The 54,767-nt window shown below is 43.4% G+C and overlaps 1 protein-coding gene and 1 long non-coding RNA gene across 2 annotated transcripts; one reads left to right on the forward strand and one right to left on the reverse strand.

Annotated features, from left to right (window-relative positions):
• Positions 1–18,745: 18,745 nt before the first annotated feature.
• On the reverse strand, positions 18,746–22,999 carry CBY2 (chibby family member 2). Its single transcript, XM_057426942.1, has 2 exons — positions 22,478–22,999; positions 18,746–20,028 (listed from the first exon to the last, which is right to left on the reverse strand). Exon 2 carries the CDS (start codon positions 19,911–19,913, stop codon positions 18,828–18,830), a length of 1,086 nt encoding a protein of 361 aa, XP_057282925.1. The 5' UTR covers positions 19,914–20,028; positions 22,478–22,999; the 3' UTR covers positions 18,746–18,827.
• A 13,975-nt stretch (positions 23,000–36,974) lies between these two features.
• On the forward strand, positions 36,975–48,844 carry LOC130608737 (uncharacterized). The gene is made up of 3 exons (XR_008974631.1): positions 36,975–37,107; positions 45,417–45,830; positions 48,576–48,844. It is a non-coding gene; the product is annotated as an uncharacterized LOC130608737 (long non-coding RNA).
• Positions 48,845–54,767: the final 5,923 nt, after the last annotated feature.

Here is a 54,767-nt window from a genome sequence, read left to right on the forward strand (position 1 = left end):
TTTCCATTGTCCTCACTTTCTGTGGCCTGCCAGTACAATGCTGGACTTTGTGTTACCAAGGCCTAAAAAGGAGGACTCCACTTTTTACAGGATTAATGACTTTCTTCATGGAAGACACACATAAAAAAAAAGGAGCTGATGATGGAAAAGGGAGATCAGACAGGAGATTTTCCTCCACTTCCCCATCAGCAAATATGCTGGTTGTTGCAGAGCAGTCTCTAGTTCTCAGAGATGTGCCTTAAAACCAGAGGAAGGAAGAGGCAGAGTGCTTTTTGTGAACTGAAATTATGTTTAAGTAAGGCAGTATTCCTTTAATACAATCAAATTTCATGTGCAGTAAGAACAGGGGCTGAAAATAGACCAGGATGCCACTAAGAGCCCAGCACACAGCAGCTGTACAACGACATGATTCTTTTTGAAAATACAGTAACTTAAAGGGTTGTTTCTTTTTGTTTTGTTCTGCTGCTGCAAAGTGTTCAGAAATATGAGGCTGTTTGGGTCTTCAGGTTTTTCTCCATAATCTTAGGAGAATGAAATGTTAATGGACAAAGGAGACAACAACAAGAGCTGTTTCAGTTTCCTGAGGCTGCTCACACATGACCAGCAAAGAAAGTGTGCCAGAGAGATTTTTCATAACATTTCAGGTAGACCTCCACACAGCCCAATATGTGGGATCAAGATATTTCTTATACAGAAGAACTTTGAATTTCCCCAGTTCATAGGCCATGGGGCCTGAAGTATCCACACTTTTCTTTATTCCAGCCCAAAGCTTAGACATGTGGTTTGTGCAAGAGATGAGCAAACCAAGGTGAGCTCCACCTGGACCTTCTTGCAAGCCTGGGACATTTCTGTAGCCTCATGGCTGTTTACCAGGCTCTACACTGTTCCCCAGGAGATCACATGTGATACATGTCCTCCATTGCAGGCACTGCTGGGAGCTCCTTGTCTTCAGCTTAGTCACCTCTCCTCCTGAAACCCATCTGGCATCTCCAGGTTAGCCCAGGACACTCACTTCTGTGGGACACTCAATTCCCTGGCTGCCCATATAGCTTACACATAGACTTTCCTAAAGGATGAAATATCCCACCACCTTGGGAGAGAGATGGGGCAAAGGAAAGGGCTTGCTTGCATCTGTGAGCAGCATGGGAACAACAGAATAGAAATCCAGCCTTGGATGCAGCTGCTGGTGGTGAGACTGAACCATCCCTAGCTCTGGTGTACCCAGGAAAAATTGGTTCAGGCGTGATAAGGACATTGAAAGGCACAATTGAAAACCAGATGTGTAAACCATATCTCCAAAGGAAACTAGGCTGAAAATCAGAGCAAGAAGCTAGAAATGTTTATTAAATATATCTTTTTTTCCTTTCAGAGACAGCCAACTGCCTACCTATTAACAGCCTACATAGGTGGACCATAAAGCATGCAGCAGATCAGGAGCTGGTTTTTGGCACACAAACACTTGTCTCCTATAAATACTGCTCCAAGAGGTATTAAGAGGTATTGTCTCTCAATACTGCCATTAAACAGAGCCACACAGATGGTAATTAATGCATCATGACATGAGTAAACTATAAGAAGAAATTGTTGCAACAAGAAGTCACCACAAGAACAGCAGGATTCAGATTCGTGTTTGTTTTCAGATTGACTCGTTTTTTGCTTGAAGAATCAGGGACCAGTTATTCCACATTATGAAAGATTTATTTGTCTACTTTCCTGAGTTTTGGGTCACAATGGAGCTTTGTTATTTTTAGTAGATTCATGTACTCCTTCCCTAGCGCTTTGTCAAATAATAATACTTACAAGGTAATAAAAGGAAAACGAAAACACAAAGAAAAGAACCATCCCTGTGTCATAAGTCCCAGGTAGGTGAATACATATGTTCATTTGTGCGCACATGTGTATAGGAGAAGGGTTGTTTATTGCACCACCCAGCACAGAATTAAATAATTTATGTACCATCTACATGCAAATGCATCTTTCATTTAGGTAATAAGCTGCACCCTTGTATAATTTACCCAAACAATAGAGCTGCGAGGACATGGCTACTAATCTTCAAAAATCAACTGTGCCTTTTCAAAAGGGATTTTTGTCTTTCTATGAATTGATCAAACTTGACAAGTAATTTCAACCTAATGTTCACGGCTATCCTCCTCTCTCCTCACCATCTGCAGGTGAGAAATCCTATTTTCTGGAAGTGACAGGGTAATGCAGGAGGCTGCAGACATCTGTAAAAAAAAAAAAAAAAAGAAGTGGTTTTCCTAGAGCTACAGACAAAACAAGGGTGGATTCAGGAGGGATACGAGTGGTTTTGAACAAGTGGTAAATTCTTCATGCCTGAAACTGTTCACATAGTTTTTTAACTGTTTTGACACGTAGTTTTTACATGTTTTTTAAGCTGCTAAGTTTAATGAGAGCGACTAAGGGATTAAAACGTCTCTGTATGTAAAATGCTATGGTGGAAATGCTCCAGTGAAATAGCCTTGCTCTTGTTAATAAATATAATGAAGACTCTCAGAAGAAATTCATTCTGCAAACTTATTGCATCAATGAAAACTGCATTATAGACAAAGAGACTGAATGTAAACTCAATTTACTTCCAGATTTATTTATAAAAATATCAGCTTTGACTGAAAGCTGATGAGTCCTGCATCAAGCAGTACAGGTGAATTTGGAAAAAGGCCAGTTATCACCCTGACAGGACCACTGACGTGACTGAGATTAATCCAAAACAATTTGCACAGCTACAAGACAATCCTGTGCAAATTTAAGGTTTTTTCTCCGAGGAAGCATGATGACAGCTTCTTAGGGCTCTTTTTGGCCATATCAGGGCACTTCAGAGAATACAGGGAATACACCAGGTGCCCTCACACCCAGCCCAAAGTGAAAGGGTGTTTTTATTCACCATGCCTATGTCTAGACAACTGGACCCAGGAATGTCCTCAGCTGCTGGGTCCTGCTGTGCATCTGTGTGTGTTCTGCCTTTAAGAGCTCCAAGCCAGGCTCTTTCCCATGCTCACACTCTACCTCCCACACAAAGGGATCCCCTACATCCTCTTTTCAACTCCTTTTGGGGGCTGCATATTGTCTTCAGGACAGACCTGCTAAACATAAGCTAAAGTTTTCATTTCATGAGTATTAAGGGGGTATGTGGTGGTCAGCAGGCGAGAGATGACTGAAGACCATTTGCAGGGCAGGTTGAACCATATGGCTGTGCAAGGCATGAGGGACAGCAGGAGGGTGGCAATTCACTTTGGTGTCACAAGAATTTCTGAAGTTCTGAAATCTGCTTTAATTTTCCTATTAGAAGAAATGCCTTAGTTTCTGATGGCTTAGGGGAATAGGTCAAAACAGACTGAAAAGATCCTTTGGAAGATTGAAAAGGTCAAGGCTTTCAAGTCTTTCTGTATTTCTCCCTCTTGTTTCCCTCCTTCAAGGATATAACCAGGCAGTCCACCTCAAACTTCACTAAAGCAGAATGGGAAAACACAGTCAGAATCAACATATGACCACAAAAGACCTTCTTCAGGAAAAAAAAAAGAAAAAGAAAGAAAAAAAAAGAAAAAAAAAAAGCTGGGAAAACCCCCACATTTTTAATTAAAAAAAAAATTAAATTTTGCAACTAGCCTAAACACATTTTCTTCCCAGATATCACAGCTGAAATAAAAACTAAGCTTCTTTCTGTTGTCTGGTAGGTGGCCACTGTGTTAATTCCTAACCAAGACAATTACCTTCATTTTGAGGTCTGGTCATTGTTGGTTAATGAGGGTCATTGGGGTTTCTGATTGCACAAGCATGAGCTGATTCCTTAGATTTGCCCCATGAGGGCACTGGCAGCAATAATTCTATGGAGCAATGGCAAGTTGGCCATGCAAGGACAGAGACAAAACTCTTTTGGTCACAGAACTCACCAGAACGGGATTTCTGAGCCAGAAAAATTCCAGGTATGTTTGTTTCTATTTCAGTAAGAGGAATGGGATTTCATTTCCATTCTATGTAAATAACTAGTGGTTTGCCAAAATACATTGGCCTCTACTAACAACATTACTCTCACAGGTAAAACAAAACAAAACAAACCCCCTATAACCTTTCATCAATTTCTTTAATCATATAGTCCTGAAGAATGGTGGGTTGTTTTCCCTTAAACCTTTGGGCTTCCTGAGACTGTGAGCTTAAACCTGCACTGAGGTCAGAGAGAGAGACTCCACTGCTAAGAGCTGCTCTGGTCTGTTGTTGCTCTGGGCCATCTATCAACTATCAGTCATGTCAGGCAGGACCAGACCTGCTGTTCTCTCCACCAGTAGTTCATTAAGTTCTCCAAATCATTTGGGTCATTGAAGGCAGCAGGGCAAGAGCTCTATGCCAATGAAACCTTCATTTTTCTCTGAAAAGAGACGGCAGCCTATGTTACTGCCAATTTCCATAAAACCATAAAAGTCCAGCAGTATCAGTAAGATAGGATTCAGTCCACAGCTCCTCATTATTCAGAGGGATGGGAGGATATGGAGATGCCAGAGTAATCTGGAGCAGACAATGAAAGTTGTCAAGGCGCCTCTGATTAAAACTGCAAATCCTACAACCCTAACCTTAATCCCTGCCCTGTGGAAAAGGGAGATTAGCCTGGGTCCCAAAAAAGATAACTCTATCTTTTCCTGAAGTTACATTCAATCTCTTCCCAGGAGACAGAGTGCATGGATATTGCTTTTTCTCTCCCCCTAATTAGGAAAGTAGAAGAAAGTAAACACTGGTTCTTGCACAGTAACTGGAGAAGCAGAGGGGGCTGCCTCTGTCTCTGATTGCTTTGTTAGCTCTCTAATCCTACCCACACAGCCAGCAAGGTTGAGCAAAGGGGGTCTTTTCCAAAGGCCATCCAGCCCTGGGGGTTATACAATGTTTTGCAAGATGCTGAAGCAATCCATCAGCTTCTGGTCCCATTTACACCAGTGTGAATCTGCAGCAAGTGGGTGTGCTGCCAAGAATGGTGCTGGCACGCCAAAGCACCACGTCTCCCTCGGGTCTCCCATGCTCCTCTGGTTGTTAGGAGCAGTTTTCTAAACGGGATTATTTTCTACGTGATCTGTGCATAAAGGGGGTGATCGTGGTCACTCTGGGGCTCCTTGTCCAACAGAATCTTCATGTCACTAAAAGCTGCCTCTCATGCCAATGGGATGGGCCATGAAGGGATGCTTTCTCAGCAGCACACTAGAGGGGGGCATTTATGTGTTTTGAACTAAGAAGCCCACAGCCTGCATCCAGGGCCTGCGATGGCTGATGTCCTCTGGAGATGGGGACAGAGGAAGCCCTGTAACACAGTCAGCAGCCAGTGCAATGAGCGTTCAGATGCTCAACATTGGTACATGGCGAAACACTCTCTCCTCAGGCATCCTCCCACTACCCTTCACTCCAGTCACCCTGTGGTGCATTTCGGGGGGCCAGACCCCCCAGAGGCAGGCATGCAAAGCTTCATTGTACAGCCAACAGGGAAGGACTGTGCAGAGCAGAGGGGCTTTTTCCTAATCCCACTGGTGCCAACCATGTCACAGCAAGGCATGTCCTTCATGAATTTCCCTCCCTCGAATTTCCGAGCCACTGTACTCACCTCTGCCTCCATATGGAGGCTGTTGTTTTTCAGCAGGAAAAAGTCAGTTTTGGAGGAGAAGTTGGAGCAGAGAAGCCCTCCTGGAGAACTGCAGCCATCCAAGGGCAGGGACGCACTGCAGAAACCCTGCTCAGGAAGCCATACTGAGGGGCACCAGAGTGAGCCTCTGTCCATGGACAACTCAGAGCATGGAGGAGATGACAAAGTAGCAGCTTGCAAAACTGTGACACTTCGGTTTTTGTCAGCCAGGCCCTGACTGTGCTCAGATGGAGAAAATAATAATGTGGTCTTGCTTTGTTTCCAAACCAAACACAGGTGAGACCTTTGAGATTAACTAGAAACCCTGCTGATGTCTTTAAAACACATACGTGGGAGGAATGCAAAGCATTAGCTGTAGTACTTATTTTGCATGGCATAACTATGTTTTGAGAAGGGGAGGGTGGTGCTCATTAGCAGCATAAATGTACCAACCTGTGTATTCAACCTATTAATGTGGTGGCTAGTGTTAATGGAAACATAATAGAATGAGATGCTTTTAAAAGTATGGGATTTAGCACAGTCAGGAGACAAAAAAAAAAAAAAAAATTAATGAAATTTTAATGGGAAAATCAGTTTGCAGTAATTTTACAAGTAATGATTATTTCCTTGATTTGACTTGCAAGGTATGCATGTGAGGACAGTGAACAATGCATTCATTCACCCACGTCTGTGGTGTGCTGACATGGGGGACCATTACAGCTTTCCATCACTGCAGCTAATCTGGAGGGATAGCATGGTGCTGACTGGGCTAGAAGGGCCAGGGATTTGTCTCACCTAGCATGGGGTACAAACAGAGCAGTCATCTCCACAGGAACATCCCATTCTCAGCTCCCTTTACTTTCTGTAGGCAGAAATGGGTGCATTTAACATCTGTCCCATTTGACTGCTTTTAGACTTCTGTGTTAGGAGAGGTCTTGCACCTAGAAGGTGCCTATTTGCTTTCACCAGGGATAATGTTGACCATGTTTGAGCTTGAGATCTCCACTACAAACTTGCCATTTGGATCCAGATAAAACTTGCTCAGTTCTTACAAAATCCTCCTAAAGTGAAGCCAGTGTATATACCTACATCAGCCTTCTCCACCAATGGCATCAAAAATTTGCAGGGGCCCAAAGAAAGAGTAAGAGAGACATTGTTTCAGGGGTGGATCAGGATGATTTCTGTACTGCATGGCCCAACTTGTTATGCTTGAGCTTGCCTTATCACACGCTGGTGGTATAGAGGACTCTCAGGCAGGAAAAGCTCTTCCTTGTCCAACAGGGACATCATCACCACAATTCTCTGCTTGGATCGCATCTTCCTAACCCCACATGTTTGAGAAGCTGTTATCTGAGTAGTATGTTTAAATTTGTATGCATCTTAAAGGACACAGCCTCAGAGAAGCATTTCTTGCTGTTCCTGGAGTCTGATGTGTGGAATATCCTCTCCCTTTCTCCCAGTTCTGCAGCAGTTATAAAGAGATAACTTCTGCCACTCTCTATAAGGCAGATTGTCTCTGGTTCCCTATAAAGGGCTGGATCATGGTAGTAATCCAGGAGACTTTCTCCTGCCTTTAAGCTCCTAGTGCCAGCCACTGCTTCTACAAAATTCATAAATTTTGGGACGAGGAAGGAACAAATCATCTAGTCTGGGCTCCCTGGCAGAACTAAGGGCCATTTGATTTCACTCAGTACTCTCACACTGAATTCCGAACTCCTTGCTAAGCTACGGCATGCATTTTAGGAGGACATTCAATAGCTTTCTAAGGTCACCACTGAGAAAACAAGACATGAGGGTATCTGAAAGGATTGTTGCTTATGGTGCCCTCTGTTTTCGTACTGGTCACACTTTGCAGCAAAAGTAAACTTAAGCTCTGTTGGAATGACATGATTTTCTAGTTTTATGTTCAGTGCTCTGTCCCCACATTACTGCTTACTCGGATGAATGGCGCTTGAGCCCCCAGTGTGGGCTGTTTGCTTTGGCAGGCCAAAGTCCAGGAAATATGCTATTATCTGAGATTTTACTTTTTCTTTTTCTTTTTTCTTTTTTTTTTATTCTATATTTTAAAAGTTTAAAGTGAAAACTGGAAGCCAAACCTTCATGCCTGAACTGCAGTGACTATAATACAGCAAGGTAGCTCTGACCACTTCAGAACTGTAATACCCATGAAATCAAGTGAACACCTCTAATGCTCATAAGTCACTGGAGCTACTCTCCATCATTTTCTTTTCCCCAGTAGATTTATTCTTCATTTACTTTTGTTTGGTTTTTTTTTTTTTTCCAGCAGAGTATGAAATTTAAAATAGAAGTTCTACTCTGAGGGGAAAGGAGTGCAGGAGATGTTATAATTTATCTGAGCTGATAAAGCAGAAGGGAAGAGCTCATTGAAGACATTTTTTGTCACCTGCCCTTTAAACTAGAGTATATTGCTCTGAAAGGTGTACCAGATTGCAAGGAACCTTTAGTGCCATTTGCTGTATTGCTTCAAGCTTGGTTGCTCACAACTTAATTTCTCCAATGGTTTCTACCTAAAAGCAAATTGCGTATTAGGAAATAACACTGCAAACATGGATCATGCAGGAACACTTTTCAGCATTAGCAGCAGCAGCAGTCCCAGAAGCCTGTGGGAAACTGTGGGGTTGGGCAGAGCTCTTGCTTGCCAGTGCACATGGAGCCAAAAAGGATCAAGCAATGAACGTATGTCACTGACTCATGACCATTTTCTTGCTACCTCTCCTGCAAGTTTTATTTTAGTGAAATGTAACACCACAGGGGTCAATTTAACCATTGTCACAGATGACACAAAAACAGACGAGTCATATTTCTTTTAATTCTTACTTTACCAGCTAAATTTTCTGTGGACTGAACATATTTGCTTCAGGTCCTGATTCAGCAGAGTCCTTAAATACTCATTTAATACTCAAATATTAGTAGAATGGTTTGTAAAACATCTTCAGGAGGGAATAATGTGTCTGTGCTAAGGCTATTTCTTCCTGTATCAAAGGGAAACAAACTGTAGTGTGGAACCTCTTTAATTTTTTGCTAGTTTTAACTTTTCTTTATACAGAAAGATGGACTTCACACACTTCACAGCAGCAGATCATGTAGCACAGGAATCAGAGGTCCCTCATCCAGCCTTATAGTTTAAAATATAGGTGTTTACATCTAAGCTAATTACTGTGGTTGCCTTTAGAGCTAAGGAAACAAGATCTCATTGGGAGCTGCCACTGGTCATCCATGGTGAGAGGGGACTCCTTGCACCCACGCTGGAGATCTTTGCTGTAGCTATAGTGGGTCCCCACTGCCTTCCTCAAGGGTATGCCTAATTCTTCCTTCAAACTTGAAAACTCCTCAGCTTTGAGCTCAAGTTGCTGATTTCTTTCTTCAGTGAAAAAATGGATCCAGTTGCTGATAATGGTGGCATTTCTGCCTTCGCAATCCACTACAAAGAGGCAGGCAGTGCTACAAAGCCGCTCAGTTCACAGGATTTATTTGTGTTTTCAGCTCACTGTGAAGCTTGAAAGTACCATGTAAGTATTATTTGGACTGTGTTTTCAAGGCTGTCCATTACCAGTCTTATTGCTGCATAACTGAGCATATTGCTATCCTCTGTAAATATCCACCAAACCTGTCTTGTAAGAGGGCATTATTTGTTTATTTCTGGACACCTTTAAAGGATCTGGAAATTAATTATATGTGTGTTTGTGCATGTATGCATGTATATATATGCTCAACATATATGTATGGAATAATTTGGAATTATATTGGAAATAGGCAAATCAGAAAAAGAATTAACCAGGCATGAACTGTGTCTCTTTGTTTTAGCTCTGATACATATATTTGCCAAATGCCTTGTTTCCACTGTCACTGCCTGTTGCAACACAGATGTGGGATGGTAAAGTGCATGGTGCTGAGGGAGCAAGAGGGCTCTTGTCTCCCCAGATGAGTGAGACACCTCCAGCCATAGTGTTTTCGGGGGTATTTACTGGGTGCACATACTGGTTAACTTACTAGCAGGACAGCCAGAGGCCAGGCAGAAAGGAAAGCCATAGCTGAAGATGAACAATCCACCATTAAACAAGGTCATCCCAAGTGATGCTCCAGTTCTGGGTGTGAGGCTCATTTCTCCAAGGCTGGGTATAGCAGACAGTTAAGTCACTTCCTGTAGACCAAAAAAGCAGTTGCCAAGGAGCCTTGCCCACTTCCAGGGCATGTCAAGCACTAAAGTTTGTTTTGCATGTGTTTTAATCCCTTTCCTAGACACTCGGTGACAGGGGGTATATTTTATTAAACCACTATAAAAAAAAAACAACCTTATCAGGCACCTGCCTTTTGGTCTCTGCTTTCATCCCATCTCTCCCAGGGGAAGGGTGTGCTGCCTGCCCCTGTGTCACAGCCACCGGGCTGGGAGCAAGTCCTGGGGATGGGCCCAATCTCCCTCCCTATTGACTCCTTTCTGTATTGGAATCTGTATTCTTCCCTCCATCAAAGAAGCTGAACAGCACAGAGCTCTTACTAAGGGCTGTTACAGTGGGAAGCTCAGGGGAGGGGGTGGATGCTGTGGAGGACTGAGGACTGATGGTTGACTCACCAGGAGGGTGCAAGTCCTGGGAAAGGGGCTTGTCATCAGGTCCTTCGCTTAAATCCCCCCTCTCTCACACACCCTGCAAATGGCTTCTTGCAGGGCCAGAACCAATACACTTTTCAGTAGGAAAGACCCCTTGCAGTCCATATGGGATCTCAGGACACCAGCTTTTCTAACGCTACATCACATCAGATCTCATCACATCTCTCACCCATCATCTACATCAGCTGGGTGCAGACAACCACAAGGGACTTCAGCCACACCTGACTATCCTAAACATTTATTCAAAGAAATTAGCACAGCTCCACATCTGAGCAAGTCTGTCCTCCTAAGGCATAAGAAAAAGGTTTAAAAGGAGAAGGCAGGTCTTACTGGTGTAGCACAGCTGTCTTCCACTGTGCGCTTCTGAACTACAGCTATTTCAAGTGCCACCATGTTGGAGCAACAGCCCTGTGGATGCACCCACCCTACAGATTCGCCCCAAGCTGCAGTGGCAGAAATCTCAAAGCTGAATTATGAAGAGGAAACATTTCAATGGAGCAATGCCTATCCCTCCCTTTTGCCTCATGACTTTTTTCACCTGTAAAAATTACACCTTCATATCTGCACTTGCCAAACACTTCCCTGCATATTTGCATCTCTCCCCACTTCACTTTACCCCAGCAAAGAGCTGGAAGTGGCATCACTTTTATCAGTTCTTGCTTTTCAATCCCAGGTGGAAAAAGGCCGTGTAAATTGCAAGGCTGACCTTCTGAAAATGAGGCCTTGTATTACTCCTCTCTTGTATTTATCTTCTAATTTACCATATGGTGGGAAGATAAATTATATAGGTTAATTAGGAAGCCATGGAATTCTGTTCATCATTGCGCTATGCAATCACAAATGCAGCTCGCCTTTAGGACCCTGAATATGCTGACATGCAGTCTTTTCTGCATGCCAGCCTTATGGCATCTCCATCATAATAAAGGAGCGGGAGGGGGAGATAGCTGGAGTAGCCAAGCAAATCAAGAAAAACAACTAGCTAAATTGAGTGCTTTCTAATCTAATGCATTTAAGTCATACTCAATAAAGCTTGCCAACAATCCTTGGCCTCTCTGATGCAAAGATCACAGAGGCATCTGATTAGAATAATGTGTGTCTTCTAAAAATCCTCTTTAAAAAAGATTTCCATTCTGGATAGGCAATATGTAATGAAATCGAAATGTCCTTTTGTGAGCATGTGGTGAAGGGGCATTTGCCCAGCCCAGCCAGCCTTGGGAGCCCTACTGCTCTCTGCCTGCCACAAGATGGAAAACCCATCATCTATGGCAAGCTTTTTCTCCTCTGCCAAAAGTTACTAAACCGGACAGACATATCCCTAATCAGTCCTGCATTCAAGCAACTTCCTGAAATTACTTGAAATTCAAGCCCAGTTTTAGATACCAGAAAAAGCATCACACATCCAAGGCTCCTCAGGAGCCTCATCCCTCAGAAAAGAATTGATTTCAACATGTGTGTTATGTGAGGTACAGTAACTTAGAATCATAGAATAGTTAGGGTTGGAAACGACCTTAAGATCATCTAGTTCCAACCCCCCCTGCCTTGGGCAGGGACACCTCACACTAAACCATATCACCCAAGGCTCTGTCCAACCTGGCCTTGAACACCGCAGGGGATGGAGCATTCACAACTTCCCTGGGCAACCAATTCCAGTGCCTCACCACCCTAACAGGAAAGAATTTCCTCCTTAAACTTCCCCTATTTAAGTTTTAACCCTTTACCCCTTGTCCTATCACTACAGTCCCTAATGAAGAGTCCCTCTCCAGCATCCCTACAGGCCCCCTTCAGATACTGGAAGGCTGCTATGAGGTCTCCACACAGCCTTCTGCTCTCCAGGCTGAACAGCCCCAACTTTCTCAGCCTGTCTTCATACAGGAGGTGCTCCAGTCCCCTGATCACCCTCGTGGCCCTCCTCTGGACTTGTTCCAACAGTTCCATGTCCTTTTTATGTTGAGGACACCAGAACTGCAAACAATACTCCAAGTGAGGTGTCACAAGAGCAGAGTAGAGGGGCAGGATCACCTCCTTCAACCTGCTGGTCATGCTCCTTTTTATGCAGCCCAGGATACAGTTGGCTTTCTGGGCTGTGAAGTTACTTGTCCCAGCTAAGGCTCTTTGGGTTTGGGAGATTAGAATGGGCAGGGATTTGAGGAGATATTAGGAATAAGATGGGGAAATAGATATAACCATCATTTCACATCATGGGCAGAGGGGCAGAGCAAATCTGTGACATGGCCTGTAAAGAGGAGAGAAACACAGATATTTTTGAAGGCTAATCTAAGTTTTGCATCTGAATCTTGTGAAAACCAGACCAGATGAAACCTTGATTATATGTTATAAAAAAAGTATAATGTATAATGTGGTCATGCAACACATGCTTTGCTGTGGCTATTTATTTGCCTGGAGAAGAACAGCTCCATGGACTGTATGAATCCACGCTGTTCTGTGTTTATTCCTGGGAGTCTGGGCTTTCCCCTTACAGAGCAGCTGGTATCCATGCCAGAATACAGTATTTTCTTGAGTAGTCTTGGCCAATCTAATGCTCCAGGTCTAGCGAAGCTCTCTAGCAGGGTCACTTGCTGCTTCCTCCCCATCTTAGCAGAGCACATGAGGTGTTAAGCCTTCCTGAGGAGGGTTGTACTTGTGTGTTGTATTTCTCACATTGTGTCTGAGCCAAGACCTCGAGGTCTCTCAGACTGCACCTGAGCAAAGCTTTGGGCAGGGCAGCAATACTGAATACAGCAAAGCTCGAGATCCCTTCCCATCATGTCCTCATCAGACGTCACTCTTGCTTGGTCAGAGCTCTGGCCTGGCGCGGTGGGATTACCTCGCTTTTTTAATCTGACAGCTAGGTATGTGGGAGGTGGTCAAAGCTGCATGGGCCTCCATTCCTTGCCCAACACCCACACCACTGGAAAATCCAGTTGAAGATGAAAGCCCACGATAGCTGAGAAAATGTACATTCAAAACAGACTTTCTGCATTCTGATGCACGAGGAGAGCCTGTAATATCAGGCATATTTATCAGTTGTATCTACAGTCCCCATGACCTCACGCTGTCTTTGGAATATTGGATATGAATGAGGACATGGCTTGTGACATCTGATACATGGAGAACCACTGGACTGTCTCAGATTTGCAAGCAATAAACTATACTTGAAACTTGGTGCAAGACTCTGCTTTTATTTGCTCTTGTAAAAAGGTTTTAATGCAGCATTAACACACATACTGGTTTTACTGGAAATTAGACTGCCAGCTTTAGTGTGGCATATGGTAATTTGTTGTACCAACAATTAGTTATTTACAGGCATGCAATTTTATGCCTAAGGCTAGCTTCTGCCAAGCAGTAAGGGTTTGCACATATGGTGCAGATTTCCTACAAATAAGGAACTTAGGTGGAATAGCAGACCACTGGAAGGTTGCATACAAGTCCGATAGTACCTCGAAGAGTTGTAATTTCTCCTTGCTTGTTCCATCTTGGAGACGTACAGCAATGCACTACCTCTAAATATTCCCTACACGTGTCCCATAGAAAATAACTTTTTGAAGAATTAAATTAGCAGTGTTACAATTCACCTTTCAGGATGTCAAAGAATACATAAGGAACCTGTTTCTGACCTCCAGCTGAGGCAGTTTTGTACTTTCAGTATCAATGAAACCTGTTCCAATCCACTAGCTGCTATTTTGTGGAGTGCTCTTTTGCAGTGCCCCTGAAATCTCTGATTATTTAAAATAGTTAAAAATAGCTATGGGTTAAGAGCACTTAAAACTTTTCATACTCTTCAGAGTAATTTAGAAAACCTGACAGGGTTTATCATTCTCTTCTGAGCAGTATAATCTTTAACAATACTGGCAGTGGAGTACCAGCTAGACCAAGGGATGATGAGTACTTACAAAATAACCTGTTGAAATAAAAATACATTAAGAAAAAGGCTTGGGCATATATGACCTTCATCAGATGAAATGTTTTTTGGCTTTTAAGTGAATTAATGAGCTATAATTAGTAGTGATCTTGGAGACAATGATCAGAGAAAGCATTTTGCATAATGCGAACAGTACACACAAATGGAAGTACTGTCTGTCTGAAACAATCAGACAAGGTCCCTTTTGTCGTAATTAAATGTTAACACCTTCTTTGCTTTCTAAAACATGTTTTGCACTTTACACTTTGATGTCCTCCCATGCCACCACCTGGTCACTATTTATGATACAGTCACATTTGTCATAGCAATGGAGGTTTTGAAAGTATTTACCTGACTTTTAACAGATGAATGTTAATGGGATGTTTATTTACAGAATAAAATTAAGTCAAAGCTGAATCTTAGTGCTCAAGTTACACAATCAACTTCGTTCTGAGCTGGTGAGCTGGTTTTCCCAAAACTAGGAATCCTTTGGTCACAGCTGCCTCTAAGAAACAGCCACAGAGAATGGAGCTTAAACAATTTCCTAAAGCTAGAAGTCTTGATAAGAATCTATTATTCCATATTAGAATCCCATAATTTCTCCAGACACTGCCCTGAGATCCAAGATGTATGTTAGAGCTTTGGCATAGCCCATGATCAAAAGAAAGATGTTCAATTTGCATTTAGAAAACATTTCCATCAACTATATTTTTCTGAAAATCTGCAAGTTTCATGATTTTACCTTTTGCACCTGAAAGAACAAAACAATTATTAACCCAGACCCATAGAAAGGCTGAAAAGTTAGAAGACAATGGGGAAAGCCTCTGGCAAGGCTGCCTTCCTCCATCATTTGCAGAAGCCACCTCAAGTGGCTACAGGTGTCAATTACCACTTCCATTTAAGTGCCTCCACCCCCTTGTAGACAGGATGAATATTGCTTCAGAGGATGGTGGTAGTGTTTTGAAGCTGTTTGTTAGCTTTGAAATCAGCCAATGACCTCCATGGGAAATATTTCTTCACTCATCTGAAGAGTTGCTTCTCCTCTTCTTCGCACCTCACTGCATGAATGTTGTGAGTAGTCTGTACTCAAATTTGAATGTCAAAAAAAGGTGACTTGTCCTGTTTCAGCTCAAAGGTTTACTGAACAACTTCCGCCTTACCCTGCGTTTAAAAGTACGCTGATGGCTAATTCTGTGCTGAACTGGAACTGACACTGGAAAACCAAACTGGGCTGCTGAGAACCCTAACAAACAGCCTGCACCATCATTGAGAGCATGGGTTTGGCCAGTGCCACAGCTTCTGAAGAACACCCCTGACTTCATGAAATCATAGGCAAAACTATTAAAACTGTCTTGAGCAGTTAACAGGAGCAAACCAGAGCTCAAGGAAGCTCAAAGCACTTTGAAAAAATTAGTAAATTACAATTTAGGGATAGGAGGTTGGGGTGGGACTGCTAAGATAAGCACAAAAGGCCAAGGCCAGGGTCATATGAAGACACTACAAAACCAGCTGTATTAGAGTGCTTAATAAGAAAGGAGAACGGGAAAGTCAGCATTTGCATGGAACCCAGATACAGGCAATAATCCAGTTTGCAGGGAAGTAAGAGGCTGATGGTGACCTTGCCAAAAAAATAGCTTTCCAAAAATAATACTGACAAATGAGTAGTGCAAAAATAAGGACCTAATCAGAAACAATAAGGAGAGAGCCAGAAAGTTTGTCTATCTGAAAAAGATAAATTATGCACTATAAGAATGACATCCATACATTCCAATCCATAGTAACTATTAATTTCCAGAGACTTGCAAATGAACAGGCTAGGGGAAAAAAAATTCAACTTACCCCATTTTTTCCCAAACCTGCCTAAATGTTATAACTGTAAATACCTACTGCTGCATTTTTCCTCCATTTGTACTTTAAATAGACTGCAAAAGCTGTGAGGCCAGGCCTCCTCACCAGTACCCACTCTGGATGGATACTGTGATGGTCCCCACTGCAGTGGTTAATGCCACTCGCTGGGGGAATGGAACAAAGCAGAGAATGGGCAGTGCTTAGGACTGTCCTTTTGCAGTCCTCTGTCACCGTGCAGGCAACTCAGTCAAATCTCACTATCTGTGCCCTCAACATTGAGTAACAGATCAGCAATAGTCATGTAGACCGAAAAATCCTGGTGATCATCTGCCTTTCTACCACCACCCAGAAGTGATCTTCCACTGTTGTCACCAACCCGGTCCAGCTTGTAACCAAATAAGTGCAGACTGGAGACTTGGTACCTTCTGGGATTATGAGAGTTTATCGCACAACCCTCTGCAAGACTAAGCACTGGGCAGTTATTATGGACATTGTTATCTCAGCATATGACAGACTTGAGAAACCGTAAAGGCATGAGTCAATTCAATTTCTTCATAAGACATGACAAAAAACATACACCAGGTGTAGATTTTCTATTACGAGGAAGACCAAAGATCCAAAGCAGTGATCAAAGCATGAAGGGCTCACAAAACCTAATTCCCTCGAGTCACATCGTTAGCATTCGGGGGAAGTAGCGTGTTCCACTGAGGCTCCTACATGTGCTCCTGACAGTTAAGCTCTGCCCAAAGTAACTCAATTTAATTCACAAAGTAATAATTTAATTCACAATGGAGACATTTGAGTCAGCTGCTTAATGAAGGCATCTCACAGAGAGTGAAGGCAGGGACTGGGACTGGCAGCACGTGCTCCTGAGTTTGTGCCACTACACCAGCTGCTGAAGAACCTCCTCTGTTCAGACCATCAAGCTCCTTACTTAGAGAGCAGGGTATGTCCCCTCTAACTCAGAGAGCTCCAAACTGTATGTCTAAATTGGAACTAATTGCCCCCAAAGCAACTATAGAGGCAACAGAGTGGCATCTTGAAGACCTAACAGAAGAAGAAAATAACCCTTGTATTAAGTCTCTGAAGTAAAGAGTCATCACTGGTATTTGTCCTGGTGTCGTCTCAGTGAAATACAAGGTGAAAGATAATTCATCCTTTAGGTAGTTTGATGACACATCACTTAAGACACCTATAAACTAGAGTGACAACCTGTTTCTTGGGTCCTGTTTCAAGAGGTAAACCTCACCATAACCTTAGTTTTGATTTACAATAATGCTCCTACAATTGCTCTTCAGAAGTCTCTTTGTGCCTGTCTTGTTAGATTACCTAAAGATTCCTGTATTCTGCCTGAAAGATTGCAACAAATTGCACTGCATTAAAGATGTCCAAGACAGAGGAGAATGCACTTCCAGACACTCTAGCCACACAAGTGAGAGCAGACCACATTTTTAAACATGAGCATATCAAAAAAAGGTGCTGCAAGGACAAGGTGTAAAAGTCCTAAGATCAGCAGCAGCAGGCGCAAGGTGCAGAAGAGGTCAGCCCTTCCCCATCTGTCTGCACTGGGTGATGGAGCAGCACTGGTGAGGTATAGGCCTTAGCCAAGTACCCAGCATGTGACATCAAGTTCTTGAGGGACATGTGGTCCTGCTTTCAGCTCTCCAAGTCCAATGGAAGATTTTAGAAAGACAGCTCAGACTCACAGAGCTGCTCAGGGGTTTCTGCTGTGTAGGGTCAGGGCACTGCCCTTTGCATGCCCTGTGGTACCACTAGAAATATCAGTGTTCCTCCAAGTTAGAAAGCTGTTAGCTCCATTAACTGCAAATGAATTTTTGCAGACAATGGTACATTTGATCCCTGGCCACAAAGAAGACTTGGTGTAAAAAGACCACCAAAGTCTACAGGAATTTTGTTTTAGCAGTGAGCCACAAATAAACCACTAAGCTGTCTTTCTTATACACACTGCATCCTAAAAGTGCCATTTAACAGCAAATAATCTCCTCACTTGAAATCAGTAGGATTATTCAAGTGTACCAAAACAAGCCAATTCTAGAAGAATTAAGCCTAATTAAGGTACAAAACTATGAAGACAATTTACAAATAACCAAGGCAAAAGAGGACATGCTGTTCTGGTGGGAGATGTTTGCTTTATGGTTCTATTATACGCTGAGGCAAGATACGGATTCTTTCTTGAGGAAGAGCTTTAAACAAGGGAAAGATATAATTTAAGTGGGAATGTGGGACTGGGAAAAGGAGACAGCTAGAATGTATATGTACACATATATGTGTATATATAGCACATATAATGTGGTTTTCTGTGTCCCATTGTCTTTCATGGGCCTGTCTCACGTGAGAGACTGCATTTTCCATGGTCCACTGCTTGCCTTATATGAAATAGGGAAGGCTGGTGTGTGTCAGAAGACACAGTTCAGCCACTGAACTTGGCCGGCCATAAGAAAGAAGGAGACCATCAACATCCAAATTCAGTTCACAGCTGGGACGCTCATTTTCAGGAAGGGCACATCCCTCTAAAAAATAAGGCGAACATAAAGTACCTTGATTAGAGTGCAAAAAGCATTAATTGTCTTTTTAAAATCTAGACCTTATTATCAGAAACATAAAAAAAAAATGCTGAAAATTGTTTTCCTGACACTAGGCAAATTCATGGCAGTCACCCCCACTGTAGAATCAGAAGGTGAAATACTTTTAAGTAATGTAAGAAAGTTTCAGAATGATACAATGTACCCCAGGTGTCTTCAGTCTTTAATGGGATTTTATTAGGCTCCCTGGAGCAAAAAGAGAAGCTTTATGGGAAATGGAACTAGGAGATCTTAGCTTCACATCTCTCCAAACTGATACTCAGGTGCCAGGTTCAGTCCTGCTTCTTCATACATTGGGCAAGTGATGGCAATGAGGTCCTTTTCCAACATTTCCATCTGAGCCCTAATATCTGACACAGTGTTTTTCACAGCATTCAGCTGCAGCTTCAGTTTATTGTAATCTTCTTGGAAGGCTCTGTCCACATCATAGAGGATGTGACAGCCCTGTTTCTCCCTTATGATATGATGGTTCACTTTCAGGAAAATGTCGAGGAGCTTGTGTAAGTCCTGAAGGGCCCGGAGGATTTCATACTCGCTGTGCATGCTTGGGGCAGACTTGGTCTTATCCTGGGTTGCAGTGGGGTTTTTCTTTTTAGCTTTGTGCTCTTGTTCAGGGGCTTGACCTTCTTCCCCAGATGTGATTGTGCCAGTGTTCTTCTGAAGATCTGAGCTGGTATCTTTGCTATCTTCATCGACTGTGATGGTGTTAGTGTCCTTCTGAGGCTCTGAGCTGCCATCTTTGTTCTCTTCATGAACTATGATGGTGCCAGTGTCCTTCTGAAGATCTGAGCTGGCATCCTTGCTCTCTGTGATGGCTTTTTGGTCCTTCCAGGTGATGTGGACTCTTCTGTCATCCTGCTGGAAATCCTCTAAGACTTTTTTCTTTTCCTGGAATGCCTGGAGCGTTTTGTTGCTTGGGCTGAGCTGAAAGCTTGTATTCCTCTCTTGGAAGAATGGGAATGGCTTATTTTCCTTCTGGAGGCTTTGCTGAATGGCATCACTGCAAATAACCTGGCCAGCTTTGTTCTGCGACTGCTGACATTGTAGAGCCTTGTTTTCTTCCCAGAGCATCCTGTTTTCTATCCGGAGGACTTGGTTTTCCTCCCAGAGTGCTCTGTTCTCCTCCCAGAGGCTCCACTCATGCTGTGCCTTCTTGCTAAAGACTTTCTGGGAATCAAAGGATGGCTGGCAGCAGATCGCATTCGCCCATTTACCATCAACAAAGACAAACATATCATCCCTCACTTTCATCCATGGGGCAATACATTCCACTTCAGGCTCTGCATGCTGCATGCTTTGGTTCATCAGATCAAAAGCAGACATGGCCTATTCTTTATGAAATTGAGGAGGACTGTGTGAAAAGACTTCTTCCAGGACTTCCAGGACTCCTCTGGCAAGGAGTAGGTGACACAGCTTGGTTGGAGAAATGTGATCAGGACTGAAAGAAAAAGGAATACAAATGCACAGCGTTAGTGACAAAATTCAAGTTCAAAATTAAAGTACACCAACAAGTAAGTCAGTTCCCACAGTCGGCTCCGTCACCTCTTTGACTCTGAAAGGAATACATCAGAAACTTACTTTATAAAAGGTGAGAAAATTGGCATTGGTAGATAAAGCAGCTCTATGGCAGCACCACAAGCTTTGGGATAAAACCCGGGACTCTTATCCCTCTACCTCATTTTTACAGAAATGTGAAGGAGTAAAATGTGAGAATATCGTGCACCTCAGAATAGCCTGTTCCTAAATGATCGGTAGGCACATGAATGAAAATCCGGTATGAAGCTGAAACCAAGTTTTCAAAGCAAAATATTTTTAAAGGATCACAGGGTAAAACTGGCCTCGAGAACAGCTTTTTCTTATTGACGCTCAGTAGTAGCCCGTGTTAGCAGCATACCACGAAAATACAGGGGCAGTTGTACTTTTTTGATCTTAAAATCCACAGAACTGTAAACAGGAAGAGCACTGAGTGTCACAAGATGCACAAATAATTGAAACTCCAAACCACAGCCTGGGACACTGGGCCCAGGGAGAGCTCTGTTGCTCTTTGCATGTTTTTCTGACAACAAAACCATGATCACCATGGTCCAAAAACTGTCACAACCCACAGATAATTCCCCATTTTTCTTTCTCATCTATCATCTCATCTATCCCATCTCTCTTTATATTCTTTGATAGCTCCATTACTTTTCTTGCTTTCTAGCCTTGCAGTAATGATTGCTCATCTTTCCTACTGCTTCTTTTTCACCTCATCGGAAAAAACATCTCTTTAAAATCCATTCTGTGGGGCCATACCTCCAATGTTTTCTATTTTAGTCACAAAAAACTCAGACTTAGCTGCACAACCCTCTTCCCTCCTTCCCTCTACATGAAATATTATGGCTTATGTCACCTTCTGAACATGAGTAAACCTGAGCAAATGAAGTATTTCAGGGGTTTCTTACATGAACAAAAACAAGCAACCAAAAAAGAAAAACAGAAAAAAAAATGAGCAGAAGAAAATCTTATTTTCTTCAGTATTTATCAAAACTAAATGGGTGTGGCTTTCATGGTGAAGTCATTTGAATTGAGGTTGAACTATTTTTTATAACCAAATTTTTGGAATTCTTTGGGTTTCTGTGCAGTGTTTCTATGTACAGGGTTTCTAAGTACAAATGTGCCTTTTCCTAGTTAAAAAAAAAAGTTGGCTGTCAAATTTCACCTTGGTCTACTTCTCTCTGAGGTCCCCCCAGCTGCCCTCCTCTCCCTTGGGAAACCCCATTCTCCTTTTCCATCTGCAAGGAGTTTTACCTTCATGCATTTTGCCCCTGTATCCCCGCCCCATTCATTAGGCACAGAGTGACCACCATGCACAAGCTCCTTACACCCTCCAGCTCTGCCATTGCGTTGTGTACCCTCCCCATCTTATTTTTGCCCTCTCCTTTCCAAAACCTGCTGCTTGTCCCTTTCTCTGCCATCTCCAACATGCAGCACTGCACCTCTGGGCTCCTCCAAGTTACTTCTGAGAGCCAGTATCTGTAGCTCCTTCATTCACCCCCTTCCCAGGCTTGTCCAAAAGCTCAGAAAATTACTGTTTACATTTAAAATCCAAAATCCCTTAATGCAGGGAAAAGCAATTTCAATACAGGTCTGCTTGCAGTAACACTTGATTTTTTTGCAATAGGATCTCTGTCTGACTTTCAGGGTTGTCTTCCACATCACCAGCTGGTTTATCTCACATCAGACTTGTGGTTTTGTTCCTCTGCTAAAAGGGATTTCCTCCAAAACTCCCAGTTCAGGAGGTTTATGTCTGCACTTACACCATGTTCAGAGCCATATATCACTCCTTTTCTTGCACCCACTCCCCTGCAGCCTTTCCAGCGTATCCCGTTCCCTTGCAGTGTCAAGTCCCGTCATTTCTACCAACAGCCCCAAGATGGGGAGGTAAATCAGCTCAGGGATCACAGACCTACCTCTATGTATCCAAAGAAGGAGGAGAAAACATCCAGCATGATAAGCCCAGACCCACCTGCCACTGCATATCATGGGCAAGAAGCTAGAGTTGCTAAAGTCACATTTAGAGTGTTTAGATGGCATGTTTTCAAGATAAACAGAGATGTATAATATATACAGCATTGAAGGACATTATGTTGGGGACAATTAAACTTGACAGAGGCTCTGTCAGCTCTTTTGCACTGCAGGGGAGTCATCAATCCAGGCTTTGGAGAGATGCTTCAAGTTCTCCCACCTCCCACATCATTTACCCCTCATCTCTGAAGGAAACGGCCCTGGGAGATGCTGGACAGCTGGGGTGGGTGGTGAGGACAGCTGGCTGGGGGGGGAAACCACATGAGACCATGCCTGGCTGGGTAATTCAGCAGCACTAAAGTAAGCAGCTGGTGTGTGCTCACCTGCTCAGCTGGGGCGGTGGTCTTCCTGCTGCCAGCACCACTGCCAAGCAGTCCGGTCTGAGGTCCTGCTTCTGCTGGGGTGTCTGGGTGCAGCTGGGGTGTGCAGCTGCGGATAGAAGGGACCCACTGTGATGCAAGTGCTCTAGAACCAGCCCCCTGACACCTCTCCCCGGGGCTGGGAGCTCCTGAACACCCTCCTTGCACTTTTGTTTTCCCTCCCTGCTGGCCTCCCAGGGTTGCCTTTGATTTTTCTCAGCGTTGCCCATTTTGTTTTTTTTTCATGGAAATGACTTTTCTATTAGCTCAGCTCTCATGCCCTTTCCTGATCCCAGACTTCCCCATCTGCCTTTGTTGCTCACAACTGAGAGCAGTTTGGGTGGATCCTTTCTCTATCACACCCTCTTGAAACAAACTTTGTTTTCATTGCGAATCTTCAAATTATGTTTGTTGCTGGACTGATTCTGATACATTCAAAAATCACTTCCTTGTATGAGCTGTGAGACTTGAAGTTATTTTCTAAGGACAGCATGAATTTGAAGTTTTTCTTTGACTACAAGTACAAGAGCAGTAGATCACTGAACCCTATTAAGAAGAAAATAGAATATACAGGACATTCATGCATTACAAGTTTAGATATTATTTGTAGCAACTATTCTCACTTCCATGTCTTTACATTACTAATGATCTCATTCTCTTTCTTATTTGGTACATCTTTCAGATGTGATTTTTTTCCCTCATCAGGGCTCTTGAATAATAAATGCAGCAGTTAATTTTGTATCCAGTGAAAATTACCAACTTGGCATCAGCCCCAAGGTGACTGCTATTGCTTTAGGAAGTTGGAAGTGCAGTTCAGCTTTGGTGTTAAAGATGATAAACTCTTGTATAAAATTCTTCTCTGTAATTTCTCCCTTGCTTATATTTAGTCTTAGACAAAAAATAAAAACATCGCTGGTTACTGTGGCAACTCCTCAGGGAGCATTCTCCTTTATTCAAGCTCCAGGATCCTGCACAGGAAAACAGGAAAATGTCCTCAAAGGAGAAAGGAAAAGATTTTATCATGGGGTACTTGTGCTTGGTTTGCCATCAAAAGGGAATTTAAGGATGCAGCCAGTTTTCAGGAGAGGTGACTGGAATGGCTGATCTGAACTTCTGAGGCTATGGACCACTGCAACAGACCTTTGATGAACAACTTCAGGTCCAAGAGTTAGCTGGAAAGTGAGTTAATGGAGGCAAGTGCAACATAAGACTGATCAACAGACAAAGCCTGCTTAATAGGAGCTGCTGAGAAATAAGTTAACAGTGTACTTTTGCCTATTCTTATGCAGTTATTTTCCTTAAAGCTGAACAGAGTTATTCTGGCAAGTCATTCATTTGCTGAAAATTAGGACTTCAAATACCAGTATGTTTGGATCAGGTTTAGTGAACATGATCAGATGTGTGTACGTGCACAGCAGAAGTGGAAATGCTGCAACAGTTCACTGCAGAATTTTTATAGCGGCAACACTGATTTCTGAGCTGGACTCTCAAAAGGACCAAGATGTCATTCACAGGATTACAAAGGCAGAAATAATGCTGAGTGTGTTCCCCTCCCTGCCAAGTGACAAGTAACCCCTGCTCTGTAAGAAGGGTTTGAACTAACTTCCCAGCTGAGTGCTTTGTCCACAGATTCACGCTACTGTTTCACTATACAAAGAAATAAATATTAATCGGAACCAAAGTCAGATTCCCCATTCTACCTGCACACCTTACACCAGGCTGTTCAGCTGACCTTGCTGTCCTTTCTCCTAGAGATCATCTGTTTCTGGAGCAGATCCAGTGGCAGAGAGTGGATGATCCAACACACACTCTAATATTCTCCAGTTTGGAAACTTCTCTCCCTGCTGAGCTGCAAGAGGTCACCATCCAGTGACAGGTTAGAAGGGCAAAGTGCAGGGAGAGAGCAAAGTCTGAACTGCTGCCATGAAGATCTTCCGAGAAGGACCCTGGAGACCCTATCCCAGCCTCCTTCCCATTGGGAATGATGGCATGTACAAACAGTAAAGTTCAGCCCTTTCCTTCATTTACTTTTGGGTTTAGAAGGCCTGTTAAAGTGCCTGCAATCAAAATAATCTGGCTTTTTTATTATTATTTTTATTTATTTATTTTGTAAAAGCATGTTTCTTTGAATTTGGATCATCTTCTTTTTCTGAGTGTCTTATAGTCCCAAATCTTTATTGGATAACACCAAAGGCATCCACTGCCACTTTCTACCACCCCAAACACATTGGTGCTTCTGAAATGCCAGTTTCTGTTCTTGTCAGAACAGGCTGCTCTCACTGCACACTCATCCACTGCTCTCCAGGGCATTAAGCCTGGATGCAAATCCTACTGAGCCACTGAAAAGATTCTTGCGTATTTGAGTGATCTTGAATATTCTTTTGATATATCTCCTGATCTCAGTGACTGCCTGGGAAGTAAAAACAATGTTTTCTTAGGTTTTAAGGCAATGAAGTGTCTGGAAGGAGAGGTGGTGATACCTCAGCATCATATTCTGCCTAGGAACAGATGATCGCACTTGTTCAGCAGTGTGGAAATCAGTAATGAAAACCTCCAGAGCAGGTTCTTTTCAGACAGTTAAATGGCTTGAGGGACACACTGATGTCACCATCTATGTGGACTAATTGTGCTTCCAGGGACACCATCACAGAGCTGCTGCCAGTGTGCCTCAGTGTAACCCTCACACATGCAATGCTGTGCAAAACACCAAACTGCATACTCATGCCTACACCAGTCAGGATGCTTTGGTCAGCTGACAGCTGAAATGGAAGATGGACATACTTACTTTCATACCTTGCCTCTGGTCCTAATTTCACTTTAGACGTGGAGTAAATCATCTGTCCGCATTTCCTTGTGTTCCCAGTGAGGTTGGGATATTGACTTTGTGACACAAGCTGTTAAGAGAGATTTATTCTTACTTACACTTACTTAAGTGCTTTGAACATGAACAGCATTACAGTAAAGAAGTCTTATGTTTCACTCTTATTTATCCCTATGTTAGTAATGCACACATTGTTTACAAGCTGAAGCAAACCATTTGACTTTTACATGTAAGTGACATCTTTCAGAGGTGTCAGGCTTTGTGTTGTCCCACCTCAGATCTCATTCCTACCTTGCTTTCATTCTACTTCAGCTATGAATATTTTGAAAAATGTATTGAAATCATGTGCAGGCTCTTGGTCAACTCTAAGCCATTGCCTGTCAATGTCCTTTGAGTTGTGCTTCTGTGATACCACTTGTGAGCCTTGCCACAAAATACAGCCCAATTACTGTGTCAGTCTCCTACTTCTGTCTAATTGAACTTTACAGAGCACAGTGTTACTGAAACTGCCCATTAGTTGTTTATTGTTGAGAAAATACTAGAAGTAGTGATGATAGGTGCACTTGTTTTTTTTTGTGAGGGCAGAGGCATGCTCACCAAGGGTGGTGGAGTGGCAGAGCTGACATTGCACCCAAAGGAGCTCTTTGGTCTCACCTTACACCAGGACAATTCAGAGGGATGCCATGTGTGACCATGGGGTATCCAGTGTGGCCTCCAGGGGCCACCCCAAGAGGCAGACCTGCCATCAGGCTGTGTCAAATCCATTGGACCTGGTCTCTGATACCTACAAACCCCAAACAGCAATTGGGATTGGTGTTCAGGCAACAGACTTGAGCCCTTGGTGGCTTGTCAGTCAGGTGATGCTTTGTCCTTCATTACTGCACTGATCAGGTCTTGCTGACTGCAGGACAGCTTAAACACTGTCTTGTAGGTATCACATGTAGACATCTCAAAGCAGTTGTCTACGGTTTGGAGGTAAATCCTCTCTGGCCCACACTACTGTTGGACATGATGTGCCACCTCCTGAAGACACAGATGTGTCTTTCCGCACTGACCACACAGGAATCTGCAGTAGATAACCTCCTTAATGAAGTGGCTAAAAGAGAGCCTCACACCCTAGCAGAGCACTCCAGCTCAGCTTGGTTCACATGTGCATCCTGCAAGGGAAGGTGATGCTGCCAAGCCAACAACTACTGCATGGTCTGGGACACCTAAATGGGGTCAGCTGGACAGAGCTGAAAGAGTCATGCTGAAAACAGAAGCCCTCTTCTCAGGGCTTACAAAAAGCCATGTGCAAAATCCCTGTCTGTCACAGACATCAAGCAAGAGACTGCAAAAGGTGTGGGGAGAGGGAAACATTAAGGAACATCCCATTTGATGTGCAAGGGCAGGGGCTGAGTCTCAATAGGCAGGAGCTGAGTCTCGATGAACAGAGCAGACCACAAGAGCACAGACTGGAGCTGCAATGTCCTGTGAATAGATGCGAGGTTTGGGAGTGGAGGGTGTTTCAGGTCATTTTAAATACAGCGATCCTTCCACTTGACAAGTCTCTCTGGGCGAGAGGAAGAGTCGGCTTCTCCACTCCTGATTGACAGGGAGAAAATTGAGGGTTCAGGCTTATTAAACAACCTCTAACAGTGATTTATGGGGTCCTGTACATTTCAATCTAACAAAAAAAATTAAAATCATCTAATTAGCAAAGTGTGTAATCCTGTATATTAATTGTCTATTAGCCACTTCTTAATTATAATGGAATGCTTATCAAATAGCATGTGATGGCCACGTAGCACCAATTTAAGTCATTATCAGGCTAGCTTCTACTTTAATAAGGATCTGTTTAAATGAAATCTAACCATTTCATTTTATTTTAAAAGCTATAAAGAAGAGGAAGCTAAGATCTTAAAAAATTAGTATCCCATTAGGGTTTGCTAGATACTATCCTATGAACAGTGCTACATGAAAGCAACGTAAAAAATTCATTCAGATGTTAACCCAGATGATTGAATGGCAGAACAAGATGGAAACTTACCAGGGAAGAAAGACATGTCTCATTTAGAAATACTGGCAAGCTCAGGTAATTCCTGTCTCTTGATTGTTTGACTTTAGAGCCTTAATGTTCAATTGACGTGTTTATGCATGCGTATTTTCAGATGTTTTTAAAGAAATTAATTGAGAAGATTTGATTATATACAACCACATTGACCTCTACACATCACCAACAGGACTAGTACCATCTCTGCAATTTGAATAAAACAGAGTGCATTTGCAAGCAATAACAAGTCATTATTTTATACACAAAAGCATGCTATAGGGAGACACGTATGATGTAAGGAAATAGATGTACTGTCAATGGTTTTCACAAGCATGTGCTGACTACCAAGGAACCTGGAGACCCCAAAACAGTAGGTTTGGATCTGGTGGATGGACAGGGTTTCCTAGTAGCTCTTCACCATAGCTTCTCCACCAGGTACTCTGAGCATCAACTCTGTCTTCCCCAGCCACTGCTGCTCCTAGTTTCTTTCTCCTATTCCTATAATTCACGAAGCAGCATTCATAGAATCATAGAATGATGGGGAGGGATAGATAGAATGGGTTGGAAGGGATCTTAATAATCATCCAGTTCCACCCCCCTGTCATGGGCAGGGACACCTTCCACTAGACCAGGTTGCTCAAAGCCCTGTCCAACCTGGCCTTGAACACTGCCAGGGATGGGGCATCCAGAATTTTTCTGGGCAACCTCTTCCAGTGAATCGCTGTGCAAACAGTGCTGCATACAACACTCTCAGTCCTTACAGTGCAAGATGTTGTTATCGTTAGATCCATGAGGGCAACACAATTTTAACACCTGCTCATCTCAGGGTTTAAATCACTGCCAGAGTACTTTTTTAATAGTGTGCCAGAAGAAGAGGGGTTTCAGTGATAAAAGAAGAGAGTAGACAGTTAGATCCTCGGTACTGCTGTTAAGCACACCTAGGAACAGTTAACCGGGCAATTTTAGAAACGTTATGCAGCCACTTTTACCCATTTCCCTCAACCTTTAATCTGCAAAGTCTGTCCTGGTGTGAATGGCAATTACAAAAGTTACCTGGTCTTATAAAACTACTTGTAAACTTCTGTGCAAATCTGGGGTCACTGTCTGTCCAAGAGCTCTGTACTGGCACACAGCAAATAATTGGAACCAGAACATACATCCACCCAGAGAAATGTGGTGAGAAAGAAATATGTTAAACTGTCTTCATATGTGTCCGGAGGATATCATTAACATTAATGTAGTCATAAAGCAGCACCTGCTGGCTCAACACAGCAAATCTTTGCCTACTACCAATTAATTCTTCAAAAAATAGTAAAGAACAATTTTAGCCCTTCTTGCCCCAAGCACAATAATTTGTTTCCTGCTAAGCATTATTAATTATAATGTCCCTGCTCCTTTGCTTCACTCAAATGAACAGCCCCATCAGTGGCATAAGCTCCATAGCAAGGTGTACTTCAGCAGAAGCAAGTATGGAGTTAGTGGGCTTTAAAAATATTACTCTACTTCTTACTGGTATTGTTGTTCTTCAGTTGGTGTAGGGCATTCACTCTTAACCATCCAGAACTAGAAAAACACAGATCTCAGTCAAAGCCAGATCTCAGCTAGGTGAAGAGATAAATTCCCTGAAGATGTTCACCTTACTGTAATGCCAACAATTCAGTGAGCAGTCTGAGAAAACGATTTAGATGGGGTGAGGCATGTGGTGAGATGGGCAGAAACACTCCTCAGACACAGCTGTAAGCTTGTCCTTCACTGCTAAATGTAAACTGCAGTCAGATTGCTACCACAACTGATGGGAAAGGTATTTGAGGTGATCCTTCTTCTGGGGCCAAGTGTAAGGTTCCAACCATGCAACTGCACATTAGTCATGTGCTACTAGTTTGTACATCTCCTTGATTCTCCTCCGGTGGTCTTTCTGTATCAGCTCTTCTCCAGTGCACTCAAGCAATGGCAAACCACGCCTTGTGCAAGGTTTCTGATATGGTAGCCCTGGGCTGCAGAACTCCATCACACATGAGTCCCTCAGGCTCACTTATGTATGTATACATAAGCTTTGGATATTTGATTTAAAGCATAAAGGACACCGTCTCTCCTGCAAGGTGCCTCCAACAACAGAAGTCATGTTATGTGACAGAGCTGCCAGCCATCTCAGGCAGAAGCAGACATCACTCCCGGTCTGAGCAGTGCTGGTTGTGCAAGAAGCAAAGATAAGCTTCTTCTGCTTGGGGTGAAGACAGCTCATCTCCTTCTGACTGTAAGCAGGGATGAGGTGGCAGAAATACGTTATTCCCATTAAAATATTTTGTATGGTGTTTAACCTGAGCACTGTGGTAGAAACCACAAGCCACCTGGACTTTCAACACAAGATAAGCATACAGTATGTGGCAGTCAGCCCGTTAACTGAAACACTGGTTTGCATAATACAGACACTGAGGTTACACATTGTGCTGATGTTACTCTTCCTATCTTACCAAGTCACTTTCTGCACAGAGAGAGCGTTAGGAATATGATTTACTGTTTATACGTGTCAGAGCTTTGCAGGTTATCACGGACCAAGTACCATGGTGCTCTCTGCTGAATGGACGAACTCCAAGGACACTGGTTCCTGTACTTATAATAGAAAGACATAACAGTCAATAGCTCCTATCTAAAGCCAAGTAGTTATTAGTCCGTAGCTTGCAGAAAGCTGTACTACTGCTTCTTTAGGCTTGTGCCTGCCTGCATGTTTATTCAGAACTACACAGAAAAGAACAGTTTCCCTGGCTGCAGAACCTCTGCAAAGCCTTTTTTTTTGAGACAGCATAGTCTTTCCTGATCCATGAAATGCTTTGTAGTATTTGCCACTGCGATTGTCATGTCTTCAATATCTAACAAGGTACCTGGAGACTGTCCTCCTATTTCTAGCAAAGATTTCTACCTGACACTAATAAGAAGACAGCATCCCGACACCACCTTTCAGAGGCAGAAAGGGGCACTCTGGTGACCTGGAAAGACTCATCTGAAATGACTGATCCAAAGCCTGTTACAAACTTACAGACAAGGTGCATGCCATCAGCCCATATCTCCCTCACCTTGCACACCAATGCTGATTAATTTCTGCAAATCTAAGCTCAAGAACTGATGAATGACAAAAAAATACATCTCTGTGGCTTGCAGGGAATTTTTTTTGCAGTGCATCTTTATCTACTTTGCCTGATTGATCAAAGAAGCTGTTATCTGCTGTATTCCACAGAGTTATTGACTAGGTTCAGCCTCGCTAACCCAATAGTCAATAACCCAAGGCTTCAAAATTATAAAAGTTGCTAAAAACAGAAACAGTTTAAAAACTAAAAAAAAAAAAAAAAAGAAAAAAAGAAGAGGGGTTCTTTGTATTTGACATCTGGATTCTGAACCTTCATAGAAGTCAAATTTCCTTCTCACCCTTGGGAGACAGAAAAATTTACTTTCTTTCCGATGGCAGCAGATACTATCTTTACAAATAATGAGATATCTGACTACCTATTTATTTTGGTTTTGTCATAATCACTTTTGCTCTGTGATTTTCTCCCCAGAATGTGTTTTCTTCTTGTATAGGGAGCAAAAGATAGCACTATGAGCATCTACTTCATGCAACTGCGTCTCAGAAGAGAAAAGCAGATAGATGACTGGAGCTAGATTACCTCCATGTCCTCTGGGCAGTGTAATTAGTAGCAGCCCTTACAGTTCTGTTACCAGCCACTATTTCCATTTCTCCCTCTTTCCACCAGCTACACCGCACTAAACACTGAGCCTTTAGAAACCATCTCCAGCCATTCTCCATTTACACCTACACATAACCCTCACATCTCTTTTCAGGAATCCCCAGGCAGTACTGTTTAAAGGCAAAAAATTCAAACGCGATAAGCACACTTGAGCAAATGAGACCAGTAATGGCTTGCCTCGTTGTTGAATCACATCATCTTTGATGCACAACTGCCACCAAAGCACAGATATACCTGGGTGATGGCTAGGGCTGAGCTGAAGATTTTCTGCGGGGCCTGCTAAGGAAACTGCTTCTGAGAGGTAGGTGAATGTTAGTATCAAGTGAAACTGTATCCTTCTGTGGGATATCTGTGATCGTAGGGAGGAAGAATACCTAACATTGGAAGGACAGATACTCACAGAAATCTGAAGCAGCGTTTCCTCCAAATTATGAATATAAAACACCAGTACCTGAGAAGTACCATCAAACAACTTTCTTTGCGCCAAACAACAGAATCACTGAAGAACTTCCTAAGTAAAAAAAAGGCAGATGTGGGTAACGAGAGTTTAACTAAAATCTGGTTGGACCACAAAGTTTATTAAAAAGAAATGTGTTTTAAATGCCTTGTCACTTGCATATACATATAAAATAAATTACAGAGATAGCGGCTCTTCATTATACTGGTATCTTTTTGCAGTGTGTCTGAGAAACCACAGGTACAAGTTCACATACATATCACTGCGTAAAGTGCTTGTCGTAATCATTTTCATGGGGAAAAATAAGCATTTGCAGGATCATATATTTTATGTTGTAACTTCAGTTAATGCTCACATCAATCAGATTGTCAAAGCTGTTTACAGCCCCTGCCTGGATATTTCCAGCTTTTGACGTGTTATGTCAAGGAGAACCAGAATCCTTGAAACATAATTTTGTCACTCCCTCTCTACTTACAGCTTTCTTCGTATCTTTGATTTTCCTGGTAAACTCTATATCATTTGCAGCTGTTTCAGAATCCCAGAGCCACCAGCTCATTAGCAATGTCAAGAACACATTATTCCTCTTTTGAGAAACTGCCCTGGATTTCCCACAAAGCTTTCGAGGACTAGGATTTCCAATATTTAGGTGGGTTCAGCTGCCACATCCTTCTAACCTTTTGCTATGTCTGGCAAGTCATAATTTGCTGATTATAAGCTGTGTCTCTTCTGCAGTGCAGCTGAAGTTTAGAACTAGCTTAGGATATAATGGTCCCAAGAGAGGGTGTGAGAAGGAAAAAGGGTTGGAGGATCTGTATTTTTTCTTCTGAAAATTGGAAAGTCTGGAATTAGAAATGACCCTTTCCTGACTATTTTTGCCCAGATTATAATCATGGAGAAATCCAAAGATTTATCTCCATGAGTACCATGTGTCACATAACAGGGACTCTGGAGTCGAGTATTTCAGGCCATAAAGACACAGTGCTCATTAACTGAATGAGTACCAGCACAGAAAATTTCTAGGAACTTCCACAGAAAAGAGACAAACCCAGATGTGCTTTACACCATCACCAAATTAGGTTAACTCAGCCTGATGGACTGTCCTTAAGAGACAGGCACTGGATTTAAGCCCACAAGAAATGAATAGATGCAATTTATTCAAAGGACCAAATACATCACAGAAATGGGCAGGGGGAAGGGAGGAAAGTGCAGGAGGGGAGGACAGCTGTCAAAAGCAGTCTAAAACTTGTGCAGGCAACTGCAGCATAAAACCCCAAACCAGTACTACCCTGAGGCTTTGGCTATAAAGTTTAATGGCTTGTTATCTTTACAAAGCCTTCAGCAATACAGAAAGAAATGCCTGTTTCCCCTTACTTTACATCTTTACTGTTGGACAGTTTCTTTTTCCTCTCTCTACACCACCCCCCCCCCCCCCCCCCCCCATTTTAATCTAAACAATATATCTGGTTTGAACACAGCTATAAAGCAGACTGCTAGCAGGGAGAGAGGTGTGTGCTGACAGGAAACAGCCCCACTACTGTCCCTTCCCAAGGTCATTCCATGTTAGCTACATCGGTGGACAACGAGCATGCGATGATGTGATCAGCCACAAGTGTGCACGAAGGGCATCAAAGGGACAACCTGTCCCAGAAACTTGCTGGGATGTGCCTGGGTGCAGCAAGATCTCCAGCCTTCGAGGTGTTGTCAAACATTGTTTTCCTTCAAGATGTCTATTGCACACCGGATTATAGATTGCCCTGTTAGGTTTACATGAAGGACAGCATGAGCCTGACTGACAGACTGATGGGATAAAGACATCAGGAAAACATTCAAAGTTTAGTTTTGGCAGAAATCACGGAAAACAACAGAAAGCCTCCCAAATCTTGCTGCAAACAGGCTTTCACATGGATTTAATGGGGGGGGGGGAAATGTGAAATTCCACATAGATCCCACTTTAAGTCACATTAGTGATTTGAGATGCTTCATCATTCTCTACACTATATGAACTGCAGACTTTTTATTTCCCAGACTACTAATAACAAGACCTATAATTAGGTATCTGTCCTTCCTTTGCAGTCAGCGCTACAGTGTTTTGTTCACAGGAGAAAAATTGTAGGGCGTGAGAGCCACTCAAGAGCGTAGGAAAATGCTGTCAGCGGCGTAGAGTGACTGGTTAATGGTTTCAAAGACATTATTAGGAGAGAACAGTTCCTTAATTTTGATACGTAGCATGCTAATAAAAGCATTCTTGTTCATTTGTATGTCAGATGGAGCCCAACCAAGTTTTGGGTTCAAACTCATTCTCTCAACCTGCAGTAGGTAAACAAGACATCTGTTCTGATTTCCTCCTTCTCCATACCCATAAGCCGTTTGCCTGGATGACTGACCACAGACTGCCCTTGCTCATTAGTGCTGGTCAAGATTTGCTTTTGGAGTTTGATATAGCAAGGCAGTGTAGAAAGATATGATGGAGAGATGCTGCCTGGGTTTTACCCTCCTGTTTTGCCCCAGTTTAAGAGTGAAGATCAGGCTGAAACACATGTTTTCTCATTCCTGTTCTTTGATTTACAATGAAGAGCCCAGTTGTCATCAGGCAAGAACCAGCCTGCTGTCAACAGAAGTGAGTCAGGGATTTTACATGCAAAGATAGATCTTGCCAATCTTATTACATCCATTGGAAGCAGAAGAACAAAAAATAATCCAGTTACATTACCCCCAGTAAAGCAAAAGTCTGCTGTTCACTGCACTATACTGTTGAGCTCACAACAGCTCCAAGAGCCATTCTGGTGGAGTTTCTGGACCCCTTTTAACTTCTGGAGAAGTAAACTTCCCCACCAACTTGCCTATGACTATATTTTTTAAATCAATTTCACATCAGTGCAGTATCTCATCCTTCATGCCAGAAAAACTGCCTCTGGAGGAAGGAATGACAGCTCTCAGACATAATATTCTGCCCAGCACTTACCCAACAGTCTTTTCTCCAAGGTTTCCAAAGCCAGGAGGTTATTTTCAGGGCCACACATATTAAAATTAATGCTAAATCAAAAGGACTGCCTGCCGCGGGGCTTGATTGGATTTGGACAAAGAATGTCGCTTTTTGAAGTCAACCCTCATGTAGATGTTTTTTTTCACCACCTAATCATGATTGTGAGGATGTAAATCATGCGAATTACAATGAGCGGGGTTGATGAATGTGCACCACAGGAACTCCACCTTCAATCCCCTTAGAGGTCATCACTGGAGAAAGTCCTTTTCTAGGGCCGGGTTTCCACTGCCTGACAAAGCTTCTCCATGCTCTTTTGGGGGAGGTGAGAAGCATACTACCTTTGTTTCTGTTTTGTCTACAACCTGTCTCTCCTTTCAACTGCAAAATGAAGCCTGCTCAGTGTCTTTGCAATAAAGGCTTCCTGTAAAATTTTTTCATTCACTTACAACAGGCTTTTAATAACTGGATGTAAAGCAAAAAACCTCAGGAGCATGAGAGTGAAGTCTGTAAGTGCATGGGAATTCAGTCCTCTCAATATTTATGTTTAGCATTAAATACTTCATGCAAAAATAATGACTTTGACTCCTGAGGCCTTCCTTCTCTTATCTCAAAAACTGTTCATACACACACTCTGAGATCTCTATGCAAATATAAAAAGGGGATTAAGTTGTATGTGTAGTAAATCCTCGCTTTACATTAAATAGGTAAGAACTAACAGAGGGCCTTAGGATTAAAAATAGGTCCCTGTCTGCTGAGCAGACTAAAGCATTTTTTCCTCTGGCTGCCCTGCCATGCAGGAATTGACTTTTTCTTAGTGAGAAATTTGAGTCAATTATAAAATCTATAGTATATTAGAGGTTTGTACTGTACAATACATGATTTTGATTTAAATTGCTGTGTATTAGAGAATGCCCCCTGCCTCCACAAAAACACTCATTGTTTTTCAACAGGAAGACAAGCCTCAGCCACCACCTGATAGCACCATTCCATGAGAAACTTCTACAGCTGAATGCCCTTAGGGAAGTTCTGGGGTCACAGGGTGAAAATCAAAACCATGGCTGTCCAGAAGAGGAGGTGAGCATCGCCTCTGGCTCCAGACACATCTTTGACCACCATGTGGTACTTTCTCCTTGCCCTGTACAGCAGGAGCCAGGAGGAGGAAAGCTCCACCAGCCCCACCAGCCCTCCAGCCACCAACTTATCAACTGTGATTTCTCAGACTACATGCAGAGGTCAAACTCACTGACATTTTGGTTCAGTTTTTACCGCTGGCCCTGCAAAGGAGGAAAACCAGGCTGCATCGTGGAGCTGAAGGGCATGTAAAGCACTCTGCAGCAACAGCTGCTGACCTGGTCATGAGGTTTTTTGCTTCACCTGTTGTCATTTGTTCCCTTAAAACAAAAACCAACACCAAGACACCACCACTGAGCACAAGGTGAATTCCTCTTCATGTGTTTTGTAAGGTCATACCCCAGCCCCACCATGAGCACAGTCACCAGTGTGCAAAATATGCTGCAGAATCTGATGGAAGGGTTCAAAAGAACTGGTTGCAAAGAGTAGAACACAGCTGGAGGCAGCAGAGATGCAGTCATGACTTCCAGATGACACCGGTACATCGCACAGCTGTACTTAAACAAGCACTCACTTTAAACCTGGTTTCCTTCCAAGAAATCTCTGAATGAAAGGAAAAGGCAGGTTTTGCCTGAGTCATTGGCATTTGCAACTTCCGTAGGATCCCAAGGCCTTTCAGCTCAGATACTCAGCTGCCAGAATAAGAAGCAACCTAATTTCACCCCTGGATGGAGGGTAAAAAGGTATATATATAAAAGGCCTAAACCCACCAAACTGGAGAGCTGTTTTTGAAGACAGCGGGGTCACTAATTCACTCTGGCAGCCTCGTGGAGTGAGCATGATGGTGTGCTGGGGATCGTGGGGACAGCTCATGCCAGAGAAGATTCAGGGTGCAGCTCACAGCAAAAAAACAACAGCAAGGGAGCCCTTGAGTAGAAACTGCCCACCATGAAGATGGATGGGTCCAAGCATGAGAGACCCAGGATCTCCCTGAGGGGAAACACAGAAAGGAAATTCTCCTGTCTCCTCTCAGGGCTTGCCTGGGCAAGATGCCTCAGGTACTGCAGTACCAATCCTTCCCTGTGATGAGCTCTCAGGTCAGCATTCCACTCCCAGCAAGCCAGGCAGTCCTGACTTCTCTGGACTTTGCCTTGCACATCCTCCACCACAGCAAGTCCCTGCTCCCTCCATCCCCCAGTCCTGCACCAGGCTCCCACAGCCCTGCTGAAATTTCCAGGAAGGATGGCAAGCTGGCAGCAGCACCCATCTCCCTGCCTTCCCTATTGTTACAGCCTGGGAACCATGACATCAGCAGCTGGCCCTAAAAGGAGGACAATGTGACAATGGAACAGGAAGGGGAAACGTTCCACCAACACTCAGGGCCACTGAGGACCAAGAGGGTGTCCTAGGCACCTCCCTGGCAGCAGGTCTCTGTCTGCCCCTCGTAAAAGGGTCCTCTCCTGCTCTCCTGGATTCTCCTGCCCAGAGAGGTAAGCCTGTCCTGGAATGCCTGTGACGTCCAGGGTTTTACAGGGAGGAAGCTTTTCTGTGGCCCTGCTGTGAGTGTCAGACGATGCGTTACCATTTACACTCATGTTTACTTGTTGCTTTTCCTTTCCTGTTTTCCCTTTCACCTGTGAGATGAAAAGCAAACTCCTGCATGAAAAACCTTGGCACATTAAGGGGGTTATGGAGGGAGAAGGAGGAAGTTTCAGGGTGCCCCAAGGGCTGTCCCCTTCCTGGCAGCAGGCGGTGGTGGAAACACAAGGGTGAGTGCTGGGAAGGGGAGAGATACAGGGCTGACCTCCCCAGACCTCCCTTAAATCAGACTTCCTTGAAATGTGGGAGAAGCTGCTAGCCAGACCACAGTATAACATACCAGGGCATGTAGAGACAGGACAAGGGGGAATGGCTCTAAACTGAAAAATAGCTTTAAACTGAGAGAGGGGAGATTTAGATTAGACATTAAGAAGGTCTTTACTGTGAGAGTGTTGAGGCACAGGAACAGGTTCCCCAGAGAAGCTGTGGCTGCCCCATCCTAGATGGGGCAGATTGGACAGGGCTTTGGGCAACCTGGTGTACTGGAAGGTGTCCCTGCCTGTGGCAGGCAGGTGGAGCTGGATGATCTTTCAGGTCCCTTCCAACCCAAACCATTCTGTGATTCTGTGATAATTCTGTGATACCTTAACTAAAAAAAAGGAATTAAAAATTAAAAAGAAGATAGATATTTTCTCCAGAATCTGCTGAGGGCTGGTGAGAGCTGAGTCAGTGCCTCCTCTTTCCCCGTCCCAACCCTCAGTCTGACAGACCCTACAAATGGCATCTGGGGACATCGCAGCCTTGCAGGCTGCCTCTTGCCAAAGCACCAATGGATAGCATGTGGACAAATGGATTTCAGGGAATTTGGTAGGATTGTGCCTCAACAGGGTCAGTGCTGACACCACTGGCTCTTGGCTTCTTTCCCAGTCTCTGTTTTCTCTTCATAAACAATGTTCATATTCATTTATCTCTTTTCATTATTTTTATCAAATTACACCTTCATAAATTTCTACTTCAGAATTTGTAGTTTACTAGGCAGTTTCATGAATATATGTGTCATTTCCTGAGACTTTCCACAACGTTTATGTATCTAGTTGCACACTTTAGAAAGCATAGCATAAAGAAGAGGCTCAGTTGGATAGCGTAACTGCAGTTTGTTCTGCCAAGGGAAGGAGGAGACATCAAAGAGCTTCTCAGCTCTTTCTCAGCACAACTGCCTGCGGTTTTGTGATTTATTCTGCTCCAAGCCTGCAGTAACTTTATTTACTCAGTATTGCTGCAAATTTACACCACTGGTGTTTCATTGGATGCATCCTGACTACTACCTTTAGCTCTGTGTTTAGGGGCTAAAGGATCACTTATGCATTATTTGCCACCTGTAAGAAGTGCTATTTTGATCTCTACTAAAACGTTTGACTTCTGCAGAGGGCAGGGTGAAAGGCAGCAGTGCATGGGCTTCTTTCTGTGCAATGTGAAGCAGCAGGGACTCTGCTGCTGAAAGACCCCTGTGGGGTTGAGAGGATCAGGTCCTGTGTGCCGAAATGAGCACAGAATGTTTCTACCTGCAGTTTGCTGCAGTGTTAGAAATCAAAGCCACAACAGCAGTAACTTCAGTTTTGTTACCCTGAGCCAAACCCAGTAAATCTCTGTCGGCACTGTCAGATGAGTCTTTTTGCCTTCCAGAGCTTGAAAGAGCCGGAAGCACTGGCAATGTTAATCAGGGATTTCTGTGCTTTCAGACAATCTAACTTCAGTTTAGTACTTGTCTCTCATGACACAAATCCCAGAACATACACTAATAACCATGATTTACAGCTGGAGCTGCTTCATTTTACTGCGTCGTGTAATTGCTATCCTGTTGAAGAGCCAGGCTTTCTGAAGCATATTCATGCACTGTAGCTCCTCAGCTGTGTGTACAGCATGAGTCCTGTATGCTCTGTGGCCCAGGAAACGGCACCTGCTAAAATCAGGTTTATTTTAAAATCCCAGCGGTGGAGGCTGGGAGTATGATTCTGCATGCCCCTCCTAAGCTGTTTATGCCTCTATATTACAAATGCAAAAGAATAGTAGAAGTTACTGATTTAACAGAATAAATGTTTAAAACTCTTAATTTGAGCGTTAGTGGCTGCAAGCAGAGGAATCTCACCCCTGCACCTGCAGAAGTAGCACAGTCTTTATAACCTTGAGGCTGAGTGAAATCACCAGGACCTAGATCATCGCATATATGCCGTATATTTTTTCCTATAAGTCTGTTAATGGCCACTGCGGGTTACAGAGAGGTAAGCAGCCCCTTGGTTGGAGCCGATGTCACCACTATGGTGAGATCCAGACTTTTTAATTCAGCACTTCCAACTGAAATACACTGCTGAGATGAGTATTACCCGCTCTGCCACTTCTTACAGGAATGGTAGGATGTAATAAGGCGTAAGGGCTGCACAACGGGAGACCACTCAAGAGTCTTCTGTGTGATTTACAGCAAGCAATTGCTTTCCAAATGTCTTTGAAAGTACAAAGTGCACAAATAGTTATTTTAGGAGACTGTTCTATATACAAAACTAGTGGTTATAACTTGGAATCTGGAGATCTAGTCTGGACACAACTGCAACGGCAGAAATAGGTGAAAAAATTTGCTTGCTTTTAATGGCCTCATTCTGCAATTAAAGGCCATAAATGTTTATATATATGTAATATTACATTGTGTTATATTACATATTAAAAGTATATGTGCATAATAATAATAGGCGTGTGTGCACACTATTAGGAAAGTAGTCAGCTGCTCTCCTTGGATCTGTAAATAGATGCATATACACACACATACAGCTGCTTCTTTAACATTGAAGGAAGTGTAGACTCCCACAACCACAGCGTGCCCTTGGCGAGTGGTATTAAGCTGTAGCTCTGCACATCAACAGCACTAATTGTGCCAGCAAGCCCCTTTGCTCCAACAAAACAGGGAGACTGCAGCAACAGAGTCCCTTCACTGGGGCCCACAGTCCCTCCTGGGCTGTGGGTCAGGCAGCGCCTGAGATCAGCTATTACATTGTAAAGTCCTACCACAAAGTCATAAAGATAGACAAAGCAGAGGCACCGTCAGATGCCGTTCGTTGCATTGGGCTATAGAGCCAGACATTATAATTCCTGTAGGATCAAACAGGCATTGCTTAGAGGAAAAGATACCCCCTACAAATATCTTGAAGACAGCAAAGGAAAGCAGAGGCTGACTAAACTCATATTTACATAGTTTTCCCACCAGACCCACTGTGCTGTGGAAATTCCCCTGCAATGTCTATGTATGAAAGTCTCTCTAACCTTGTGTACATAGCACTCCTCTACCTTTTGGGATATGTACAAGCAGCCTATGACTGGAATTAATTTCCCTGACATTTTGTGGTACAGCATGGAGTTTAATCCTCATTTGATGGCACTGCACTCTCTGCCTTTTGCTGCTGCCTGGGGAGCCAAAGCTGTGCAAACAATAACATTTCCCCTGGGATGATCCCACGGGAAGGTGTCACCTCTAGCCATGTGTTTGCAGCACCCATTGGAGCTGCCTGGGATACTGGGTCCCTGTCGTGGTTTAAACAGTCCCACAAGTAGCTCTCAGCTTCACAATGTTTTCCTGGGATTCCTTGCACCCAGCAGGTGTTCCAACCCAAGGGCCATGGTCATAGAAATGGTGAATTCAGATTGATTTTTAATGGGGGATGATGGGATTGTTCAGAGTAGGGAAAACAAGGTTTTGATAGTGAAGCTGGCAGCTGTGATGGAAATACCCAAATGGGGCCAGGCATCTCAATTAGAAAGCATCATTGAGCTCAGGGCAGTGCCCCAGAATGGAGATGACAGAAGGTCCTGCTATGACCTCCCATGGACACATCCACCCTGGCCATGGCTGAGAGCAGGGGGGTTATGAGATGGGACATGACAGCAACAGCCAAAGAAATATGGAGGTAACGGCAATTCCACTGTTATTAACACAAATGCAGTCATTGCTCTATCTTTGTCTCCCAATGAATCAGAGGAAATTGCCTCATGAACCCTTCGCCTTCCAACTACTTCAGCTGTGTTTTATTTCTATAAGATTAAAATATTCTGAGTAGATTTCAGCATATTATTATGAGAACAGAAGAGCTACAGAGAAAGTGAAGCTTCAGATGAAATAGCCAATAAATGTTGCTTTGAATGCACTTGCTTTTTATGGGGAGCTCTGATGTCAGGGACAGATATGGCTTTGGAGAAGATGTGCCATTGTGCTACAGATGTGTTTGTGAATACTTAGTGGACAATCTCCTGTAACATTGTAATGGGCTGCTTATCATTATCTGTTAGATTTTTAAGCCTGTCATTTTGATGTGACTGATTTTTCTATTTAATACTACTCCCCAGCTTACAAAAGCAAGAGCACTCTTCTTTGTGTGGCAATCCTATCTGGCCAGATTAGCAAAATGTTTATTTGCATTTTGCAAAAAAAGATTGGGCTTTGTGATGGAATATGTATCAGGCCAAGTGACAAATGTGATGCTTGGATATCAAAATCCCAGAATGGCTCATGATGGAGAGGGGGAGGCACACTTCCAAAGCAAAAATCTTTAATTCTGGCACTTTCAAAGTGGCATTTCATCCCTCTAATTTGCCACAAGTTTTTTGTTTCGAGTATTCTTTTGATGAAAGCAATCATGCAAGCAAAAAAAATCCCCATATTTAGAATTCAGTAAAACACTTCATCTGATCCTCTTCATTTTCCTGGAAAAGTTCAACATGAACATTCAAGCACTGCATTTCAGACTGTGGGGAAACTGCTCATCCAGGACTTGTGTAGTCTTGATGTACTCAGTGCCAAGAGAAGGTCCTATAAAAGCTACTGTCACTCATATTGCTCAGTAGGACTGTCCTGATGAGCATGATGGCTCAGCCTGGAAGGCAAGGTACAAGCACAGAGCCAGAAGCTGTGTGTCGTGAAGGCTTTACCCACCTGATACATGATTTCTGTAGGGTCAGCTATGTGGTTTTGTGTAGAGTGGCACAGGGAGAATCACAGAATGATGTGAGTTGGAACGGACCTTAAAGTTCATCAAGTTCCAACCCACCTGCCACAGGCAGAGACACACACCTCCCACTACACCAGGTTGCTCAAAGCCCCGTTCAACCTGGCCTGGAAAAGTCTGTTTGAAATAACTCTCCACTACAGGAAGAGAAGTGGTAAGTCAAGGATAGGAAGGGTGATCAGGCAACCTAGACAAGTTGTACGTTAAGGATGAGATCTTACCCTAGGCACTGGTGCTGCTGTTGCACAGAACCAGGCAGGTGAGCTAAGCCTGCATGTTCACAACTCGCATGCTTCTGCTGGGTTTGAAAAGTGCTCATTTCAGTCGTGCTTTTATTAATTCAAATCCCTTATTTTTGCAAGAGAAAAGTTTTCAAAAGCCTTATTCAGAATACACCATAAAATGTCCTTCAAACATTTATTAAAAGGAAAAGTTCAAGGGTAGCAGCCAGTTTTAAGCAGTGATGGTGCACGGCGACTTACCTAGGTGAAATGCAGCATGAAGGAGACATGCAGAGATGAAGAGAAGTCCCAGGCACAGACGGGGGGCCAGGATGGCCCCCGACATGCAGATGTTGTGAAAATGGCACTGACTTGACCCAGAGCAGTCTCTGAGCTTGCCTATATCCATGTGTTGTGATCCAAGGCAAATTACAGTTACAAGACTTCAAAGCGGGGAGATGAATGCAGCCCTTGATTAGAGGAAGCAGTGACCAAAACTTCTGGGTGAGACTTGACTTCCAAACCCAAGCGGGAGGGATATGATTATTACACTTTGCTTAGCACTGCTGAGGCACATCTGCAGTGATGTGTCTATTTTGGGGCACCCCATTATGAGATACATGGGTGTACTGGAGCAAAGGGTCACCAAGACATGTAGAGGTTGGAGTCTATATGCATAAGAGGAGGCTGAGAAAGCCAGGACTCTTCAGCCTGGAGGAGAAAATGCTCACATACATCTCATTGCTGCCTGTAGTTGACAAATGAGAGGCTGAGACTCTTCTCGGAGCTGCAGTACACGGGGATAAGGAGCAACTGACACGTACTGGAGTATGGGAAGTACCAATTAAATATTAACAAAACTATTTTCAGCATGAGGGTTGTTAAATGCTGTAGGATCTCAGTCTATGGAGAGATTTAAAATCTGACCAGACAAAGCCTCAATGCACATGATCTAGCTGACCTGATTTTGCAAAAGGACAGCAGTACAACCATGAGTAGAGTTAATGACATCAGAGATTTCATTGAAGTATGGTGGTGTCATTCAAAGTATGTCATTTAAAGTATGATGAAGAAGCAAAGGAATCTTAACATTAATTTGTTACAAGAGAAATGACAGAGTTGTTCATGAAAGGCAGAAATGACAAACTTTTCCAAAGCTAGTTCTCCAGAGATAATAATCAAGCAACACAATTAGATTGCATGATAATGAGATACTTTCTGCCCCAGCAACAAAAGATGCAGTGTTAGACTGCGACTGGTAAAGCTAAGTGCTTTAAAATCAGATGCAGATAGCTAGCCCAGACCAAAGAGTAGTAAAAGAGAAACCTTTAGGATCTCTCCAGATCATTGGTATTGGTTTTCACAAGTCCTGGATCAGAAGAAAAGTTCCAGAGAACTGAAAAAACTTACCCTGAGAAAAGCATAAGACAAGAATTAAAGATAGTCCTTAATGTGAATTAACACAGAGTTAGGGAATATGGCTTTTACCAGACCAGCTCAGTGATTTCTTTTAATGAGATGTAGAAGTTTGATTGACAGAGAGAGGTATTGATACCCTATACATGTGCTTCTCTGTAGCATTTGAGTTCATGCTGTCAGGCACTTGTATTAAGAAACTAAACTAGGTCAGACTTGTGGATTAAAACTCACTAGCCACCTTGTCTCAGACCTATGATGCTTAGTACACAACAAGTCAAAAGAGATGACCATTGCCAGAGTACCACAGAAACAGTGCTGGCTGGGTCCTCACCTTGTCAGCATCTTCACCATGGATGGTGCTGTGCTGCTCCTGCTTGGTTTTTTGCTACTCAGAAATTGTAGCACTGGGGAAGCCCATCCAAGGGGTGAGGAGCATGTCCCATGGAGTGGTCCCCTGCTCATCTGTGGTGCTCACTTGTGTGCATGTCCATGGACTCTGACAGCTGGCAGACACCACTCTGACTGTGTGGACAGAGACAACTACATAGACTGGAGGTGGTCCATGGGTGCCCCAAAGCTGGCAACCAGAGCACTGAAAGGTTTTGGGCCTCCTGCATCGGTAAAACACCTGTGAAGAGCTGTCTCTGCGGTCAGAGCAGAGGAGCATCATGCCCAATGGGAACTGGCAGGCAGAGGTTCATAGGGGAAGAGGAGGTTGTGAAGCTCTAGTTCTGCCAAACTAACCTTATTACTTTTCCCTCCTTTCTCTTTTGACATTAAACAAGCTGAGTGGATGAAGGGAAGATACAGACACAATTAACTAGATATTGCAAACAGGAGGGCGAGCTGCTTTTTATGGCTAGTTTATGTTTCAGACACACCACTATACAGAATAATGCAATAAGAAAAAACATGCGGTATTTACCCTGGGTTTATTCACTGCGAGTCCTTTGAGAGCTCCTTTTTGTTTGTCTTTATTTAATTGACATGGTCAGATGGACACCAGCAGGTCCAATTAGACAGATTCCACTGTACATTTTTATTTTTCTCTTCATCAGCATGTAGCATAAAATGTCCAAAATAATTTGTCTGAGTGCTAGAAATGAATATAAAGTGCTTGTTTCAGCCTGCATACAGTAAGTTTCAGCTGTACAGCATTTTATAGCCAAAGTAAACTGGGTTAATAATGAAATCACTGATGCAATCTTCAGACAGCCTTACTGGAGAAGAGGGACTATTGGGTGTTACGATGTAAGGTATTTGGTTGCTCAACTTTGGGCCTATCTGAACACAAACAGGCATTATGCTGTCCTTTGTCGCTATCTTAAGCTTTGGCATTTAAGTGTTAGGTGGAACCTATTTAAGAAAATCTCACCAATGGGACTTGGGTATGCCTTGGATACCAGGTATTTGTTTAATGGCTTTGTTGAATTGAAGCCTAGTAGATCCTCTTGAAAAGAAAGTGATTTTCAATCTAATAAGGTTATCTTAGTGTGAACATTTTAACTACATCAATCAATATGCCCTTCAGGAGTAAATGACTAATGGGATTTTCCTTTCTTTCTTTGTTACCAGAACAACGAATTGACTTTGCCTGTTGCTGAAGATTCTCATCTCCTTAATGCATTGCAGATATGTTTAATGGACGCAAGCTGTCATGGTCTGGCGGTAACCAGTACCAGCCAAAAATATTTCCCCATGGGACTGGGTCATCAGATTCCAGCTCTGCTCTCACAGTGAAAAATATGAAAAGGCTGGAAACGGAGTACACTGCTTCTAAAGAGGCCTTCACTAAGCAGAGAATACAAGATTATATTAAGCAGACTAATCTCGCATGCTTGAACAAAGAGTCAGCTAGGAAAACCAGCACAGAGGTTGTCTGGGATGCAGAGTCTGAAGGAGCCTCCTCGTCTTTCTCTGCAGAACACAGGGAAGAAGTCTCCTGGAAGACCTATGGAGACTTTTCAAAGAAAAATAAGCTGCTAGCAGGTATTTTTCAGCAATCTATTAGGGGGAAGGAGAGACAATAAGATGCCTGTACTTGATCTTTTCTACACATTTCTGTTTGCATATGGTTACATATGAGTGCCATGCCTGGGCACCTAAAATGGTGATGGATTTTGAGGAAAAGCATGTGCCTGCCCTTCCCTGCCTGCCAGCAAGTGCTGCAGTCTTGTGGGCAGCTGGGCTGGTTTGTACCATGTTTTGGGCAAAAATAGTGAGTTTCAAGGAGCACCAGGCCTGAATCCCAACCATGGAGAGAGCTCAGCACAAATGCAAGGTGCTGGTTTAGAAAAAATGGGATTTTACCGGTAATTTAAACAGAAGCAGAGTGAAGCCTGGACAGCCCCTCTGTTTTAGGCAGCATTTCTGACTTTCTGAGGTGTTCAGAGTGCAAAGATTTAGTTTTGTCTGGATCCGAGTTGCTCTGGTCATGTAAATGCCAGCAAACTAATATTAGATGATTATGTCTCTTATTAAATATCTCAAGCTATGTTTACATTTTAAATATATATATTTATATACAACCTGCTTTTAACAATATTTTACAGCTCAGTAAGTAATACAGGAGGCAGATAGGAGGGACAAAAATGTAGTTAATCCATGGAGAGGAAAACCCTCTAAATCATGTTGTGGGGGGATGACTTTTTTAAGGATGGCAAGAATTTGTTCTATTTTATTTCTGGCTTCCTGTGGTGACATAGCTCACCTCCTCTGTTTGCAAGCCAGGATGTGATTTGTGGCTGTATGGAGGACAGGGTCACAGCCATCCCCCTGAGTGGGTGAGGAAGGGACAAGTGGACCCATCAAAAGCCACTAGAAAGGGATCACACAGCAGACATGGGGAACAGTAGCTGTTTCTCTGCATAGGGAGAGTCTGGCTTTCTGCAACAGAGATTGGATTTCAGACTGGGTCCCAAGACGGACAACTTGTCTCTCTCCTAAGTATAAATCAGGCTTCCAGAGGAAAGATTGGACTTTTTCCCTATTTCTTCTTTGATCATGCTGTGAGCACGCATTCCACCTGATACAGCAGAGCCCCCAGCATAGCCCACCTTGGCACAGCCAGAAATGCACAGCCAGTATGAAAGAGCCAGGCTGATCCCTGAAGTAAAGAGTTACCTGTTTCCTAGAGAATTCATGCATTGGTCCTCCTCGGGGCTGGCCATCAGAAATGTTTTCTGCTCACTTTTGCATTTTTCTCAATGCAAATTTGCCAGCTCCAAAGAATGAGGAAAATCGACTCTTTTGCACATGTAAGATTTATTTTTAAGAGCTTTCCACTTGGAAATCAAGTATTCTTAGCAGGCATACACGTGAGCTGCATCCTTGAGGACAAATATGCCCTGGCAAGAGGCTGAGCATCTGAAACAGCTACAAGTGACTGGAAGCAAATGCATGCAGAAACCTGTCTCAGCGTTATCCCGGACAGCTTGTTTGATTTCCACATTGCAATTTAAAATTCAGATGAAACATGAAGTTTCTTTCAGCCTGTTTTAGTAGAGGGCTAGTATTTAGACACAAGTAGATTTACCAAGGAAAATCAAATATGGGAATGCCTCTTCAGGAGCCTAGAGTAAACAGTTAATACATCTTCAAGAATTTGTACACTACAGTGATTCACGGGCCCTCTCTGGCCTTTTGCAATCTCTTTTCATAGTGTTTTGTCTTTCGTAAGATTGGTTCATGCAATCTGAGCAGTAACCTTCATTTCAATGTTTTCTCTGGCTCCCTGCTCCCTCTCACAGCCATGCCTCTTCTATTTTCCTTGTCTCCTACTCTTCTACATTTTCTTTCCCCTCATCTCCTCTGCAACCCTACTGCCTCCCCAAATGTCTCCATGTCCACCCTCTTTCCCTAGACCTCTACATGCCCACAGATGCCTTTCCTCTCTCCCACCACCTTCTGCATATGCCTGCCCTAAATCTCTCCCTGTGTCCTCTCTGAACTCTTGGAAATAACACCTCTTGGGATGTAGGCACTAAGGTAGGCTACATAAGTGCATTATTTGATAGAGCATTTCAGCTGAGTTGATATGTACAATTAACCTAGGAGATGGGGGCTGTAACAGCCCCCAGGTCTGCTGTGCTCTGCATGCAGAGGGAAACATGCAGCCTGTGGCTACTGAATTAATGCAAACCTGGAGGAGAAGGGTTCTGCTCTGACAGCAAACCACTCAGGGCACTTCAACTATGATTCTATGATTCTAACTGCCTGTATGAGGTGTTCAGGCAAAAATTACCAGTGTCCTCCCTGTTCTTGTAGCATCATGACCTTCCCACAGAGGGGCAGCCTCAGTTCACTACCCTCCATTGCCCCTGTGCAGCTGCACCAACATGAGCAGAGAAGGTGAAACACCCATGAGAATATGGCCTCCCAAAGAGCCAGTAAAGGCAGGAGACCCAGGCTGCTTACAGATGAAACCTGAACAGAATAGCAAAGTAAATTAGCTTGTAACTCTTGTCTCTCTCTCTGCAAAGCCTGCCTCGGTCTCCTGCAACTTTTTTACGGATCCTTTTTTTGGGAGCTTTTTCTTTGCTTGCACGCAATTTATTATACCATTAAAACCGATGGGGAAAAATGTTCCTCGTTAAAGTGGGAAGGCTTTATCTGAAATACAAAATAATGAAATGGCAAGAAATCTTAGGGCAAGGGAAAAATCCTACTGTTCTGCGCAAAAAGAGGATCTTTCTTATTATTATTTTTTAAAGAAAGCTTTGTCCTCCGCTCCAGCATCAGCTGCAGATCCCCCCTCAGCGCAGCCCACTGGCTTCAAGCCGAAGGAATCCAAGTAAGGAGAGTAATTGGTAACATTTTTCTATATAATTCAGTCATGTTAGGCTGTATTTATGCCATACGTGGGCGAGCAGCAGGAACACCTAACAACTGGAGATTTACAGTATGCCTGAGACATCCACAGCCTGTCAGCTGCCACTGTGCCCTTGCTATTAATAAACTGGAAGTAATGTCTGTCTAAGCGGTTGTCTTTGGGACCCTCAACATTTTCTACATTAAAAGAGATGCTGCTGGCCTCTGCAGAGGGCATTTTTATTATTTTCTGTTGCTGTTAGTCAGATGCAGCATCTTTCGAGGCTGCTGCGATGTATGATTTTTATTCTGCAGGCTGCTGTTCCAGCTGTAGGGGAAAGGGAGGTCTGATTCCCAGGTCACAGTAAATCAGTCTAATACCCCCTTTCACACTACCAATGCTGCTGCAGCAATGTGGATTTACATGGTCCGGGGACATAGCTCACTCCTTTCAGCTGTCCGATACAAATGTTAAACAATACCTGGTCTTCCTTACAGAAAGATGGGGAGAAAAGAGAAGAGAATTTGCTCAAGAGAAGACACACTTGCTCAAGAGATGAATAAAGGTCAAGTTCTTCTGCAGTGTACTTTGAGTGGCACTCGGTTCATTGATAGCATTCCAAATATGAATATTTGAGGGTTGTTTTGGCTTTTTTCCTTAAAGATGTTATCACAGGTAACATGCTTGGCACTAAGGGAAATGGATATAAGCAGCTGCTTAAGGGAAGGCTGTTGTATTGCTACATGAACATGCAGAAAGGTTTTTCTTCATGATAGGGTTATAAATTCGTAACTTGTAGCCTGGAAGAGTGCAGGCTTTATTTCTTCCCCAAAGTGTTATGGTCTGAGGTAAAACCTCTGTTGTAGTATCGAGGGGAATCGGCCTTATTGTTTCCAGGCTAACAGAAAATCACTGCATAAATTCAGGAAAAACAAGAATTTCCAACCCATCTGAGAGGTTTGTGCCTTCCCTTGAGATGCAGAGCTGCTGCAGTGGGAACTGGAGGAAACCCAACAGCCCAGCTCCTCACAGAGCTGTCCTTCAGGGACCAGCCATGATTTGAGGTGCAGCCATCTGCCCATGCATCGCTGGGGCTGCACCCAGGCCCCTCATGGTCAGGCAGGTTGCTTGGTCTGAGCACATTCTGTCCTTGAGCAAACACCAGCTTGACCTGTGGAGCAACCTAAGTCACCCACCAGCCTCCTAGTCCCAGCAACAGGGGCGTCCATGACTTCGGGTTCGCTACCTGTCCCACTTAACCTGCACATGGGCTTTTACTAGGCTCTGCTCCTCACATGTAAGGTGATGATGATGGTGTTTCACTACCTCAGCAGAGCTGGGAGAGCAAACACATGATGGAAGCACCGGAGCATCACTGCTCCCCCTACTCCTCAAAAGTTTCCATCCATGAATACATTAATTTGTGTGTGCTGTGCCCAGAATCCTTTATAATTCATAGGTAACTAATAAAAAAGCAGTGATGTGTAAAGGCCTTGTTGGATTAATAATGCAAACAAATTAAAAAAAAATAAATCAAAAGTCCTTCACTCCTTCCCTTGAACCAGATCAAGCCAGGCTCCAACCACAGTTTGTTCAGCATCTTGGTTTTATCATTATTATTTCTGAATATCATAGGGCAATCAAAAATTTCTCCCTGCCTTACACAGATAGAAGCAGCTGGACACCTTGATTGCTCCATGATGTAGGTTCAGTGTCCTGTGAAACGGGTGTGGGGGGAGGAGATTTTCACAGCCCATACTGTTTGCTCTATCAGGCCCCCAGGGAAGCTAAGATCCTTGTGCCCAACCAGTCTGTCAGGGTCCCATTATAGGGACCCTTCACTGAACACTCATGCAGGATCAGAGGACAATTTGTCTGACTTGTTCAGGGAAATGCACCAACAGTACCAGTGATAGGGACTGTCTGTAAAAAGCAAGCTTCGAGTGATACACAACCAGACTATAATAACTAAAAACGGCTAGCATGAGTTACTTATTTAGCATAAGATAAAGTTCTTTTCTTATCCAATAAGTGTCCCTATGGGGAGAAGACAAATTCAGACCGTCGACTGATCCCAGAAATTACAGTGCAGTCTTCTCTGCTTTCCCTTTCCTAATTCCACATATTTATACAGTTTGATTCAGGTTAGTAGCTCCCTGTAACCCTCCCATCATGTACAGAGTGTTCAGTTAGTTTGCATAAGGTCACATCATTTCCTTCAAAAGGACACCCTAGTCATGTTTTGCCGATACATCAAGACGTATGCTGACAATGTCCATGTGCTGTACAAGGCTTCAAGGGTAGTCTTTCCTGATTACAGATTCGTTAGCTCTGTTTCTTAATCTACCTGTACAGGGACAAAGCCTCCTCTCCCGCTAAGAGTTCTTTGTTTGTCAGTGGTTGTTCACCCTGACCTCGTAGGAGGCCCTTGTATCTGTCCAGGCTTCTCCATAGTAGCACGGGTTTGAACTTTTAACCTTTATGCCTATAGAGCTTGAGTGACTCTGGTCATACACACTTTGTTACTGATGGGTGTAAAATCCTCTCGCTTTGCTTTTACAAATACAGACCTAGTTTATTTGTCTGGCAGCTGCTGTGTGGTTGATCAGCACATGGTGCCTCAAGTTCTTACTCCTGCAGGGAGTGTAACCGAGCCTGGCCAAGGGGCCTTTGGCCGGCTCCATCCTCCATTCGGTTTCTCTTAGCATATGCCAGGATTGCAGGGTTGCCTGGGGAACTATCACTGGGTAGATTCCATGCATGTCAACTGCATCCCATCCTGGAAGTAACAGCTTCATTTTATACTAAGGTTTCCTTAGTGTTATGATATCCCTTTGGGGGGGCTGGGAGGAGGTGTCCTCTCCCCCCATTTCCCACAGTTCAGAATGATTTCATACCTTGACAGACAACTTCAGGAGAAATGAGAGGGTGGCAGAGGGTATGGAAATCCCCAGTTGCTGCTGGATGTGCTGTGGTAAAGAAGGGGTGCCCCCGCAGACTGTGTAGGGTGCAGCAGGATGCGGTATCACCCATCGGAGTGGGGTCACCTAAAGTCATTTGCAGAGGACAGTAAGTTCCTTTAAAGCAGCCCTGTCCAACATCTCAAGTACTCAGAACTCTAAGTTTCTGTTTAAAAATAAATGGGGTTTTGGCATCAATTTAATTTAAAAAAGAAAAAAAAGAATACAAGGTAAGCTTTTTCATTCAGTTGACTCAGTTGAAGCAGTTTTGATACGGATAAATGCCTTTTGCTACCAATATCCTGAGTTCTGTTCCTCTTCTCTTAAGTAAGGTCCCCTCCTGGTAAGCCAAGGCAAAGCACCTTGGCTGGTACCCCAGCAGCTGACAAGCATCAAGAGCCCCCACAACCCCAGCCCGCTCTGTCAAAGAGCAGGGATGTGCTGATTTTGCAGTGAGCTGCCCCTTGAAGTTGGACTTGCTCTCCATCACCACCCTAAGCATCGACACCGAAGCTGAGGGTTGACACCTGCTGAAGTGGGACAATGCCCAGAAGCACTCAGCATCTCTAGCCCATACTGTGTCAGTGTGGGTTGTCTTGGTCAAGAGAGATGGTTGCAACCCAGAACGGAGTAATATTCCAGTTTTCAGCTTCTTGATTTTAATAGGTCTCTTTGGGATAATGGATCCTTCTCTTCTTGCCTGAAAAGGGGGAATGTACTTCACTTGAAGCTCACACATGTTTTCATGGGGCTGTCACTCCAGTCTGCCAGCAGTGTGCAAAAGCCATTCCTCCCCTCCCTGCCTCCTGCAGTCCTGAGGTTGTCCCTCCAGGATGCCACCATCAAGACCGGCCTCTGCACCCATCCAAGGTCAAGGTCACTTTTCAAGGCCAGCATCTCCTTTTAGGCTAGCACAACTCCTCCATCTCCAGCCATATGGGTTCAAAAGGACATCTGAGGGCTTTCTGGACCGTTCACATATGTGATTCAAATCAATCACATTGATTCCCAAGGGCACATTAGATACCTAACTGTTTTAGGGGATCCTGGTCTACGGGTTTCTCTGTGAGAGAAGCACAATGTTGTCACTAGGCTCTCTCAGCCCATGAGGGTTTATGAAATGCTTAGCTAGCAAAATAAAAAGCATTAACTTCTTGGCTACAGCTTTCTGCCAAAAGATAGTCAGAGTGTGCTTCAATGCAGATGTCTCAGGGAAAAAATGTGCAGTACATTAGAGAGCTGTGACTCATAGAATAATTATCCTCGTTTCTCATAGTTTATTAATAATTTAAACCCAATCTTGGTGTTATTGATCTATCATTGAATCGGAGATTTATTTCAGATCTGCAGTCACTGAAGCAGTAAATTTAATCCCCCTTCCCCTCCCACCCTTCCATCCACTAAACTCACTTTATAACTAAAACATGATGTTTAGGCTGTTTCAGTAACAGGAAAGGAGGAGGATAAGAGCTCGGAGGCTGTGTGTGGCAGGAGCAGCCTTAACCCCACAGAAGATCAAGATAAGTGGCATTAAGGTTCTGGTTTTAATACAACTTTTTTGACCAAACCATCCTCTGTACATGGTCTCTGGAATTGCCAAAAGGACCAAATGCCACTTGCTGGCATGTGCATCACAACCAGATCCTAAACCAGTTTTGCCTGGTTTCATCTGAGTTTGCTTGCCCATTTAAGTCAGTGCCCAGTTAGCCATCAGTTTTACACACATCCCAGTTGTGGATCCCAGTCCTGCCCTTTGTCTTCTGGAAACACACATATGAGCTCACTGAGGTAAAAGTGCCTGCACCACGTAGGCTGTTGGAAGGCACACAAGCTGTTGGGCCCAGTCCTAATCTTCTTAAACTGGTGAAAACCTGAAGCAGCTGCTGGGGTGTCTGAGGAGTACTATGTAAAATCTATTTAAGTGCATGGAGGATCAAGCTTAGAAAACTATAATGTGAAGACTTCTACAGCAGTGCTCACTTGGCTGTATCATGTGCCTGGTGCATTCACTAATATAAGCAGCAAACCCTGGTCTTTTAAAGGACGCCAGGAATAGAAAACAGCATCCTTTATGGCTGTAATGTGCCCAGAAAAGTGATTTTTGTAGGGAAATGAAACATGTTTTTATTAGACCAATCACAGTATACAGCTGGGGTAGAAAATGTGTTCTTGACCGCACCAGCTCTTTCTCAGGTGTGAAAGAAAGCAATAATGCTCAAATGCTCACTTGTTCTTTTCCATCTATATTAATGGATACAATTAAGGATATTACTGTTCCCTGCCAGACCATCCTTGATGCTGTCCTTAGATCCTGCAGCTGGAATCACAGCAAGTGGGGACTCTTGGCCACAATGTGGTCTCCTGCAGTTATGGAAATGTGCAACAGAGCCAAGCTGTCATAGCCTTGTTCTAAACAATGGAACGCAGTGTAACCACAAAGCACGACAAATTCAATGTAGTTTCTAACTGTGTTTTCCAGAGGTATAATTCTTACTGAAATAGTCATGGAGCTGAGGTTTCCTTGGTTGGAATTTGGGGGAGTTTTGGTGTTTGGTTTAGATTAGCTAAACCTGGAATAAGACCAGCGAAATGATGCTATTTCATTGGACAAGGATGATGTCAGCAGTAACATATCAGGGTGCAGGTGCTGGCTGTTGTGGGGTTGTTGGGAGAGGAGTAAAGACAGGGAAATCTGTGGCTGGAAATGCTGCTGGGCAGCTGGATCCCTGTAATGCTGGGTTCCCTCCTGATGAGACCATTGTCATTGACAGGTGAGAGCTCCTGCAAAGCCCAGGCTGGTGGGTCATGGAGTGTCAGTGACCCCAGGAGGCAAGAAAAATGTGTAGTTTGGTAAAAAAACAGTTGGAAAAGGGGATGAAAGAAGGAAAATCGGGAATCTGAGAAAGAGGGCAAGAAATATTATATTAGAGAAGGAAAAAATATCAATAGCTGTGGGGACATGAACAAAAAACTAAGGAGGACAGACCCCAGAAAGGAGAGGAAAACAAGAATAGGGAGTATGAAAGAGGCAGAGCATGAATGGCAGTGTAAAAGCAGACAGGTAGGGCATTGAAAGGGGAGGTGGATATAATTTAGAAGCAGAACTTAAAGGAGAAGAGATTTAGCAAAATTGCAAAATGAAAGCTGCAAAGCAAA

The sequence above is a fragment of the Pezoporus wallicus genome, unplaced genomic scaffold (assembly GCF_028554395.1).
Source record: "Pezoporus wallicus isolate ANWC-B61680 ecotype Strahan unplaced genomic scaffold, APGP_CSIRO_Pwel_v1 contig_7113, whole genome shotgun sequence".
Lineage (NCBI taxonomy): Eukaryota > Metazoa > Chordata > Aves > Psittaciformes > Psittacidae > Pezoporus > Pezoporus wallicus.

What these genes read in the sequence shown, in the direction of transcription:
- CBY2 (XM_057426942.1), bottom strand. Translation starts at nt 19,913, where the DNA reads ATGTCTGCTTTTGATCTGATGAACCAAAGCATGCAGCATGCAGAGCCT.